Raw genomic sequence first — 72,089 nt, forward strand, 5'->3', positions numbered from 1 at the left:
CTAGCCTGTGCTTTGTTACTTTTACTTGAGTAAAGAAGCTAAATCGGTACTTCAACTTTTATCTGAGCGTTGTTTAACACAAGTATCTGTGCTTCAACTTGAGTACAGGAAGTGAGTACTTCGGCCATCTCCGATGGCACCAAATAATAATAAGTACCGTAGTTGTGGTGGAAATGAAAAATGACTGAGGAAATGTGACTGTAGGGAACTCTGACAGGGATAAAGAAGCACTTGCTTTTCATACTTGCGGTGTTTGCTGCCTTGACACACGTATGTAATTTGTGACACCAAATGGAGATATATATATATATATATATCTAGATATCTATCTATCTATCTGGAGATCTATCTATATAGATATATAGATAGATATATAACATCCCTGCATGGGAAATCCCACTTGACCTACATATATGCATGTCGCCAAAGGGGAATGACCCAAAATGTATTTGCCAGCTGTTAACTTAACATTCATTCCAACACAATTTGATTGAAAGCTTTTTTATCTATTTTTTTTCCACTACAAAAAAAATATCTGGAATAATTATTTTTTTTTTCTTTAAATATTATCATTAGCTATTTTGTAATCACAACTCAGTAGAACAGGCGACGGGCCGGGCCGAATTGTTACAGTTGTCGATATTTCTCGATGCGTTTACCCGTTCCGTAAATTCGATACCGGTTCTTTGATATTACTTTTTTCAAAAGCAATTTCAATAAAATGAAATCCATTTTAAGGTCTAAGGCCTATATAAAAGAGACTTCAGATACAGTATTAGGGGACCACTAAGGTCTATATAAAGAGACTTCAGATACAGTATTAGGGGACCACTAAGGTCTATATAAAAGAGACTTCAGATACAGTATTAGGGGACCACTAAGGTCTATATAAAGAGACTTCAGATACAGTATTAGGGGACCACTAAGGTCTATATCAAAAGAGGGACTTCAAGAGTCAGTAAGTATTAGGGGACCACTAAGGTCTATATAAAACAGCCTTCAGGACACTAAGGTCTAATAAAAGCATCCAGAGTAGGGACCATGTCATAAAACACCTTCCTAAGTTAATAAAATCCAGAGTTAGACATGTAGGAATTTTCGAAATTAAAGAAGTAGGCAGAAACTGCAAGGAAAAATCTAAATGGGGTACCCAGCCCTAGCAGTCACTTTTATAGACAATCCCTGTATGACAGAGAGGTGAGGGCCGGTCCGTCCAGTCTTTAATTCTCTCTGCACATTAACATGCATGCCAGGTTAATCAGCACTGAAGTCCCACTTTTAGTTTTAATTTAGACATGTCACCATCTTCCTTATTTCTGCCAAGTAGAATTGTAAATTAAAAGCCAGACTATAATTGACCTGCTGTGATAATGAGAATCCCAGGCCAGGTAACAGATCACCGAGATAGAGATTTCCTTTTATTTTTATCTGCTAAGCCACACAAAGAAGGTGGGCATGAATTGATGGATATTCCATTTTATCTTAATTTCCTCAGTTGCTGTGTATGTAAAACACATACTGATGATTGCATGACGGGAATGCATGATACACCAGTTCGTTAGAGATGAGTGTTAAGAATAATCTTGAATTTATTGTCAATATTTTGATGCAACGTTGATGGGTATTTTCAGTCCAGATTGTAAAAGGGTCGTTCTCCTGTAAGGCTTTAAAGTTACAGCAATTATGTCACGACTAGTCTCGCACAGCCAGACCCTCCTCCACAGCGTTGTGGAGGAGGGTCTGGCTAGTCCGCACAGCATTCCAGGACGGGAGAAATGTGCTCTGGTTTATTGACATTTCTTTAAACCAATCAAAATCGTCTTGGGTGGCGCTAACACCAGATGGAGCCTGAACGGGACAGCTGGACGTGAAGCATCATTAATGGCGTATTTTGGTTTTTTCTAACATGTATTTGGGTCACAAGAGGGTCTGATGGTTTGTCAGTACTCCTATTCTCTTACATTCAGGTGTTTTCTGAACAGTCAGCATCATTTGAGATATTAAGGTTCAAATTTTCAGCCACTTGCTGCCGCTCCTTGTGGATGAAAAACAACTTCGGCACAGCGAGACAATCCATCACCGTAAACACGAAGCCGCCATTGATCCTAGTTTCCGTTTCATTGACATTACTGTACACTGTGGTGAGTTGAGTGTTTCCATATGAGAGCTGCAATACTTATGTTACACTCCCGCTTCCAGTCAATCACATGAGAGCACATGGGAGGACCGCACCAACACACCCATTGCCTTTCAAACCTTTCCCATCCAGGTCTTCTTATTTCAGGCATGTCTGCAAGCTGTAGTCATTTCAAGTTGCGTTTGACACTAGAAAGTTTGTATTTTAAAAACACTGACAAAAAAAGAGCAAAAAAGGTCATTATAAAAATGTGTATTATTATATGCAACATAAATTCCATGGGCTAAAAAACAAAAAGACTATACCTTCAGTGACAACGGTTAAAGTGAGCCTAGCACCACAATCACAAGTGAAAACAGGTGAACGGATACAAAACATCTTCCTGCGCGCCAACATCTAGGCACCTTTCATTAAAATAACAGCCCTACTACCCCTACTTCCCTTTTGATCATTCCTTCAGTCATAACATAATCCTAATCCAAAACCCCCTCTCTGGCGCCAGATCACCAGAGACCCGTTTCTCCATGGCTCTGGTCAACTTCCACTCTTGCTTTGAGAACTAGAACGTTTCCTTATCCAACGTGTAAAAATTACAGTCATAGAAAAAGAAAAAGAAAAAAAAATTGAAAATAATAATTAACATTTGCCTCTTTAAGTTGGCATAACAGAAACATGCATACAAATAAAACTGATAAATATGAAATCATATTCAAGCTATGACACACGCCTCAAGGCATTGGTGAGTTTTGCACATGTACCTCCTTAACACCAATATATATATATATATATATATATATATATATATAGTGTACATACACACATACATGCTGTATATATACACACATATATATATGAACATATAAACAGTAAATATATAATATTACAGTAGCATTAAAAGAGCTGCCTTCTAATCATATATGAAGTAGACTGGAAAATATGTGACATTTGTTTTCCATTTCTGATGAGGGATTGTATGGTTTTGTGAGGTATGAACTTCATCGCTGTATATTAAAAAAATAAACTTGGCTTAGAGCTCGGACTTGTCCCTTGAAATCCACTGACATTTTTCGCTTTAATGTCAAGATAAATGACACAAACTGCTGAGAACATTTTCAGTTTTTTGTTTTGTTTTTTAACATTCCTTAAAAAAAAAAAAAAAAAAAAATATGCCACTCAAAATATAATTTCATCATTTTTCAACACCTGTTGTGTCTGCGTTGGACGGCAGTTGTCCCAGCCCTCACACAAATGACAATTCCCTACTGTAGTACAGTAGACGCGACGTGTTTTACACCTCGATGTCCTGCTAAACCACCAACAAGTATTGAAACGTAATGAAATGCTTTTGTCGGCAGCAGACCTTTGTAAGAGTGCGTGGTCTGTGTTATAAGTCCCTCCCCCCACCCCCCCGATGGACCATCACTGGACCTTAATATGGAAAAGAAAACGTGTAAACGGGGAGAGCCTAATTATTCTTTTGATCCTCTTTGAATTGAGCCGTGAATTACACTGAAGATGTTTCTCAGTTTGAAAGATCATTTTCCAAGTGAAGACAGCGTCAGTTTGTCGTAAAACAGGGGAAGTTTACGACGGTGAAAATACATAATTGGGAAGATTACAGACGTCTCGCTGAAGCTACTGTGTCTGTCTTGTACAGGGATGTAACGTTACTCACACGAGAAACAGATTTCACTCGTTCTTTCGCTTCCTAGGTGATAAAAAAAGATTGAAAGTCGAGTGTAGTACACGAAGCGGTTTCACACAAAACCGAGTTGTACTACAACACATGCAAAGTTATTTTTTAAATTAAAGAACGCCATAAGTGTAATCCATGGCTCTATCCAAATGGGATCAAAACATAAGTAGTCCCTCCATTCACGACCATACCAGGTTTTTTCTGAATTAATGTCCCATGGTGGTCCATCGGACTGGGAGGAACTATGCCTCTATAGAAAAAGGAGGAAGGAGGGAAGGAGGGAGGGGGGAGGGCCGGTCTCACTCTGCTGTCTGGAGGCCTGGCTGTGCTTCTGCCTGCTGCTGCTCCTTGTTGAGGATGATGCTGATGATGTCCCCCTCATGCTCCTTCATGTGCTCCATCAGCCGCTCTTTACTGGTGGACTCAAAGCCACAGATACAGCAACAGAACAACAGCACGCAGTATTCCATCCCAGGGCCCGGGACGGGGGCCTGGCCCGAGACGGGGGCCTGGCCGCTGCGTGGCTGGCTCTGGGACTGAGGCTGGAGCCGCGCAGGGTCCTTCCCCTGCGGGCTTGCCGATTCCCAAGGCCACTGTGAAGGGTCTGTGGTGGGTGTGTGTAGTCCTGCTGAGCTGTCCATAGCCAGGCCGGCTACCGCTGCTGCTGTCGTCGTCGTCATTGCCGTGGGTGCTGGCAGCGGATCCACTGGGCCCTTTGCTTTGTCCTTTGAGGGCTGGGCCGCCACAGGGGGGCGCTCCGCCACCGACTCCAGCACCGCCGACAACTTCTGAGGAGCTCTGAGGGGAATAAAGGATGGAATCGGCAACAAGAAACAGAGGGAGAAAGATGAAACGATTGAGTTGAAAATCTCACTCTAAGGGCATGGCGGGCCCATTAAGGAACATTCTACAGCTAATTTTTTTTATTACATGTAATGCAGTCATGTACATATATGTTGCATGTACTGTATGTATAATGTTACTTGCTGCCCACAGTCTATTATCCCACTGATGCAGTGTGCATTTGTAAGACAGCTGGCAGGTATTGGTAACTGGAGCACAGTGAGGAATGAACATGTTAATAATTACAACCTTTGTAATTAGCTGAATGGGATATTTTCTTCAGAAACCCACAGACTGGAGTACCATAGCTAGCTTTATAATTGTATCAAATTAGCTTAAAAAGGCAGCTGGCACTTATTGGTAATTGGTAGGGATTTCAAATTACAGTGAGGGAAAAAGTATTTGATCCCCTGCTGATTTTGTAGATTTGCCCACTGACAAAAAAATGATCAGTCTATAATTTTAATGGTAGATTTATTTGAACAGTGAGAGACAGAAAATCAACAAGAAAATCCAGAAAAATGCATGTCAAAAATGTTATAAATTGATTTGCCTTTTAATGAGGGAAATATGTATTTGACCCCTCTGCAAAACATGACTTAGTACTTGGTGGCAAGACCCTTGTTGGCAATCCCAGAGGTCAGACGTTTCTTGAAATTTCCACCAGGTTTGACACATCTCAGGAGGGATTTTGTCCCTCCCTGCTTTGCAGATCTTCTCCAAGTCATTGAGGTTCTGAGGCTGACGTTTGGCAACTGGAACCTTCAGCTCCCTCCACAGATTTTCTATGGGATTAAGGTCTGGAGACTGGCTTGGTCACTCCAGGACCTTAATGTGCTTCTTCTTGAGCCACTCCTTTGTGTTTTGGGTCAGTGGTATGATAGAGGAGGTTCTCATCCAAGATTTGACAGGACATGGCCCCGTCCATTGTTTCTTTGATGCGGTGAAGTTGTCCTGTCCCCTTAGCAACGCCCCCCCCCCCCCAAGCATAATGTTTCCACCACCATGGTTGATGGTGGGGATGGTGTTCTTGGAGTCATAGGCATTCCTCCTCCTCCTCCTCCTCCTCCCAACACGGTGAGTTGAGTTGATGCCAAAGAGCTCCATTTTGGTCTCATCTGACCACAACATGTTCACCCAGTTATCCTCTGAATCATTCAGATGTTCATTGGCAAACTTCAGATGGGCATGTACAGTTAGTGTGCTTTCCTGAGCAGGGGGACCTTGGGGGCGTCCTTCACGGCGTAGTGTGTTTCCAATTGTTCTCTTGAGGACTATGGGCCCAGCTGCCTTGAGATCATTGACCAGATCCTCCCGTGTAGTTCTGGGCTGATTCCTCACTGTTCTCATGATCAACTCCACGAGGTGAGATCTTGCGTGGAGCCCCAGGCCGAGGGAGATTGACAATTCTTTTTGGGTTTCCTCCGTTCAACTGTGTCACCTTCTCACCAAGCTGCTTGGCAATGGTCTTGTGGCCCATTCCTGACTTGTGTGGGTCTTCAATCTTGTCCCTGACATCCTTGGAGAGCTCTTTGGTCTTGGCCATGGTGGAGAGTTTGGAATGGTGATATGATTGCTTCTGTGGACAGATGTCTTTAATACAGGGAACAAGCTGAGACTAGGAGCACTCCCTTTAAGAGTGTGCTCCTTCTGATCAAGAGGGAGTCAAATACATATTTCCCTCATTAAAATGCAAATCCATTTATAACATTTTTGGCATGCGTTTTTCTGGATTTTCTTGTTGTTATTCTGGCTCTCACTGTTCAAACAACCATTACCATTAAAATGATAGACTGATCATTTTCTTTGTCAGTGGGCAGACGTACAAAATCAGCAGGGGATCAAATACTTTTTTGTGACAACAGCAGGCCGCTGCAAAGGTCAATTACAACCAAACAGTTTAGCGTGTCATTTGTCCCTTCTGTTATTAGACTTTTTAATGAAAGACACAAGACAAGATAATGAATTGGATTGTCCACTCTCGCAACACTGTGTTTTTCTTTTATCTGTTTTTAATTAATTTGGAACATTGCCTCATGCTTATGTGTTTTCCAGCCTGCTAGATTTACTGACTGACTGAAGTGTAAGAGGGGGAAGGCTGTGAGTTGTGTTCATTCAATTCAATTCAACTTTATTGTCATTGCACTGTCACAAGTACAAGCAACGAAATGTGATCCACATCTATCCAGAATTGCTATACAGGGTATAAATATTGTATATAATTTTATGTATAAGCAAATGTAATAGTAAGGAACTTTAAAATGTTGTGTAAAAATATATAAATATAAATATGGGAGCTCTATGACAGATTTATACAGATTATACAGAGTATAAAGTATATGTATAAGCAAAAAAGTAAATAATTGTAAGGGACTATAAAATGTAGTGTATAAATATAACTATGGGAGGTCTATGCACGGATTATACAGAATATACAGGAGAGTTAGTAAACATACCCAACTATGTATTCCGAAATTGGTGTGTGTGTAGGAGGGGGGGGGGGGGGGACCTACCTATATGCCTGTGTTTCTTAAAGGTCCAATATGTAATATATTTACTGTAATAAATTCAAAATGACCCCAATTCATCGTCCAATATTGAGGAAACATGCCACATTGAAATACAGTATTTTCTCTTTTTGAAATTTCCGTTCCGTGACATGACTTCTGTTTGTGTTTCGGCCCGTGTGTTGCAATCCCGGAAGTGGAACGTCCTGGACGTAGACTAGAGGGTTAAACTTTACTTAAAAAGGTATCTAGATAAAAGAGACAAACATTACAAACAAGCCATAAACGCTTATGACATAACACTTCTTTTAGTAAGCGTCATTGGATTTTGTCATGACAAGTGATGGTTTGGGTTCATGTGTCATGACAATGTCATGTCTCGCTTATGTAGATACCGTCAAGAAAAGTGTTACCGACAATGCGTGAACAAAATGTGAAGAAAAATCTTTGAAAATCTTTTGAAATCTGTGGTGGACTAGATCAGTTGACAGACTTTCTGTTGCAGTTTGTGTGGGGTCATGTTGCATAATAACACGAAACTGGAAAGAAACTCAAAGTACAGACAGCACTTTGTGCGAGACGGTGTGTTTACCGGCTGCTCTGGGAGATGGCCTCATTAATGGCTTTATTAACTTGCTCGTAGTTGTAGTTCTGGTCTCCGGCGTGCTTCCACATGTGGGATTTGAGTGACGGGGGATGACTGCACACATAGCCACACAGAGAGCACCTGAAAGAGAGAGAGAGAGGGGGAGGGGTAAAAATAAAGGGGACAAATAAGAGAAGATGAGCAACCGAGGGAGAGCGGATCATGTCGAAGTTGATTTAATATGCGTACTGACTTTCGACTAATCCTTCTCTCTACTTTCTATCAAGAGGAATCATCCCGACTCAAGGCTCCACGGGGGATACGGAGCTTGAGAGACGGAGACAAAGAGTGGGGCGAGGAAATGGGATTTACAGTACACTCGCAAAGTAATTTCACAAAATGAAAGGAATTATGGATTGTGTCTTTATGAACTATTCAAAGGCTTGAAGTTGCCATTTAGGATAAAGAAGATTCTGTGGGAGAAGATTCATCATAAAACAACCCCTGTTATAAAAAAATACAGTCATCCACCAGCCGGTGGTGAAAATATTGCGCTAGGCCAGTATGTGACGCTGCTACAATGCTTCGCAAATGTACAGTTAAAGGTCCCATGACATTTTTTTAATTTGTTCTTTCTTGCTAAAACTGGTGCTGGAATTTTCAATTTCCTTGCGGGAGTCATCCCAAAAGGATAAATAAAGAGAAGTCTAAGTCTAAGTCTAAGTCTATGGTGCTCTTTGGATGTTTTTATATAGACCTTAGTGGCCCCCTAATACTGTGTCTGAAGTCTCTTTTATATAGACCTTACTGGCCCCCTAATACTGTATCTGAAATCTCTTTTATATAGACCTTAGTGGTCCCCTAATACTGTATCTGAAGTCTCTTTTATATAGACCTTAGTGGACCCCTAATACTGTCTCTGAAGTCTCTTTTATATAGACCTTAGTGGTCCCCTAATACTGTATCTGAAGTCTCTTTTATATAGACCTTAGTGGTACCCTAATACTGTCTCTGAAGTCTCTTTATATAGACCTTAGTGGTCCCCTAATACTGTATCTGAAATCTCTTTTATTTAGACCTTAGTGGTCCTCTAATACTGTATCTGAAATCTCTTTTATATAGACCTTAGTGGTCCCCTAATACTGTATCTGAAGTCTCTTTTATATAGACCTTAGTGGTCCCTAATACTGTATCTGAAATCTCTTTTATATAGACCTTAGTGGTCCCTAATACTGTATCTGAAGTCTCTTTTATATAGACCTTAGTGGTCCCCTAATACTGTATCTGAAGTCTCTTTTATATAGACCTTAGTGGTACCCTAATACTGTCTCTGAAGTCTCTTTTATATAGACCTTAGTGGTCCCCTAATACTGTATCTGAAATCTCTTTTATATAGACCTTAGTGGTCCCCTAATACTGTATCTGAAATCTCTTTTATATAGACCTTAGTGGTCCCCTAATACTGTATCTGAAGTCTCTTTTATATAGACCTTAGTGGTACCCTAATACTGTATCTGAAGTCTCTTTTATATAGACCTTAGTGGTCCCCTAATACTGTATCTGAAATCTCTTTTATATAGACCTTAGTGGTCCCTAATACTGTATCTGAAATCTCTTTTATATAGACCTTAGTGGTCCCTAATACTGTATCTGAAGTCTCTTTTATATAGACCTTAGTGGTCCCTTACTACTGTATCTGAAGTCTATTTCTTCAAAATTCAGCCTTGGTGCAGAATTACAGCCACTAGAGCCAATGAGCTTTCCTTAGTATGTGCCATTCCTGAGTCTGTAGCTATGGTGCCTCCCCACCATAGGCATAGGCAGACCATAGGCAGGTGGGCGGGAACTCATCTTAATTAACTCATATTAAACCTCATAAAGTGAAATTGTCATACCTTTGGACCTTTAAAGTGCCCATTTTATTTAAAGAAAACACTTTTCCTGGGATTTGGGGTGTTATTTTTGTGTCTCCAGTGCTTCCACACGCATACAAACTTGAAAAAAGACATCCATGCTGTTCTGCGTGAGATCCGGTTTCTGAATGTCCGCTGCCTTCAGTCTCCGGGTGAGCTGTTCAGAATCTACAACGGCTTTCTACGTCACTAGCCGAGACGAGGTAGCTAACCGTAGCATGCAAGCTTTTGTCAATGGTAAAACACTGCTCCAACAGCCACTAGTTGACCATAATCTCCAAAAGAACTACTTCCTGTCCCTGTTGTGCAGGTATTCCACAAGTGGCCCTGGTCTAGAAGAAGTCTCCCAGCTGATCCTGCCTTGGACTGATCAAAGCTGGAGAAAGACTTATCTAGCTGATGACTTACCGAGCTACTGAGCATGTGCAGCTCCCAACAAAGATAGCGAGACATCTCACTTCTATCCTATGTAGCCAAAACAAGTGCGATGTCTCACTCTGGAGATAAAACAGAGACCTAAACACACAGGGTGAAAACAGGATCGGCAGCAATGTGCAGTACAACAAAAATATGTAAAAAAAAATTAATAAAAAAAATAAAAAAGAAACCATGTAAATCTATTTTGGTACAACCTCAAAATACAATAATTATGAACCTGCAAATGAGCATAATAGGAGCACTTTAAGGTTCCAAAAACACTACAGATGTCTGCAAGCTATTTGAGCGATAACTACCAAAAACCGCCCAAACTCAGTTAGAGCACGCAGGTCCCTCATATCCCGTCATCACACATTTGTTAGGCACCCCAACTTTTAACCCAAGTTTGCTTTTTTTTCAGATTCTTTCATCGTTTTGGACCCAATTTCTCTAAGTTAGGATTTGCTGCTAAGTGCTATTTAGAGCTGCAAAGATGAATTGATTAGTTGTCAACTATTAAATCAATCGGCAACTATTCTGATAAATCGATTAAATCGGTTTGACTCATTTTTTATGATTAAAAAAAAAAAAAAATCTCAGATTCCAGCTTCCTAGATGTGAATAGTTTCTTCTCTCCTCTGTGACAGTAAACGTAACATCTTAGTTCTGGACAAAAAGAGACATTTTAGGATGTCACCTTGGGCTCTGGAAAAACCCTGATCAACGATGTTCATCACTTTCTGACATTTTATAACCCAAAAAACAATTGATAACTCAAGAAAAATAAACACATTTATCGGCAATAAAATGAATCGTCAGTTGCAGCTCTGAATAAATTGAGTGCCCCTAACAGAAAAAGACCACCATTGTCTGTTACAGCCAGGAAGGTACTGACGACGGTAAAATAAAGAACATTCAGCGAAGTGGAAATCAGCAATCTGTGCCTCGCTCAGGGTTAGGTATGCTTAACATTTGAAGAGGAAGGAGTATTCACTCCCATTGACTTTCTCCACCCAGCGACCACTAAGCTTGCAATCAGACGCCCATTTCTCAACTTCCCAGGCTGTTGGCACCATGTGAGCCCCACAGAGACTCTGACAACCCCAGCTTCTTTTGGTCAGGTTACAGCGCTTCCCTCTCACCTCGGAAGGCCAGTAGTTCCTGTCCGCGGTTGGATTTGTGTTTGAGGTTTTGTCAGAGGCTGGGCGTCGCCAGAGATTGCCGATTCAATGTGGATTTGGGATATTTCAGTTGCAAAAGCACTTTCGCTTGGGTATGAAGGAGATTCTACAACTACAAGGTTCCCTCTGACCTGCTGTCTCATCAAAAAGTATCAATGTTTACCAATGGGAACGAGGGTGGCAGAAGCTCAGTCCATAGGGAGTTGGGGGGGGAGGAGGGGGGGGAACTGGAGGGTCACTGGTTCAAGTCCCCGTACGGCCAAAGTACAGAGTGTGGATTGGCAGCTGTATAGATGCCATTTCACCTCCGGGTGCTCTTACCCCCCCCCCCCCCCCCCCCCCATATCTCTCTATTTTTGCATGAATAGGTCCTGAGCATGTGTGTGTATTTCAGGTCTGTGTGTAGTGATAACGAACACAAAACAGAGTGTAAATTGTAATTTCCACACTGTGGATCAATAAACAGTGTAAATTATTATTATTAAGAACTGAGAGACATTAATGTCCTTTTTAATTTCACTTTTTATTGACTCTACACTCTGTGAGTATTGAGTGACCTTCCATTCAGATATCTGGAGGTGACAGATGTATCCGTTTTAAAATTGCCACGCAATCCCCCCCCCCTGCCAAATTGTAGCCTAACTTTGGTGCCACATTTAACCCCCTTCCTGACAAGCCAGCATGACATTGGTACCGATGGATTCTTCAGGTCTTCTAGTTTCATATCATACAGACATTGGATACGACTGGAGTTTATGAATGGACACTGGATAATTCCTGATGGAAATCGGTTTAAAATCGGTTTGTTTTGGAAATCCCAGCCCTGCGTCTCACCTGTACTGCTCCAGTAGCTGCACGGCCTGGTGCTCCTGAGGGTGCCTCCTCATGTGGCTCTTTAAACTGTTCATGTTGGTGGTGGCGAAATCACAGCTACAGCACCTGGCAGAGGGGAGGAAGGAGAGATGAGAAGGTGGAGATAGAGTCAGGAATACCGCGGCCCTTTGAGCTCATCGATTCGCTCCTTTACACGTTTAGCCTGAAGGGATCTGCAGCAAAATCTGAATTATTTGTATGCATGCTGTGAACATCTTCCCCTGAATGTTTTGGTTCATGTTACATATTCCTGCATCTATCATAACGGTTACTACATCCGTTCTGTAATAGGTAGGGTTGGGCCATAGACATAAAAACAATTATACCAACTTTAATTGTTTTTATATATTTTTTAGGTTTTATGTTAGGCACAGTTTTATTTGAACAATTCTGATTCTAATTCCAATCCTTGTTTTCGATTCTGTGTCATTATGATTCACGATTCCGATCCTTTGAGGGGTGGAGTTGAAACGGGCCACATGCTCGTTTCACAGAGGAAGTTTTCTTTTGATTTAATTGTGGTTTACACTTTTACCAAGTAATTTCAACATTTGGAATAGTTGACGATTCTGCTTAGAAACAGCAATTAGACGCCACCTGACCTTTTTCAGAGCAGAAAGAAATCCTGTGGTGTGTGTGTGTGTGTGTGTGTGTGTGTGTGTGTGTGTGTGTGTGGTGTGTGTGTGTGTGTGTGTGTGTATTTTCCTATGTGCATCTGACCTTAAGAGCACAGGTGACAGCACACTGTTAAGAAAGCTACCAAAACCACGTGTAGGTGTTCACACATCACGGCAGCTTTGTGTTAATATAAAGGCTGAGTGCTAATGCAGAGTGGGAGTGGGTAAGGGAGAAGTAGTGAGGGAGAACGTTGGACGGTGCCTCCACCCTGAGCTCACTGTGCTGGTCGGAGCATTACCAGGCCTGTGCTGCCATCTACTGGTCCTTTCTAAAGATGCCACGTACAGGGGAACCAGATCATTACAGTAGGAGGCGAGGCTCAGTGACTGGAAACTATTTGGTGAGGAAGTGAAATTAGAAATGCAATATTCACTGACCATGAACACACACACACCAACACACACAACTCATCTTGCTTTATTACGGCTGACTTCCTTCTCTTCTCATTCAATCTCGCTTTTCTTTAGCCTTGCACACACGTGTACTCAAAGTTCATATGTCTTGCCGAACCCTTGCCAAAATCCTGACACACACACACACACACCACACACACACACACACACACACACACACACACACACACCACACACACACACCACACACACACACACACACACACACACACACACACACACACACACACACACACACACACACACACACACACACACACACACACACACACACACACACACACACACACACACACACACACACACACACACACACACACACAGAAATTGTTCTCTTCGCTAAAAGCTAGTGCCAATATTTTTGCCACACATTTGTGCTTAACTTATTTTTCAATATTTGCCATGTTTTATTTTTTCCTTCTGCCAACGTTTTTGTTATTTTATTAGTAGTGGAACCAACGACACGGAAAATAACTGGTGCTGTTGATTCTCAGTTATGTAGCCATATTGTTGTTGTTTAATTGATAAAGCTGCAAATTTGTTTTTTTCCTACATTATTGGAGGTAAAAGCCTCCAACAACATGTTGCTATGGTGTATTAATGCACAAAGAAACAGCGTTATGCGTTGGTATAAACTGGCATTGCTAACACTTGCTAACCTGGCTAGAGATAATGAAAATGATGAACACCAGTACACATTCTGTGGTGTGATGTCATTCCCGGCTCTGGCTACCGAGCTGCGAGGTCAGTGGACCGGACTAGCACTAGTGTTGACTGAAGGTGGTCGGTGTTGACAGTGCAGCACTATTACAGGTATCGCATGTTGAGGGCTCCTCCCAGTCTGTCATATGGTTTATGGCTCTGAGATTCCTCTGAACCTTTACACTGGGTGTAATGTTTGTGTGTTGTCTTAGCAACCTACGACACAAGGGCTTGTCGCTTTCACAAAATCATTGATGATTTAATACATATCTAGATGAAATGCTCGTAGCGTTCTGGCGTCTGGACTTACTCTAGACCAGGGGTCTTCAACGTTTTCCAGGCCAAGGACCCCCAAACTGATGGCGAGATGGAGCGGGGACCCCCTAATTATATATATTGTATAAAATTGTGTTATATCAAACTGGTCCTATAGTGCCATGTGTGCATTGATGACTGAGAGACATCTTCTGCCTCCATTTATCTGTTTACTACAGTGTGTTGAATTCATGTTAATGTGGATTTAAAGACATTTCAATTAGTGGAAAAAATTGCGGGGGGGAATATAAAAAAAAGTCTAATCAACCAAAACTTTCGCGACCCCCATGCAGTACCTCCGCGGACCCCCTAGGGGTCGCGGACCCCCTGTTGAAGACCCCTGCTCTAGACAAATCATGGATATCACCGGCCACTTTCACATGTTTTAGGAACATTAAATGCTTTTGCTCATAAATTCACCAAAGTTCATGATTCCAACACAAAGAAAGCGGAAGGCAACAGAGTCGAATGAAGTGGAACGTCATGGATCTAGACTACTCTGAATTGTAGACCGATAAAGGATTTTTAAGGCCGATACCGATACGAATATTTAGTTATTTAAAAATCCAATATGCCAATATATGGGCAGATGTATATATTTTTTTTAATCCAGAAACAAGTACCAAAACATAAACAGTTTTCCCTAACATTAGTTATTTGTAGTTATTTATGAGTTCTCACTATAACAATATGATAATAATTTGTTTTACTGTCACAACAGAACAGACGAACATCAAACTATATTACAGTTCTGATAAATAAAATGTATAAAATTACAAACTTAAGATATGAAACTTAAAGTCCTTTGAACAAAAACAAATTAACAAAAAAATAATCAGTGTTGCCAACCGGGCCGTTGTAGGGCGTCCTCTGGTGGACAGACTACGCAACGCCAGCACTAATAACATGGTTGACAGTTTTTGTAAATATAAATTTATCAGAATCATTTATTTGTTATTATAAATGATTTTGATGAATGAATATTTAAAAAAAGAAGAATAATCGGTCGAGCTCTACTGAATTGGTCTTCTGACTGCATGCATGTATGTGATAGTGGTGCATTTCAAGCTTTTCTTTAACAACTCACCGATAAGGCTTGTCAGAGTTATGAATCCGACGGTGGTTCCTCACGCCGACATACGTAGAGCTGATGTAGTCGCACACATCACACTTATACATCTTCTGCATACCACATTCTGGAATAGAGGACACATGACATATTCTTTTTATGTCATTCTTTTTGTTTCTTCTTGTTTTTCTAAACTAAATGCTACTATCCTATATATGTCTTTTTTACTTTAACTCCAACCTGCCTATTGGACTGCAGATGGAAATTAGCCCTCGGGCTACAATCTGGCACATTTACGTGTACTGTTGTGCATGTTCATCAACGTGCACTGTCCTGAATTAATAAAATAAATAAATGAACGACTTTCTGCAAACCCCAAAATCATGTGGCAATATGAGGGAACAGAGGACCAGTGGCATGGAAGAAAGTATGATGAGTGTTTGGTAGAGGTTTTGGTAAACATCTTGTACCAATCTATCTCCATATCATAACAAATAATAGTGGCCGTCATAACGCGTCTTACCTTCGTCGGTTACCCGCTCAGCTTCTTCCACTATGGCCACTGTTTCAGTGACGGGTGCGAGGGCGGTCACGTCAGCGCTGAAGCTGCGGTGCTCCCGCTCGTGATTTCTTAACTGACTCTAAGCAAAGAAGCACACTGGAATGACTGAACATGCACTTTACATTCAAAACAGCTTTCCATAAATACTTTCATTGTGAAAAAAAAAAAACAAGATTACTCATCTTTTATTTACATTTGAACAAAAAGTGGCATGTCTAAAATTATTTATACCCTTTGCAAACTGTCAGTCTACGGGAAAATCCAAAGATCTATGCCATTCCAAATAGTCCAAGCTGTTCTAAAGCATCCGAATTACCCTGATTCATTGGGAACAGCTGTTTAATCAACTCAACAGGTGAAAAAACAGAAGCTCTCTGCTGTTGGTTGCATAATTTGCCAAGGGTCTGAATAATTTCATCCCTGACTCTGTGTGTGTGTGTGTGTGTGTGTGTGTGTGTGTGTGTGTGTGTGTGTGTGTGTGTGTGTGTGTGTGTGTGGTGTGTGTGTGTGTGGTGTGTGTGTGTGTGTGTGTGTATATAAAACTGGGCAAAATATCGATATTATATCAATATCGTGATATGAGACTAGATATCACCTTAGATTTGGGATATTGTAATGTGGCATAAGTGTTTTCCTGGTTATGAAGGCTGCATTACAATATTGTGATGTCATCTTCTGAACTTACCAGACTGTTGTAACTGCTCTATTTTTTGCCATTACCCACTTAGTCATTATATCCACATTTCTGATGATTAGTTATCAAAAATCTCATTGTGTCAATATTTTGTGAAAGCACCAATAGTCAACACTACAATATCGATAGAGGTTTTTTGTCCAAAATATTGTGATATATTTTCTCCATATCGCCGAGCCCTAATGTCACTTTTTAGTGGTGCTTTTTATATTAATTTTCAATGTTCAATATGTTCAATAAAAGAATTTTGGAAATGATTTCCTTTCTTTTGTTTTAAAATCAAACAATTTGTTGTATTTGTAACATTATCGCATATTTTGCTCCAGTTCAGACTACAGCAACCTCAATGGATTCCAAAACTCTTTACATTATAATATACAATTTAAGTAATCTGATGAATGGATTACATATAAAATAAGAGGATTAAAAGCAGCATGTGAGTGTTGAGTCTCCTCACCTTGTAGTGAAAGGCATCTGGGCACTGTTTGCACTGGTACATCCTGGTCTTACAGTGGTGGATCATGTGGCTCTCCAGGTCCTTGCTGTCCGAGGCGATGTGCTCACAGATGGGACACTGGTACGGCTGCCTCTGCCTGTGCACCCGCAGGTGCTGCTTGATGTAGCCCTTGTTGCCACTGCTGTAGCGACACAGGCGGCACCGGTATGGCCTGTCGCTGCCGGGGATGTAGTCCACCAGACTGCCGTCGGGAGAGGCGGCCAACGCGTCCATTCTGGGGATGCTACACATGTAGCTCCCTGCCCCGGTTCCCGTGACCACGCCGGCCACGGCTCCGTTCTGGAACTGCGCGTTGTCCTGGAGCTCTTTTAAGATGTCCTCGTCCGAGGCGTTCTGGTCTGAGCGCTCTCGGAGCCTTTCGATGACGGTGAGCAGTGACAGGCTGATGCCGGCTTTGGCGGCGGGGCCCTCCTCGTCTCCCTCCCCCAGGCACAGGGAACCCAAACCTTCCTCTCTGCCCTCGCTTTGCAGCTCCAAGTCCAGTAGAGTTGCTGTAGTCTCGGGGTCAGAGGCCGTGGTCACCTCTATCAGTTTCTGGCCTGTGTTGGGGCTCTGCGCTTGGGGTGAGACGGTCTTCAGACTTACCTTGGAGCTGGAGGCGGGGAGCTCCGGGGTCCTCATCGGCATTGCTACCAGGGCCTCGGCCGCCAGAGAGTGCAGGCGGAGAGACTCCGAATGTGTCCTCTTGCGAGCGGTTGGGGGAATGTTTTCATCCCGTGGAGAGTCGCTAACCATAGCGGACGCGGAGGACTTAATATCAGCTCCTGGGGGCTGGCTGTCAGTGGTGCTAGCTGCGCTGCAGCCAGGAACACCCTGATCATCAGCTCCCGCATGGTACCGCTCTACCCCCTCTGCGTCCAGTAAGCTCTTGCCACTGTCCATGTCTGGGCTGAGAAGAAGCGGGTTGGTCGCCATGACCGCGTCCTCCGCTGAAGGAAGGCGCTCTACAATCACGTTGATGTGGCCGGCACTGTTGGGACTGCTGTTGATAATCTTCTGAGCGGATGACAGTAAGCTGTCAGCGACGGAGGCGCCATCGGGGCGACTACCCATCTCCACCTCGGACGTCACCTGCACCTCCACCATGGGCTCCTCGGAGGTCAGGTCTTTTACAGGGTACACGCTTTCCTCCTCTTCTTCTTCTTTCAGGCTTTTGCTGAGATCAGAGGCCGGATGATTTGACACGTCCCGTTTGCTCTCGACTGCCATCGGTACGCAGAGCTGGAGCTTGAAGGCAGAGGGCTGTTTTTGCAGGCTTTTATCTTGAAGCACCGGGGAAAGAACAACTATTTCCTCCCGGGTCGCAGCGGTGTTAGCCACAGCCTGGGCCTCTCTCCTCGTGGTAGCCCCGTCTTCGTCCTCAAAGATGGGGTACGAGCAGTCGACCAGGCCGGCGTGCTTCCACGCGTGGGTCTTAAGCATCCGTTGCTGGCTGCAGACGTAGCTGCAGATCAGGCAGCGGTACAGTCCGTACTCCTCGTAGCTATACCACTTCTTCTTCCGCGGCAGCTCCTCGGAAGCGTCCGGGGAGTTCACCTCGGCTCCTATGCTGCCCCCGCCCAGGGTCCAGTCCCGATCCGGCTTCCTGAAAAAGTCCTCCTTGCTCTCACTGTAGGGGTCCGACGGCGTGGAGTCCCTCCCCGGGGGGCCGCCGTTGTCGTAGTGAAGCCTGACGTGGGTCTCCAGCTCCGCCTGGTCTCTGGAGGTGAAGCGACACTCGGAGCACATGAGGATGAGGTCACTGTGCTGTTCGTTGTGTTGCTTCAGGTGCTCTTTGAGCAGCGGCAGCGTTTGGGAGAGGTAGGGGCACATACTGCACTGATAGCACGTCACCGTCCGTTTGTGGTCGCCCGCTACCTCCGTTACCGTGGAGGCAGTGTTGTTGTTGTTACTGTCGCCCAACACAGGTGAAAAAAGATCACTGCCGTCTAATCGCGCCTCCTCTGCGCTCTCCTGGCCCTTACAGTTCCTCTTCATTTTCTTACAGGGAGAGGCTCCTCTGCTCCCCCTCGCCCCCTCGTCGGCTGCTCCACGCCCTACCGCGGAGGCTCTTTTCTGCCCCCCCAAGGTGCAGCGGCGCTGGGGCCGCTTCTCCACGATTTTGCTGAGCTTCTCGATGACATGGATGAGAGAATCCGCAGCTTGTTTCTGCTGAAAACTCGGAGAGGGGTGCCCCTCTGCCTCTTGCTGGCCTCGGGTTGCAGAGAGGGGTCCCAGTCCTGACGGAGCGGAGGGGGACGAGGGGGCGGCGGCGGCGGCGGCAGCAGCAGCGGAGGAGGAGTGTGTGAAGAGTACAGCTACATTTCTGATCTCCTCCATGACCTGGCAGACAGCAGGGAAGAAAGAAATGACTAAGCAAACTGGTTGGTGCTATATCATGGTAGATTTAAACAGATGTAGCCTTATCCCTTACTATACACATATTTTAAATACAATATACATATGTTCATCCAGAATTGGGTCAGGGGTACACACTAACACAATTTTTTTTAAATGAAGGATAGCATGCTCTTATATAAAACAGTGATCTCTCTACAGCTGCCTTATATTTCTCCCCCCCCTTATTCATTCCGTCTTTGTAATACTATAAAACAGTGGACATTGAGGCCACAGTGAAATGGGAATCAGCAGTGGTCAAAACTTTGCAATTTATGCATAGCTCAGTATTTTAAATGACTTTTGAAAAGTGATTATGTTCTTCTTTCTGTATTATTGCCTGACCTAAACTGTAGTAGATCCTGCATTCATACAAGCCAAAATAAAGACTCTCTGTACGAGTTTTGGATCTGTATTTTACCACATAATTGTTTTTGTATTTAATTTAATGAAAAGTAAAAGGAATGCGTCTTTTTATGCATTTAAAATATATTCTTCTTTTTTCTCTCAAGGAAACCACTTACATGTGTTCAAAAAAACACACCTTTAAAAAAATAAAAACCGTAGTCAGTGGGTAGAGCAGGCACACATATACTTTGAGGCTTATGCCTTGATGCAAAGGTCAAGGGTTTGAATCCGACCTGTGAAAATTTCCTGCAAGTCTTCCCCCTTTCTCACCTAGCTCTCCTAGAAAAGTCCAAAAATAATCTTAAAAAATAAATAAATAAAATAAAACTATACTGACACTTTGTACCACAGTATTTACCAAAGGTCTAGTGAGGGGATTGACTCTTTGGAAGAAAAGTTAAGTAGCTAGAACTGGGAAATATATTGATATTATATCGACATCGCGATATGAGACTAGATGTCGTCTTAGATTTAGGATATTATAATTTGACATAAGTGTTGTCTTTTACAGTAAAGTGATATAATTTTCTGAACTTACCAGACTGTTCCAGCTGTTCTCTTTATTTACCTTTACCCACTAACTCATTAAATCATTTCTGGTGATTATTTATCAAAAATCTCTATGTGTAAATAACATTTTGTTAAAGCACCGATAGTCAACCATACAATATCGACACTGAGGTATTTGGTCAAGAATATAGTGATATTTGATTTTCTCTATATTGCCCTAAGCCTTATAGCTCAACCCACTGTGTTAAGCCCTGTTACTGCTGCTCCACAGACATGTGCATCTATTTACAAACTCAATTGAGGGAAATGGTCATTACTCATGGTTGAATTCCTTTTATCTCGGCGAATCCAAAACTTTCCTCCTTTTCACTTTCTGACCACAGACAACCTTCCTCTTTCCCCTACTTCTGCTTTTCTGTGACTATTCCAAAAGAGCAGGATACACATTTAGAGAAGGGGTTATTACACAGCAATATTGTGAATGATGTGGAGTGTATACAGAAACTGGCCTAGTGTTATTAACACTGGATCCAAGAATAATTCAGTCATTCAATCGACAATAATTCTTCAATTTATAAGCTATCTATAAGCAATGGAAAGCTGCCAAATAAACAACATATGGTCCAACTAACTTTAGTCTGTCACTATTTAATAATAATAATAATAATAATAATAATAATAATAATAATAATGTATACTTTATTAATCATGCTAGGGGAAATTACAATGTTTCAGTAAAACAGTCTCTGCTGTTATTACACACAGGCCTGGATTACACACGCATGCTCAGTACCTATACATGCACTGAATGGAGAGATAGCAAAGTGGGGGGGCTGCCCATGGAAAGGCGCCCCGAGCAGTTGGGGGTTCAGTGCCTTGCTCAAGACACCCTGGCAGGACACAGGACGTGAAGTGGCACCTCTCCAGCAACCAGTCCACCACCATACTTTGGCCCGTGTGGGGACTTGAACCCGCGACCATCTGGTTCCCAACCCAACGCCCAACTCCCTACTCCTACTGACAGAGCTACTGGCGCCTTTTATAGATAAAAGTGAAGTCCCTCTGTAGACTATCATGTGCTTTACCCAGTCTCAGATGAGCACCTGTTATGTCAGGCTCTAAAAATATTTCAGCCACTTCTCAGTCCCACAGCCTCCCAACTCCCACTGAAACACCGACCAGCCACTTCGAAACTAACTGGCTAATGTTAGCTGCCACGCTGGAGGCGCTAAGACACCTAAGAGCCGTCCACGTGAAGAACAAAACACTGAGCGTAAGACAACAGGGCACCCACTCTTAGCTTCACAGTTAGCCACACAGTTAGCCACACAGCTAGCTACACAGCTAGCCACACAGCCTGCTATTTACACACACGTGCGCGCACACACACGCGCGCATAGGCAGACAGACAGACGAATCTCACACAGTGCTGGCAGCCACACACACACACACACACATGGATGTACAAGGGCAATGTAATGCTCTTTTTGGTTAATGTGTGACGGAGAAGCTCGTGGCTGTGTTTTATTAAAGATATACTCACTGACACGGAACGGCTCGACGCTCTTTGTCCTCAACACATAAAACTGCTTTGTTTTATTCGTTGGCCATAAAAAAAGTGGCCTCCCTCTCTCCCACATTGCAAAATGGCGAGTATGGAATATCAGTCACGTGACTTGGAGTGTGGGTCAGGTGATCAACGCGGAGCCGGTGATTGACAGGATGCCTGATGCTGCCTTCAAGTGCTGCTCGTAAAACATCGTATTAGGATTTCGAACGAATTGTCGGTGCTTTCAAGGGTTCGAGTACATTTTTTTGTGCAACATCACCGCAAAGACAAAAAAGGAGAAACATTGAACTAGGCTTATATGCTCTAAATTACACGATAACACAATTTTAAATAAATATGATGTTTAGCTTTGTATGGCACTTTCAATGGGGTTCGGTAAAAATGTCTCAAATGAGGTAATTCTATAGTTTTATTCTAGTTTTAAGTTCATTTTAATATTTGATCTAAGGGTCACAACCCTAAAAAGCCTTTTTTGCTAAAGTATAAACTTTAGCATGCAACAACAACTACATTTTTTCATTAAAGAAAGACATTAATCAGAATCAGAATCAGAATCAGAATCAGAATCATCTTTATTTGCCAGGTACGAGGACACATACGAGGAATTTTTCTTTGGAGCATCGTTGCTCACAATGTGCTTACATATACAAAACAACCATACAATATATACACATTAATATATTCACACTAATATATACATACTCTAAACAATATAGAGGCATGAGTGCAATGAAGAGTTCAATAAAAACATATTTAAATGTGGAGCATAGTGCAAAAGGTACTGGTATAAATAGTATTATGTTATTATATTACAACATGAACAGTATGAACATTATGAACAGTTCTGGAGTAGGGAATGAGAATGATGATTAAATGACAAGTAGCTAATAAGTGAGATATGAGAATGGGAATGATGAGTAAATAGTAAATAATAAATAACAAGTGAGATATGAGAATGAGAATGATGAATGGATACTAAATAAGTGGGATAATAAGTGGAACCAGTAAACAGGTGCTGTAGAGACAGTGTTACTGGGTCATTGACCAGAATTGAAGCTGACACCGTGGGTCAGAAGTCAGCTGTTCATCAGAGAGATGGCTTGTGGGTAGAAACTGTTCCTGGGTCTGTTGGTTTTGGCGTCCAGTGCTCTGTAGCGCCCACCACACGGGAGAGGAGATAATAAGATGTGTTAGAAATGTAGACAATTGTGTTGAAAAGAACATAATAACAACAACAACAATTATAAAAGTAATAGTACTAATGATAATTATAATAATAATAATAATAATAATAATACCTGAGATTAACTGTTCACATCTCCTGCAAAACTCATTCACAACAACACAACTCTACACACACGTCTCAAAACAGGCTCAGTGCAGACACACACTATCTAGAAAACACGCACTGAACACACTGAGAGTAAAAACACTAGCATCACACACCAATACAGAAAATGCTAACTTTATCATCTTTACAGTTTGAATAATCATCACGTTTCTGTCGCACATGCTCAGTAACTAGGTTAGCCCTGCTAGCCAGTCAGTTGCAGAGCATGAGGCCATGCCACGCAGCTATAGGCGAGCATTATACTGTAACGTGTGTTACGCATGTTTGTTACGGTTGGTAAAGGCTGGACTACAATAGAGCTTGAATATAATTTAGTTTTGCCGGTAGTAGTTTATGTAATGACTGAGAAAACAAAAGGTACGTAATAACCAAGAACATAGGATGTCCTGGCTTGCCAAGCACCTGCATCATGTGTAAATACAAATGAATTTAGAGTTTCCGTTGCTTTCTGAACAGTAAGTCCACACTGTTAGTACAGGAAGTGTTTTTCTCCCATTTACAGTAACGTCAGACATCTAACCTGGACATATCGGTATCTTTGCTCTTTTACCTGTTCACTGTTTCTTGGTACAACATGTAACTATTTCATTCTCACTCTGTGTTTCTTTATCTCCAAAAAAAGGCTTTATGAGCTTTCCCTATGTACAGTATGTGTTCACTCACAAGTCTAAAACAAGAAACCATCAGCAGTGTTTGGAAACGCACCAGATTGACATCCGTAGTGTCCTGAGTGGGTGGTTAACAGTTTTGACAGCAGTGTGTTAGCATTTGAACAATGTGCTGTAAATCCACAGAGTTGAACAGGTTGTGGTGAAAGCCATGGGCTAATTGTGTAGAGTTTTGAAAAGCAATGAAAAACAAACTAGGTCCGCATGAACTGCTGCTTTGCAGACTGCAGGTAGAGTAATGCACATGTTACTCCAGTTGTGCTCACTGTTGTATAGCAATCGAGAAAGAGAGATATGATTAAAATATGCACATGCAAGGCAACAAAAATGAGAAAATACAAAGCTAATGCTGAATGAAATGTCAAGGAAGCACATGAGGGACTTCTTATGAAGATTTTCTACAACCTTAATTCAATGTAAAATGGCAAAAATGGAAAATACCATTTCAATGACCTTTGAGGTGAATGACCTTTACACACACAAAGGGAAATCAACCAAGTCCATCTTATTTTATACCACAAAGTATACCGGTAAGCAATGTTTGGATGGAAAACAATGTCTCAAAATGACAATAACATTATTTGTGGCTTATGTAATTACACATTTCCCAGTGTGGACTACTGTCACATGTGAAGCCAGCACAAGAAGCCAAAAGGAAGCGGAGACGTGTTCATATTTCAACAACTCTCTCATTTCACTGATCATTCACCACGCTCCTGTACACATTAACCACAACATGACCACAGCTTGAGTAAGTCCACATATTTCCATATCCAGAATAAAATGCTGTAGCAGGAAGGAATCAACATGTTGGGACTGAAAGAAAGCGGGGTGGGGTCTTTTAAGAAATATGTCATATGATGAGACTTTTACACATAGATATTGGTTAAGGTTGGCACTAATATGCCCAAGTATGGGGAAAAGATACATCTTGAATATAAAATAATGAAAATATATGACAGCAACTAACCACAACCCTTGGCCACAGTGCTGAACAACAACTGTTTTCCTTGAGGTTTTATGAATTATGAAAAGAGAGGAAAAGAAATAGAAACATGAGCTGTTTGGGTTGAGAGAAATATCATGAAAAGCACCAGGATTCAGTGTGTGTGCACGTGTCTGTGTGTCTGTGTGTGTGTAGTTTTGTATGGTTGCTAATCAAAGGTATATTTTAACTTTTAACCCTCAGAGTGACAGTACACCAACCCACTCGAGTAATATCAGTAATATCTAATATAGGGTTTTAAAATTAAAGGCTTTCAAAATGACCAATTAAAGCTGAAGCTGCATGTTCCTGCATGTGCATATTCTAGAAATCCAAAATTGAAAGAAATCTTCTTCTCATAAAAAATAAGCGCATACGTGTTTCATCCCAGTCAGTGTGTGAATTCGCTAAGAAAATATTTTTGCAATTTTTTTCTTTTTTTTATTGTCATGCCAATGATGATGTTCCAGTTGCTACTGTTAGCGTTGCTTTATAGCTGACAGGTAACCAACATGTCAAAACTTTACAGAAGCCAGATAGAGCCGTATAATACAAAAGTACTTATTTGTCGTGACACACACACACACACACACACACACACACACACACACACACACACACTTTTTTATATTCAGGGCCAGTTGGTGGTAAAACAAGCCTGTGCTGAAAATGACATATTTCATATTTCATTGACTATGTATCCATTCAAATGTTCTTTGTATGAACTGTAATCCCTTCCACCTTCTATTACCGCTGCTGCCTTTCCATCAAAGGCACACTGAGACTGTTCTCTAATCTGAAGTGACAGCCCATACACTTCCACTCACACATTACAGTTTAGCCTCGGGCAACTGAGCCTGCTCCTTTCAAAACGTTGGAACCAGGTTATTTCTATTGAAATATTAAAGTAATACTTCAGTTTGGGCTATTATTTCAGGGTTTATTATTTCTTTTCTCCAACTGCGGGCCTGAGTAGAGAGTGATTGAATGTGAATGAGGGAAAGAAAGACACACTGTAGGGCTTGAAATCAGGGAAATGTAAAGAAGGAAAAGCAAACATGGAGAATTTAGTTCACCCGGATTTACTGGGTTTGCACTGGAAGAAGATGGGTGGCAGTGGCCCATGGGTTCCAGGGAAAAATAGAGTGATAGAATACACACAAATAACAAAAATGAAAGTAAGTCTAGCATTTTAACTGCACCTCACAGTCTTCAGCTGATTGAGTTTGCTTAGGTGTATGAACACAACACATTGTTACAGTAAGTTCCTTAGTTAGGTAATAACTAGTTTCGCATTGACAGACCATCCTCCACAGCGCGGTGAGGGAGGGTCTGGCTAGTCCACACAGCATTGTGGGATGGGAAAACTGCAAAAAATGTGTTCTGGTTTGTTGGCATTTCTGTAAGTCCTCTGAAACAGAGGACGGGGACGGACAACTTATCTAACGTGAATAAAACGTCAAGGACATAGACTAGTCAAAATCCAGTCAAAATTTCAAATGAAAAACCTTTTGGTTGTCTTTTTTGACACCTTTGTGTCCTTACCCCAATGTTTTTGTCATTTTTTGAACGATTGTCGACTTTTTCTGAGCCTTTGGACATTTTTGTGGGTTCCCCCCTCCCAAATTTTAAAGCTTTTTTTAAATATTTGTCACTTTTTCCCCCCGTTTTTGTCACTTTTTTCACCTTTCTTCACATTTTAGATTAGATTAGATTAGATTAGATTCAACTTTATTGTCGTTACACAGGTACAGCTACAAGGCAACGAGATGCAGTTTGGGTCTAACCAGAAGTGCAATAGCAGTAAGTGCAGGATATACAATGGTTCCATAAGTGCAGGACATGGATATGTACTGAATAAAAATAGAAATGAATACTGTTATAAACAGAATTTTACAGATAGATACAGTCCTATGAATATAATACATAGATAACAAATATTGTGAGCAAGATTTACAGCTGGATATACAGGTGGATATTACTATAGGTAGAAATTTTACAGATATGTACAATGAACATAATATACTAATGGTTTACAGGTGAATATGTACTATGAATACATATACAGACGGCCATTATTATGGACATGATTTTTACAGATGGATATATATAATAAGTTAGGCTAAAATGAGCAGTATAACAATGATTTTAGTCACTGTTGTTGACATTTGTCTTACTTAGGTCACCCAATGACTAGCCTCGCATTGACAGACCATCCTCCACAACGCGGTGGAGGAGGGTCTGGCTAGTCCACACAGCATTCTGGGATGGGAGAACTGTAAGAAATGTGCTCTGGTATGTTGGCATTTCTGTAAACCAATCACAATTGTTGTGGGCGGTGCTAAGCGCCGGACGGAATAACGGTCCCTCACCGAGACAGAGGACGGGGACGGACAACTTATCTAACGTGAATAAAATGCCAGTGACATAGACGAGTCAAACTCCAGTCAAAATTTGAAATGAAAAACTTTTTGTCAACCTTTTTTGACACTTTTGTGTCTTTGCCCCAATGTTTTTGTCATTTTTTCAACATTTTTCGACTTGTTCTGAGCCTTTTGAAATTTTTGTGTTTTTTTTCCCCCCAAAATTTTAAAGCTTTTTTTTTTTTTTTACATTTGTTACTTCCCCACTTTTGTCAATTTTTTTTTTTTTTTTTTTTTTTACATTTGTCCACATTTTAGTCACTTTTATTGACTTTGTCATTTTTCTGACATGTTTTGTTTTTGTTTTGACATTTGTCACACGTCTTTTGTCCTTTTTTTTCTCTCTCTAAATGCTATAAAATAGACCCAAATTCAATGAAAGTAAACTGATTATTTATTTAACTTGTGAGGAATGTTGTAGGGAACTGTCTGGATTTACCCTGCAGAGACCTGAGGACCAGGTAACCATAGTCCTCAGATTGGACAGATAGTCTAGCTAGCTGTCTGGATTTACCCTGCAGAGACCTGAGGACCAGGTAACCATAGTCCTCAGATTGGACAGATAGTCTAGCTAGCTGTCTGGATTTACCCTGTAGAGATCTGAGGACCAGGTAACCATAGTCCTCAGATTGGACAGATAGTCTAGCTAGCTGTCTGGATTTACCCTGCAGAGATCTGAGGACCAGGTAACCAAAGTCCTCAGATTGGACAGATAGTCTAGCTAGCTGTCTGGATTTACCCTGCAGAGATCTGAGGACCAGGTAACCATAGTCCTCAGATTGGATAGTCTAGCTAGCTGTCTGGATTTACCCTGCAGAGATCTGAGGACCAGGTAACCATAGTCCTCAGATTGGACAGATAGTCTAGCTAGCTGTCTGGATTTACCCTGCAGAGATCTGAGGACCAGGTAACCATAGTCCTCAGAAATCCACCGGAGGTTAGAATTCCAACACAAAGACAGAGGACGGGGACGGACAACTTATCTAACATGAATAAAAAGTCAGGGACATAGACCTCTTAACCCTTGTGTTGTCCTCGGGTCAAATTTGACTTGTTTTCAAAGCGTTTCTATCAGATGGGTTTGCTTGAACCAAAATACCCAAAAATAACTTGGATGCATGGATGTATGTTTTACGGAACCCATATAATGATCTTTACACGCATCATTTTTAATGATTACTTTTATTTAATTTTGGGTGTTTTATTCAATTTTACAAATGGTTTTAAAACAGTATTTGACACAAACCGTTCACTCAACATCCTTCCATCTCAACTATTAGTCAAAATAATTCATAACGTCTGCTTTTTTAACTCAAAAATGACGTATAATGTCATGTAAATGAGGTGTGTAGACCCTGAATTAAACAACAAAAAACGTCGAAAGAAGTGAAAAGCGTTTCAAGAAGTGTCAAAAACATAGATAAAAAATAAAATAAAAAATACACGCTGGAAAAAGCACCAATTACATAATTCAGGGAATCAAAATTGTACTCCAGAGATTTGCGCATTTCTATAAAGTTAGAGATATCTTTACAGTTGTGAAAATCCCTTGTATGGATAAAGCAGTGGAAACGTGGCCTAGGTTCCTACACTTCCCATAATGCAACTCAATAACATTTTCGTTGGAGCCTCCTTGCCCCGTGCCGCCCTGCCACGTCTTTCAAGCTCCACACCTCCATGTTTGTAAGAAGACACTCTGTTATTTATCTGCAGAGACCAAGTCCATGCTGAGCTCGTCCTAACCCTCGTGTTGTCCTCGGGTCAAATTGACCCGTTGTCCTGTATCAGTGTTCTTTTCAATTCCCCAAAATAACATGATTGGTTTTACACAACACTCTTTTGGCAAGTAAAAATCTCTACTTTCCCCCCATTTTAGTCACTTTTTTTTTCTTTTTTTTTACACGTTTGTTCACATTTTAGTCACTTTTATTGACATTTGTCTTTTTTTACTTTTTTTTCTTCTTCACATTTTACAAACACGAGTTATTTATCAATTTTTTTATCGATTTTTTTTTTCTTCATTATTTTTCTCTCTCTCCAAATGTTATAAAATTGCCCAAAAAAACCCGAATTGAATGAAAGTAATAGGATTATTGATTGAACTACCATGTCGTACTGTCCTATTCCTATTTGGTCACTCACCACAAAGGAAATCACTGAACCAATAGCAGCTTTTTTAACACTTCCACTTCCACGCATTAATTAATTTGTACAGATATTGTCCAAGCCTTGTTTGCACTGTCCGTATCTGTCTAGCCCAGCTGATGTCTTGTATAAATGTCTTTGTCCTTATGTTACTGTAATGTTGTTTTAGTTGTCTACATTTTTTCTTTCCATATTTACGTCTTGTAATAATGTCTGTCCTGACGTGCTGTAACCATCTTCAATGTTTTATGTTTCTGCAGAACAGGAACCCGCTGAAAACCAGTTTTTAAACTCAGTCAGGCCCGTTTTTACATTCAATTCAATTTCATTTCAATTCAATTTTATTCATAGTATCAATTCATAACAAGAGTTATCTCAAGACACTTTACAGATAGAGTAGGTCTAGACCACACTCCAGAATTTACAAGGACCCAACAGTTCTAGTAGTTTCCTCCAGAGCAAGCAACAGGGCGACAGTGGCGAGGAAAAACTTCCTTTTAGGCAGAAACCTGGGACAGACCCAGGCCCAGACCCAGGCTCTTGGTAGGCGGTGTCTGACGGGCCGGTTGGGGTTGGTGGAAATAACAAAAATAGAAAAAATAGTAGTTTGTAGCAGTTCTTTGTAGTAGTTCAGGGCATAGCAGGCCACTGTGCGGCATTACAAGGCCCAGCAGGACGTAGCTGGGCACCGCTGAGTGTAGCAGATGAACATGGCACCGCAGAACGTGTAGCGGGACCATGGCGACAGCTGCTACCCTGATTTTGGAGCATCCCGGATCCGAGGGAACATGCTGGGGAAAAAAGAACATAAGGACTCCGGGGAATGACATTGTAATGTAATGTTACTTTTTCTAACTTTCCTGTATAATTAATACGAATGAATGAATGAACTTGGGAGGAAAGTAGTAGGGAACCATCCACGTTCCTTTTTTTGGACACTTTATTTGAGAGAAACCCAAATTTCTGATGTAGAAACTTTTTGAAAAAAGGTCAAATTTGACCCAAAGACAACAGGGGGAGGTTAATGATACCACGTTTGACACCCCCGCCTTATGCTGTCCCAAAGATAACCACAGGGTGGCAGTAGTGACCTTCTGCTCAGTGGGAGATGTAGACACACACACACACACACACACACACACACACACACACACACACACACACACACACACACACACACACACACATCATAACACACACACAGACACACACCACACACACACACCACACAACCACACACACACACACAGAATTTCAATTGAACCAAATTGTAATGGAGTGTTTTGATATCACTGCTGATAAAACTATATTACAGTTTTTTTTCCTGTAATTAATACCAATCATGTGTTAAACAAATCTATATTAACCTTGAGTGATGTCCTTTGGTAACATACCAGTGACACACATTTGGAATGGAGTAGAGTAAATGGAGGAAAAGAGAAGAGAAGACGTGACATGGAGAAACAGAACAATTATAACAAAAAAAAAGGAGATAAGTGACTGGGGGAGGGAGTTAATATTACTTTAAATTGAAATGTTTTGGTGCAGAGAAAAAGGGCGAATGAGGGAGGGAATAAAAAAGTGAGAAGATTTACAAAGAAAGGGTGAGAGAGGCGTAAGGAAAATTTGCAGAGGCGATGAAGAGAGTTTATAGAGGGAGAACAAGTGAGAAAGGGGGGAATGGAGAGAGAGGTCAGACTGGGGATTTTATTCTTCTCGTATATTAAGTGATGATGAACTGAGGGCTTGGGGAGGGTGAAAAGGGAGAAGAAGGAAGATATACAAAGGAGGGAAGGAGAAAGAAAGAGAAGGGTTGGAGGGCGGGGGGGGGGGGGGGTATTGTTTTTGTGGCAATTTATGCAATCCATCTGAGCCATATGACTCCTGCAGCACACTCCCTGAGTGACCAGTGCCATGCCACAACCCAAGGGCAACTGGAATTGCATTGTGGGGCCCCCCCCTTTTTTCCCGCTCATTTCCTTTTTTTTTTTTTTTTTTAGGCAATAAGAGACGATGTATGTGCTCTATTTTGCTGCGGGAGTGAGCCGACAAAACGACTGCCTGTAGTTAAATGTACCACAGTCTCTTTCCCTAAAATATAAAAGTCAAAACACACACACACACACACACACACACACACACACACACGAACCCCTTCCCGGGTCATTTTATGTGGAGTTGCTGCTTTATTGTGCTCGCTGATCCGATTTCCCTTCCTCTCTGGTGGGATTTCTCTTTCTGTTGCAGCCACGGTTCACCTGGAAAAGAAAAACAGAGTGACCTCTACACCAAAACTCCAGCCCGGCATTATAAGACTTCTATTTGAGGCGTGGTGAATAACGCGTCTTCATAATCTATCTGGGCCATATTAGATATATGATTCATTTCATTATGGAGAGATTGGGTGGGAGCAGGCTCTGCGGGGCTGCAGGGGGGTGAAGGTGCGAGACGCGCCACCGCATTCGCCATAAATGGTGTCACTGTCTTAACTCATATAATTACGTTATAGTGCTCTGTTCAGTTCATTTTAAGTGTAATTACACTTAGATTGCTAATCGCACGCAGCCATCACCTAAATGAACAGGATTCTGTTTTTTCTCCATGTCAACAAAAACCAAACAAAAGCAGCAATAAACTTTTTGTGTGTATCCCAAGTTGGATATGTCATAATCCATTGGACCATGGGGCTCCAGTGGCGTCCAAAACACTGTTAAAAGCACAGTAATCTGCAGCAGGAAACACTCATTCAAGCACCAAATATGTGTATTAATCCACAAATGAAAATAGTCCCCAACACATGCATTATGTACTCATGTTTGAGCGACGTTGGCCTAAAACTAGAGTGACCAGCTGTTTAACCCCTGTATTGTCTTCACTTACGGGACCCTCTCGTGTCCCTCGGGTCAAATTGACCCGTGACCTATTTGGTATTTTTTGAAAAAACAATGCTGAATTAAAATTTTACTTCGTAATTCATTTCCAAATATTGTCTTTATCTCAATTTCAAACAGTTGAGATAACATCTGTTTAGGGAATGAAATCAGTCTCTAGAACACAATTAAAAATGGAAGTGGGGTTAGTTTTTTGTCACAAGGTTATAATTCATGTTAAAAATCCACTATGGAAAAAACAAGTGTCATAGTGTCATATCCAGAATGATGTTCTGAATTGAGTCAGGAATACATGTTTATCACAGAAACCAAGGTAAGGATGTTGATTTTCAGGTAGAAAAAATGCAACTTGGACCATTTTTCTTCTTGTAAAAATTTGAAATGGGTCAATTTGACCCGAATACCATACAAGGGTTAAGGAAAGTACTGAGGCTTTAAGAAAAATTAAAACATACATTCACATACAATTTGAAAGATTGACGTCTTGAGTGGGATTCAATGGGAATGGGGCGCAGACTATGAGAAAGTGTTAGTGTTTACTGACACTTGGTTTTGGTCTCTTTTTTCACAATAAAAAGATTAAATAGTGAAATCCTTCTCATTCTTTGACCCTCATGTTGTCCTTGGGTCAAATTGACCCGTTTTCCTATATCAATGTTCTTTTTAATTCCCCAAAATAACATGATTGATTCCACACAACGCTCTTTGGCAAGGACAAGTCTCTACTTTCATTAATTTTAGGGCGTCTTATTCAATTTTATAGCATTTGAAAAACCCCAAATTGAAGTGGTTTTGAAATAGTATTGAGTAAAGGTTGACATATTCCAGTCTATGATTTTCCATCAACATCCATTCCTTTAATTTCAGTCTAAAGAATTCCTAATTTCTGCTTTTCTAACTCAAACATCAGGTATAATTTCCTATAAATGAGGTTCATTGACCATAAATTCCAAAAATAACTGTAAAACTAAAGTTAATAAGTTAGTGTTAAGTGGTGTTAAACGTAAAAAAAAGTGACAACCGTTGTTGAAGTGTTGAAAAAAGATACAAAAATGTAAGAAAAAGTCAAAAACGTTGATAAAAAGCGTCAAAAGTGTTGATTTTTCATTTTTTGTTGTTGAAAATGTGTTTGATTTTCAAGAAAAAGAATAAGGAAAGAGGGAAAAAAAAACACCTAACAAAGAACTCTAACCATACTGAAGGTATAGAACACAACACGTCTTGGATTACAACAATATTCCATGGTCGTAGTTATGGATGGATACTAAAAACAAAAACATCTTAAGGTAAGAAAGTTAAATGAATTTGACATATACAAATCACATGCTAATTTGCACAGTGAGGTTTTATGAAATAGCCAACGTCTATGGCCGTCTACCTGTTTTTAACTTTTTCTTAAGTTTTTGTCTCTTTTTTCAACACTTTTGATGCTTTTTTTCAACGTTTTATCACTTTTGACATTTAACACCACCTAACACTAACTTCCCCATTCCACGTTACTCTCCCGCTCCCCCCCCCTTGGCTCCCCCCCAACAAAACAAATGCAATATTACCATGATGTTGTCCAATTAGTGAGGAAGAACAGAGCCAAAGGAACACTCCTTCCCTTCGCAGAGAAATGAAGGCGAGAGGCATCTCTTCATCGCCTTTCATTTGAAGTTTTCAACCCCCCCCCCCCCCAAAAAAAAATAAAAATAAATATAAAAGTCAGAGGCTGGAGCGACATCAGCGACATTATAGGGTCTGTTTCCCCTCAGCCAGTGAAATTAATTACTTATTGATCAAGAGAGCGGGTGAATAAAATGAAGTGAATTAATAAATAAGTGAATAGATAGCGGAGAGCGGGCCATGTGTGGGCTTACTGGTTCACATTTGCAAACATCATGCTTGGCAGATTCCATTTGTTTTCCATTTCATTACTACCAAAACAGAGCCCTATGCGCACAGTGGAACTTAAGAGTTCATTTGTTAAAATATAGGACTTTTAAAAGGAAATTGGCGGACAGCTGCTACGTGGAAACCCTCCATGCTAAATACTCTGAGAGGCTCTAATATCTTTTTAGATATGTGAAAAACCTTGCATTACTAGAATTAAAACCCATGCTCAAAGGAGCAATTAAAAAAATAAATTCCCTCCTTTTAATGATTAGTTGTTTTGAATTATACGAATAGTTAAACGGCAATAATTTCATCTTTCCTTTTCATAAAACCGTCCTGCTGCTGTAAAGTTGTGCGCTGATTGGAAGCTCCCTAAAAAACTTTGCATCATTAGGCCTTGGTCCAGGATGGTCCAACTAATAAACAGTTATTTATGTCAAATTATTGCCTAATGTATTAAATTAACAACATGCAGCATGTGAGATTTATATGCCACGGTCGCCACATTTATTACATTTACTTGAGGTATTCACCGACACACATTTGGTGTAAAACACATCTTTTATTTTATAGATGCTGTTTTATGGTGGTATATGTGAGATTAACAGTGTGAAGTGTGTTTTTGTTTGCTTGATTTATGGACCTCATAAAGTCATGTTTATTGGGTTGGCGCAAATAATGAAATGGTGGAGTTTTAAGAGCAATATTCACCTAATGCAAAAAAAGAACGGGTGGAAATATTACCTCGTAAAGTCGGAGTTATCTCCAAAGTCAAGGAGTCAAAATATTTACATCGATAAATCTGTCCTTAACACCTCGCAGCTAACAGGGGTGGACGGCCCGACCGGGCCGCTTTTGTGGCTGCAGGACTGAGATGGATGTAGGCGGGAGACGCTGGCGTTGTTTTTCACTGCTTTTAATTACCTTTTTACCCTCCAGCATGGAGACTTCAGGACAAAGAGGAGGAAAAGTTAGCAAAACTACAGAAACACATAAAACACACGCACATACAGAGAGTCACATGTACATGCAGAGATATGCAGAGATGCTCAGAAATCCCCCGATTCCATTTGTTTCACTCAGCAAGTCCACAAACCTGGCATGAAATATGCACATGCACCATTTCACGTACAAATATGTGTACACACACACACATACTGTACGTGTGTGCAGTACTGAAGCAGTAGCACACACTCCAACAAACATTCGCCCAACTAGGTCAAAAGCAGCAAAGACGGAGCAGAGTCGGATTGATTCCTTAAGATATTCATAGTAATCTTAAAATTCCTGCTTGTTGGGTAATAAGACACTTTATCATCACATGCAGTGACAAGGTACATTAGTCCTGACCTGCCACAGGGATGGAAAAAGAAAAAACGGATGCAGTTTGATCACCATAACAACCCGCTTATTGATTATAACAATGTGTGGCTGGGTGATGTATCCGGCACTGATGCCGCTCCTGGAAAGAGAGAGAAGGTGAAGTGAAGAGGAGGAAGGGCAGATGAGCCCCCCAAAAAGAAGAGTGTGTGTGTGTTTGTCCATCTCTCTCTCCAGTCCGGGCAGGGATTCACAGAGGAAGACAAATGTCTGCTTTCCAGAACTTCAATAGACAAATGTGATGTATTTAGCAGCCAAGCCAGACCAACTTTTTTTTTATTGTCTCTTTAGAAGTTAAATGAATTCAGAGAAAGTGTTTGAGGCCCCCTTGGTGAACATATTCTGCCTTCCATGCTCTACCTGTAAAGGACTTTGAGTCAACCGTTGTTTATTTAGTAGTAGTAGTACATGTAAAACATAGCGTGTGTTTGCCAGAAGACAATTTTAGTTTCCAAAGAACCTGGAGGCAGCAAAAAAAACACCGCTGGATGAACTACCTGAAAATGGCGGGTTTGTCCAGGGCCCCCCCCCCCCTCCTGCCGTCTGTCGCTAGCGGTGATGACGCAGTGATTGGTGACCATTCTCTCCGACCAATCAGCAGTCTGCACGCTTTCACGTCCCCTTTTGGCATCGCCTCAGCTTGCTGGGAGCCTCAACTGAGGTACTACTACAAAAAGTATCTGTTATCAGGTACCAGGGACTTTTTTTCATAATGAAAAACCACAAAAGGCGAGTAGAATCGAGTCGAGGAGTTACCATGTAGTGGAAAAACGCCATTTGTGATTGACCGATTGATCACCAGGCACATTTCCCGGTATCTTGCTGTGTTCCTAACTGACAGACATGAAAACAAATCAGAGATATAGCGGATTGACAGTAATGTGGAATCAATAGAAGAACTACACATGAGTCATATTATTTATAGCATGTACTGCATTAAAGCTTACCGACCCAACAATAGCGGGCAACTGGCAATGTAAGAATTTCTGTGTGTGTGTGTGTGTGTGTGTGTGTATTTGTACGCCCAGGCTCACACACAGACATTCTCATGTATGTGCATCTGTTTACACACACACACACCAGCCACAGTGCCTGAGCTATGGCCTAATAGGATAATGAATTCAGTGTGTAAAGGCAGTGTGGCGTGTGTTTGTGTGTGTGAGTGTGCAGGGCAGCAGTGGGGGTTAATACAACATGATAAATATTTGATTTCTGCTGGGGCCAGTCCCCACCTACAGAATGGGAAATGGCTGTAATGCGATTCAGAACAGATTGTCCTCTGGGAGGGCCTTTGTGTGTTTTGCTTGCTTGTGTGTACGTGTGAGTGTGTGTGTTCGGGAGCATAAAGGCCCTGTGACTGCATGTGTATGGCCAGGGGAAATAAAGGAACAAATCGGCTTACAAATCACCACGGCACCAAGGCACCACAGCGAGCAATGGCCCCTGTCTGACTATCACCACCAGCAATGACCCCGAACACAGCGATCAAGTTGATATGAGGTCTGACGTGACATTATGAACGGGTTCAGGGGGACGGGGCTCCGCGCTGCCGGCTGGGACGCACTTGTTGCACCAAAATTTACGATGATGATGATGTGTTGATTTGAAGAAAAAAGAACATCATGAGCATGGCAAGGCCAACACTATAGAGTAGTTTCAATCATGAAACTCATCTTTGAACATATCACATGTGATCTAAATCTGTACGACCTAATCTAACATCGTTTTGAAATCCAATACATGATTTAGCACTCCAAAGAATTACCATATCAACAACATATTTGATTAAGAAATTCCTTTATTAGAGACATGAGAACAAGCCTTGAAATCTAGACCCTGGCAGCAGCTATGGTGCGTCTAGATTTCGAGGCTAGTTCTCATGTGTGAGGACTTCATTTAATATCACACACTGTGGGTTATTGTTCATTTTTGTCACTTTTTATCCTTAATATATGTGAAACGCATTTTCCACATTGGGCTTTGCCATCTTGCCTCCAAACATCAACACTAACTTCACCCTTGTGTTGTCTTCCCATCAAAATTGAAAATCAACACTTTTGTTGATGCTTTTTTATCAATTTTCTCACTGTTTTTGTCCCTTTTTTCAACACTTTTGACACTTTTTTTCAATGTTTGTCACTTTTTTTTTGTTTTCAGCACAACGTGACACTAACTTATTAACTTATTAGTTTAACAGTTATTTTTGGAATTTATGGTCAATAAACCTCATTTATAGGAAATTGTACTTAATGTTTGAGTTAGAAAAGCAGAAATTAGGAATTATTTAGACTAAATATAAGGGGATGGATAAACACAGACTGGAATATGTCAACTTTTACTCAATACTATTTCAAAACCACTTCAATTTATTTTTTCAATGCTATAAAATTGAATAAACGCCCAAAATTAATGAAAGTAGAGATTGACATGCCAAAGACGTTGGGAATCAATCATTCAATTTAAATAATTGGGTGATACAATTGGTATTAAAAGAACGTTGATACAGGAAAACGTCAATTGACCCTAGACAACATGAGGTATGTGATGTTTAATTAATAATGGTTACTATGGTACGGCGCTAACTGCTGCACTGCTCTGACGCATGTCCATCAAAACCAAATAATTTCAAAGTAAAAGACCAAAAGACGCGCATTTCATAAAGATATGACTTATTTAATGACTAGCTGTCTGCGACCCACCCACCCACAACAACATACAGTAGATTGGTTGGTGTTTTGTTAGGGATGGTTGGTAAATGGTGGACCCAAAATGCAGTGGCGGAACTGAGGATAGCCACCATGATTTCATAAAAAAAACTCAAAGATGCACAGAAACCAAAGGAAACAAACTGGCAAAAATGGGTAATGCAAAAATAAGGAACATTAGCACAAACCAGGACAACTAACAAACAGCAATACTCACTGGAGACACCACATGCACTGTAATACTACAACGATCTGACAATGGACAAGGGGACACCGAGACTAAATCCAGAGGGTAACGAGGTAACAAGAGGCGGGTGACACCAGGGCTGGGACACAGGTGAAAGACATCAGACAATCACAAGGGAGGGAAAACCACAAGTGGAAAACAAGACTATCACAATAAAACAGGAAACAGAACATGTACAAGACAAGACCTAAAATAAGATAATCACAAGACAAGACAGAAAACCAGGCTAAGAAATTGAGACAGGAAAACAGACAATAAGACAAAACACCCAAACCATAACACCTTTTTACCAATTAAAAGGTTATTCTGTGGAGGTTTTACATCTCTAAATTGAGGAGACTTGTGCTAAATGACTGAATCGCAATGTTCTGTAGTGCATTTAATATTTTGCAGGTATTGCTCATCCTTGCTTTTCTTTTGTAGAGATTATCTTTTTGGGCTTTTCTGCCTTTATTTGATAGGACAGCAAGGTAAGAAAGGGGAAAGACATGCAGGAAATCATCACAGGTCAGATTCCAACCCTGGACCTCTGCGTTGAGGCATTATCTCGGAGTACATGTGCGCCTGCTCGGCCCGCTGAACCAACCCGGTCACATGCTCATCCTTGCTTATTATTAACAGTTAATGTGCTGAATGGTTTCTAAATGTTCTGCTGGCCAGGCAAGGCCTCGGTGCGTTCAGGTCACTGGTCTGTCTATAGAAAACAACCCTGGACACACACACACACACACACACACACACACACACACACACACACACCACACACACACACACACACACACCACACAGACACAGGGAGGGGGGGAGCCCTCAAACTCAATACTGCGGGGAGAGACTGGTCCGTTGATATATTTATAGACAATTGTGCCTCACAATCAAGAAACATTTTGTCCTCAAGTGGGGGAAATATGGTTTTGGTGATATTGGGTGGCACTGGAGAGGGGGTAATGATTGATTGTAGCCAGACACAACTCTTGTTGCTAATTTAATCATCGCTGAGAAATGACAAGAGCAGTTCTGCAACACACACACACACACACGCACACACACACACTCCAACCCAGCCAAACTCCCACTCCCTTGTCTTTTCTTTCCTGTTGTGCAATTGTCAGAGCAAATTAATGCAATTAACGTGGCCTTGGGCGGAAAGCGAGGGGTTTTGAGTTTGTCACGCTGCAATTCTGTTATCCAGAGATGAAAAAAGGAAAGAAAAAACACACACACAATCTTGTTTCTTCAGCCCCCCCCCCCCCCCGTCTTTCAAAGGAGCGATCCCTTTCTCGTGTGTGTGCACGCTGTCATCGCGTCCCTTCTCATCGGGAATGAGACGGAGACGTTGGCGTCAGCCCCAATGAAATCACTGTTAATGTGTCCTAATGAGTCAAGCACACTGACGCACATGCTGGCCACTTGGATTCATGTCTAGACACACGACACGGACTGAAGGAAAACGCACGCGCACACCACGCATGGCAAACGTACACATGCACCCACACAGTTGTAATTGCAACAAGCTCGACGACAGGTGTGAGAACTCATTAAACTTTAATTTCTCCAAATGAAATGTGAATAGTCCCTACACAATTTGGATAACTATTTCCACCTTGCAAAGTGAACATTGAATGCATTGCTTTTTTTCTCTCCTTTTTTAACGGCCTACAGTCTGCCCAGCTCCGTATCCAATGGCAACCTGAACCTTGACCTTGAATGTTATTGCAGTGCGACACTTGTAAGAAATATCCGGTCCTCTGTTCTCATAATTGTCCTTGTAAATGTCAATAGATGACATTTACCGGGTGACATGCAGTCAATATTTTACACGTCACAGTTTATATGACACGTGATATACAACATGTGCATGACTTAAACCGAGGACGCTAAGTGCATAAGCTCTGAGGTGGTGAAGATTTTTATCACACCAAGCTGTGATTCTCCTCCTCGCTCACTCTCTCGCTCGCTCGCTCGCTCTCACTGATGTCGGCACTGACCTCAGACATGCAGAACTGACCCTATTAGCGTTGTTTATGACATGTTTAAGACTAGTAAACATGGTAGCAAACACTCCATTAGGCTTCAGAAAAAAAAAGCTCATCACCTCTGCAGCCACAGCGTACTGGCTTTTTAACCAGAGTTGTGTGTATCTGTGTGTGTGTGTGTGTGTGTGTGTGTGTGGCTATATATTCCCGCATTTGTCGAGCATTGAAAGACTATTTCTTCCACCCAGTTCGACCAATCCTGGTCAGAGCCATTTGTCTGTCCAGCCATTTGTGATTTAGTATAAGCAATAACAGCTTCACATGAAGTGTGTTGCTGTTGTTTTAACTGGTCATTTGTGCAGAAATGTGAAATATACATTTGATATTTCAAGATGCTTTGAAAGCCTGGGATGAAGACATAGGTGGGCAGGTCAGGGGCCCGGGCTTTTATGTCGCAGGCCAGATGACAATTTTTGAATGAATGATCCAATAAGACTGTGTGATTATGTGTCGCAAGTTAAAATGCTGAGGAAATATGGGGCCCATATTCAGACCAGGTTAGGACTGTTAATCAGACCTCACTGACCATTTCCCAACTGCTGTTTTTTTAAGGATAGAAATGTCCACGGTTTCCCACTGGACTTCGGATGAGCTTGTCTTTCTGTCGCACCGCTTCTTTGCTCGGCCAAGGCGACATGGACAGGTTCACCACGGCCAGATTTCACAGGAAGAAACAAGATCAAGCTCTGTTACAGAGTCGAGAATCAGCTTTTTGGAGAACGAACCCTGTAAATATGTAGAGGCAGTAGAGCTGAATGTCATCCAGGTAATAATACAGACACATTGGTTTGAGCCAAATCCGTCTGGAGACTCAGCCCTGCTGCTAATTAGAGCCTAGGTTATTACTGAGAGAGAGAGAGAGGTTGCTTTAATTCAATCTTTAGTTTTAATTGTAATGTTTAATTTGTCAGGAGGAAGGTGATGTTTTCTAACGGGCAGCCGGAGCTGATGTTTGAGTTGGGAATAAATGAGAGGAGCAGCAATTGTGTGGCAATATTTGATTTTTATTTACCATGAATAGGAAGGGTGAAAAATGTATTTGAATTCTGAAAGTCAGAGTTCTGACTTTAATGTCAGAATTCTGACTTTGAAGTCAGAAGTCAAATAAAGCTTTCACCAGTGGCCCTAATCCTCTTCTGTAGAAGGGTTAGCGTGTTGATTTCCACAGGTACTGGACGTGGCCATGGAGCATTGAGCACGTGTCTAACATCATCATTCTGTGCTACCCACATTTTGTTTTTAGGCTTTTAGGAAAGTTCCCTATGTAACACGTTGAGCACCGAGACAATCTGTGTGAAAATTGAGTAAAATGCTCACCAAAAACTCTTTTCACACGTCTTTGAAGTGGATAAAAGTTAGCCGGATGAGTTATAGTAGCGAATAAAAACCCAATCATCATCACATCATCATCAATCATTGAAACACAACGTAGCATACATTTGATGCAATGGCTCAGTAAGTTTGAATGCTGCTCTGGATGTTCTAAAATCAAAAACTGTCTTTTTATATATTGTTTATCTCTTCTGATTTTTGACTCCAGAAAGGAAGAAAAGAAAGACAAAAATAATCTTACTAACCAAGCCAAAAACCATATAACTTTGTTCAAGAAGCCTGAATCCTTCTGGTGGACACACATTTAAATAGCATTTTACCTTTTGCAACATACTAATAATAAAACGTGTTTTTAATCAGCTTTTTACCCGGATTGAAATAGTGACATGATGGTAATGGACAGAAAGATTTCTAAGTTTAAGGTGCTAGTGAGCTGATGGCTTGATAAGGACCCCTTGGTGACACACTTTTGACAGCATGGCCACTCTTTTGGAGTTATTTTTAAAGCGCCCATACTATGCTCATTTTCAGGTTCATAATTGTATTTTGAGGTTGTACCAGAATAGTTTTCATTGGTTCCATGGTTTCATTTTTTTTTTAAACAACATATTTTTGTTGTACTGCACATGACTGCAGATCCTGTTTTTTGACCCGTGTGTTTGGTTTTAGCTCCAGAGTAAGACATCTCACTTGTTTTAGCTGCAGAGTGAGACATTGCACTTGTTTTAGCTACAGAGTGAGACATTGCACTAGTTTTAGCTCCAGAGTAAGACATCTCACTTGTTTTAGCTACAGAGTGAGACATCGCACTAGTTTTAGCTCCAGAGTGAGACATCTCACTTCTATACTATCTTTGTTGGGAGCTGCACATGCTCAGTAGCTAGGTAAGATCCCATTAGCTAGATAACTGTGGAGTACCTGCACAACAGGGACAGGAAGTAGTTCTTTTGGAGATTATGGTCAACTAGTGTGTGTTGCAGCAGTGTTTTGCCATTGAGAACGTGCTAGCATGCTACTGTTAGCCACCTCGTCTCTAGTGACGTAGAAAGCCGTGCAGATGTTGAACAGCTCCCCCGGAGACTGAAGACAGAGGACATTCAGAAACCGTATCTCACTCAGAACAGCATGGATAGTTTTTTCCAAGTATGTATGCGTGTGCAAGCACCAGAGACACAAAATAACACCCCAAAATGTTATCATAATATGGGCACTTTAACTTTTTTTATTTAGCATAGGGTTTGGTTTAGGCAACAAAACTACTTGGTTAGGTTTAGGAAAAGATTGTGATTTGGGTTAAAATAAGTACGTTTGTTATGTAACTTACGTATGTGACATAATTTAAGCATGCTACATAACTTCAACATTACATATGTTCATACCTTTAGATCATATGTGTAACATGAGATAAGCAAAGTTGACTTTTGGGACACGAACAGCGGCTTTGCGTTAAAGTCCTGTGTTTGTTTGACCAATCTGTCCACCCCAACCTCATCACTACGCAGATTTTAAATTTCTTTTTTTTTATCCTCCCTTTCCCATATTGAAAATATTTGAATCTACAAAAGGGGGGCCATGCAAGAAAGCGTTTGGGAACCATTGCCTTATACTTTAATGTTAGGCACGAGGTAGTATAAGGTGACTGAAGTGTATAAATTATACTTTAGTCACCTAAAGTATAACTTTACGCAGCTTTATGTGACAAACTATTTCTGTAAATAAGACTATTTTCCAAAATGTTGAACTTTTTCTCTAACCTCCAACTGCTCAATAAGATAATCTGTGTGGTTAATGGTAGGGCATAGCTGAAAAAAATGACTACCCAATAGCAATGAAAAAAAAAAGCAAGTGTAGTTTTTCATTCGTATATGATGAACCGTAGCTACATATATTTTCACACTGCTGCTACAATTTCTCAATTAAATCATCACATTTCCCCATTTTTAACTAACACTTCAAAATGCAACTACGGTGAGTCAGATGTGTTTCACCGCTCATCTAACAACCATGTGGTTCAGATGGTAAACAACCAACACGCTCGTCCATATTATGTGTCCAGTCAATCCATACTGATGGAATCACAACTCATTTGTGTGATTCAGAGAAAATACGTAGGCCTATGTTTCCAACAAACACACAAACATGTCCATACACATCCGTGTGCAGCTCATTAAAGTGAGTATGTTAAGGGGATGTGTGTGTGTGTGTGTTCTGAAGCAGGGGGTTGGCTTGATGGCTGCCCGAGGCTACAGCTCTAAAGTGTGTGAAATGACGGAGTAGCCGACAGTAGGCCCTTGGCTATCGTAGCAGCATTGAAGAGGGGGGGGGGGGGTGTTTATGGATGTGTGTGTTTGTGTGTGTGTCACATACATATCAGACATATGTCACATTCACTGACACATCTGCTGATGTGAGTGACACTGAGCCTGCAGGCCCTCTCCATCCATCCCCCCCCCCCATTTGGGCTACAGGGTAATGAGGCAAACCAATGAGACAGTCAGAGGGAGGTAAGGTTCAGTCAGGTGTCAAAACATAGTACAGTACATGAGGTGATAATACAACAAAAACAGGACATTGTGTATATTTTTTAAACAAATATGTGTCTTCTATGAAATAGAAAGCAATTGTCTGTTTTTATTCTCTTCTTTTTTTCCTATATCACTCATTTCTTTCATGGTTTGTAATTATGTAACACCATTTTTTGACCTCTCTATCTTATTCCGCACTTTCATCCTTTCTTCCATCCTCATCGTCTCTTTTTTCCTTCTTTCCTTTCCAGTTTTACGGTACACTTTCCTTCTTTCTCCTCTTACCTCTCCCCTGCAAGCGTCCTTCGTCTCTCCTTTCGTTCTTTTTCTACATTTTATTTTCTTTCTTTCATTTCCCGTCCCTCTCTTCTCTCTTCTCTCTTTTCTGCTTTCGTAACCATTGATATTTTCCTTCTTTCTCCCATTATGCCACTCTGCCCCTCTTCCTTGCTGCCTCTGCTACACAATAAGATCTTTTTTAAAGATCAGTGAAGGAGTTATTTGGATTTATTTGTTCTTTTACCTTCCTATAGATGGTGCTGTTGCCCATGAGAGAAAGTCCTCCGTAATATTTCCAGCCCCTCTCTCTTTTTTGTCTAAGGGAAAACCTCTCTTTCATTCTCTTCTTTCACTGTACCTTTGACTGCTGGATGTGCCTCGAACAAGGATTTAACTAATGATCCTATACTGATGGCGCGTCCTTCTCTCACCCACACCAACTTTAACTTTGATTGCCACTCTTTTTGTATGAAAGGGTTTTTTCTTAATATGATCTGTATCTGCTGTTTATGACCCTGTGGACTAAAGATCCAACTACACAGGTACACTCTATCCTCTTTGTGAAATCGACTGATGCAAGTTTTCTTATACAGAAGCACAGATTTTAAAACAGTTATTGCCAATTTTGTAACTGCAGTCGTAACTCAAAGCTTTGTAAACGAAGAGGACCTTTTATTTTATTTCAATTTTTACTTTTCCTGTATTCTTTCTGCATTTATGTCAGTGAAAAAAAATACAGCTCATATTTTTTGACCTTTTCTCAGGGTGTGCAGGTACATTATACCGTGTTGTGGTACTGTACAACAAGCGCTTCCATCACATCGGCCCACTCACAATCTTTCTACAGAACCAGCGGAGAATCTGTCCACAACGCATCTGATAAGTGTAATGACGGATATGTAATATGGAACAGATGGTAAATCCTCAAAAAAAGTTCCCTGAATCACCATCTGTCATCCATCGTCATTTGGATGTACTTTAGTCTCAAAGGATGGTCCTTCTCTTTCAAGTTTGCCTTATTGTTGTTGCAAAACAAAGTGTATTCTCATTTTGTTGAAGTTTAGTTATTATGAACCACCATGAGGGTGAGTTGCCATCTCCAAATTTTGTGATTTTGATAATTTCTGATTGACTGAATCATAAAGTGTTCCTTAGTGGGTTGAGGAAATCCTCAAAATACTTCAACTAAATACAGTATTTAAAATCCCTTTGGTTTATCTGAAGAAATGCATTGTCACAAAGCTGAAACATGACTGTTTTAATTAGTACATGAAAAGTTAAAGACATGATTTTCATATGACAGCGATGTACTTTTAGTCTTAAAAGTGACAAGTGGTGTAGCTCCTGAAGTGATGGTGTCATAAAATACACTAAAAAAATCATAACACATTTTGCAAAATAATCCCTTTATAATCGCTGAGGTACATGCGCACCCCAGAATATTAGAGACCCAGAAAAATATGGAAACCCCAGAAACAGGTGCAGAGCAATAATTATAATAATCTATCACTATATGAAGTATCACTGCCTGACACAGATGGAGGCATCAAATGAAGGAGGGCACGTTCTGTCTAAACCCCGTCACCATCCAAACCCCAAACACAGAGTCATTTCTATGCAGGGCGTGTAGCCGCGGTAACCATTTTACCTGGCGCTTAGCGAACGGAGAAGAGGCGCTTGCATATTCATAAGAGCAGATAAGAGCTACCCATGCAGCTCCCTTTAATTGATGGAGAGGGATGGAGGGACGTCGGAGTGCGGGAGAGGAAGGTGGAGGATGGGGAACGATAACCCGGCGCTTGCCTTGATGCATTAATTGAGGGTATTAGAGGGAGGGATGGATGGACCGCAAGGAGGTGGCGGTGGGCGGGTGGTGGCGGCATACTACGAAAATGCCAGCCGTGCCAATAAATCACTCCCCGCTGGTGATTGACTCTGCAAATGTAGTCTGGAAAAGGCCGGGGGAAGTTGGAAGGAATCAATCAAAGGTACTCCCAAAACTTTTCAAGCCCTCTCAGTTCTGAAGCAGACCAGCGGATGAAAAGGTTATCATCATAACTGAGCGGGACGGGCTACGACCTGGAGACACTTGGACTTAATATAGCTTGGGGGGGGGGGGGGGGGTCCGTTGTGCCCATGATCAGATGTGTGAGGAAATAGGTTTCAAGATGTCAAATGCTATTGGTCACTTTGGATCTACGATACGATCATAAGATGTAAATAATAAAGAGAGTTAAGGTGTTAACGTGTGACACAATCATCTCAAAACTTATTGGAACATTTTATTTTAACCTGGGTCTCATTTTTGATAGTTTTGGCCATCCTTCCTATGGGTCAGGCTACAACTTTACCCAAATTTGAGCGAGATAAAAAAAACAATGCGATATCTTAAAGAGGCACTCCAGTAATATAACATGTTTTCATTCATTAATATTATAAAAAAGCAGCAGAGGTTGAGATATCCTAACTTTAAGTCTCAGTTGTAGGTCAAGCCCACAAAACATTGGAACCTGCTGTTCCCATAATGCAACTCAACTCTTTTATGACATAATACTACTACTGAGACAAAGACACCCTATGTATGATATATATATACAGTGTATGAGTACATTTTGCATAACATAGCTTTTTTATTTTTGATAGGACAGATGAAGACATGAAGGGAGAGACAGAATGACATGTAGCATGGGCGGCGGGTCGGATTTAAACCCCGACCCGGGTTGAGGACTAAACCTCTATGCATGGGCACCCCCTCTACCAACTAACAATTATGTCCCTTTGCAGAATTCAACAGAACAAAATTATTTCACCACATTTCAACAAGCCACAACCGAAGAATGGGTTCAGGTTGCAGAGTTGATCCCGTTTCTGTCTCTCTGGCCGTTGGTCAGAGGGCCGCTGCCACGATGCTATTATGGGATGCTGGGTTGCTAAGACAACTCTGTCTCTTTGACCCGCTTTACCAGAGGTGGCCTCAGTGTGTCTGTCTGTGTCTCCACCACCAGCTCTACTGCTCTACCCTGTTTCAACCAGAGAGGCTGTGTGTGTGTGTGTGTGTGTGTGTTTGTGTGTGTCTGTGTCTGTGTCTGTCTAATACTGTTTGTCTATTTATTGATTGCATATAACTTTGTCTGTGCATGTTTGAGTAAGCAAGTAAGCTGTGTGTGTGTGTGTGTGTGTGTGTGTGGTGTGTGTGTGTGTGTGTATTGGGTGTTTTTTGTATAAATCCTACAGGGGTTTGTATTGCCTGTGTTTGTGTCCATCTCTAGTACTGTTTGTATGCTAGTGTGCTTCTGAGCATACCTACATATAGTAGTGTCTGCTTTTGTGACTGTGCATGAGTGCGTGTGTGTGTGTGTGTGTGTGCGTGTGTGTGTGTGTGTGTGTGTGTGCATGTGTGTGTTTGTGTGTGTGTCAGAGATGCCATTGTTTGGCCTCTGGAGGTTTCATTAAGGCCCAGTGTCCAGAGGTAAAAAGTCATTCATCTCCCCTGTTGTGAAGAGGCAGCTCTGGGCTCCGTCCCCCACTCCTCCCCCCCCCCCCCCCATCCACCTCTCCCTTTCTCTAGCCTCCCATCTCTTTTTCCACTCCTTTCATTTTTCTTACATCTTTCGCCACTCTTTCTCGGTCTTTCTCTTTTTCACATCCTCCTTTTCCATTCTCTTCCATCACTTTCTTGCGAAAGAAATCAAGCCTTTTGAATTTAGAGAAAAGACTGAAAATTAAAAAAAAAGAAAAAAAACAAGAATGGAGGAGGGAGTATGGAGGAGGGAGCGCGACGAGTGTTTGATGTCTTTTCAGACGGACTGCGGCCTGTCTCATGTATCCTTCACCAGTCTGCTGTGAGATCAGCTCGTCTTCTCCTTTTCCTTTTTTTTCCTATTTTTTTGCCACTATGCACATTAATTAGAGCTGTCAGAACTTAAGTCTCTCCCTCTTTCTCTCTCCTTCCCCCCTTTTTATTTTGTTCCTTCAAGTGGCTGAATGGGATACCGTTAATTAAAAAGATATCAGATCACAGAGGCCCCCTGAGCACTGGAACCGTCTGGACCCCCGCTTCCCGACAAGTCGAGACATCATGTTTTTTTATGTCCGCACACACACAAGATATTCTGGTCCCTTTTGTCCGCAAGTTAGAGCGACGGATTGAAGTTCATAGGGTGGGAGACTGGAGGGTGTGTGAGTGTGTGTGTGTGTGTGTTGAAGTCCTTTGTTAATAAAAGCATCTTTTTTTGTGTTTAATTGTGTCTCCGCTTCATGAAAGTGTGGACTTCTCTTCTGATGAGGACTTCAGAAGGTTCACGGTTTTAAGAGGACTATCTTTACTGACAGAAGACAAGTGCAGAGGACAACCAAAGACATTGAGAGCACTACCTTCTCCTTTTTGTGTGTGCGTATGTATATCCTTTTATCAAAAAATAGAAAAGTAAATTTAGGTCACTGACTTCACATGTATACAGTAATAGTGTGTCTCAATTCGGATACTTCCGGTAGTACACTTACATGTAGTGCACTGTGTCCACTATGTACTCACTTGTGTAGTGCGTACATTTCGACAGGGTGGTGTTGTTTCAAATCGCGCTGGGCGGTTGTGCACTGGCCAGAAATCCTCTTCTTCTTCTTGGTAAATTACAGCCGGGCGCAGCATTACCACCACCTAATGTCGTCTGCCTGGCTCGTTTTCCCACTAACTTAACCCTTGTGTTGTCTTCCCGTCAAAATTGAAAACCAACACTTTTGTTGACGCTCTTTATCAATATTTAATAATAATAATAATAATATATTTTACTTATAACGCACTTTCATTCCAAGGAATCTCAAGTGACACTAGCAATAATAACAATAAAAAATCACACAAATGCCTTTTCGAATAAACAAAAGTTCAGTTCAGCTTTGAAAAGTGTCCAGGCTCTGTACTGCTCTCAGGTCACTCGGAGCTGGTTCCAGAGCCGTGGTGCAGCTGAACAAAAAGCTCGGTCACCCATAGTACAAAGCCTTGTGGTGGGGACCTGAAGGAGCAATTGTCCTGTTGATCTGAGGGTGCGGGGGGAGGGTTTCAAGGTGATGAGTTCTTGTAGATATGATGGTGCATGTCCAGTGATACATTTTTGTGTGAGCATGAGGATTTTGTAGTCGATCCGGAATGAAACAGGGAGCCAGTGCAATGAGTATAGAATGGGAGTTATGTGATCATATTTTTAACTTTTTCTTACGTTTTTGTCCCTTTTTTCAACAGTTCTGACGCTGTTTTGAATGTTTGTCACTTTTTTCCTATTTTTATATAAGACATTCCTATTTCAAAAGGCCTTTTAACAGTCATAGTTTTAATTTTAGTCTTAAAGTTTAAACTTTTAAACTTTAGTTTTCAACTCCTTGCTACTGTAGCAATTTAAGATTTTATTTGAAATGTAAAGGGCATCATAAATAAAATGTATCATTATTATTATTATTGTTTTGTTGTTTTCAACACGACGTAACACTAACTTATTAACTTTTATTTTTTAGGATTTTATGGCCAATAAACCTCATTTATAGGAAATTATACCTAATGTTTGAGTTAGAAACAGAAATTAGGAATTTAGAGGAATGGATGTTGATGGATAATCACAGACTGGAATATGTCAACTTTTACTCAATACTATTTCAAAACCACTTCAATTTGTTTTTTTCAAATGCTATAAAATTGAATAAGACACCCCAAAATTAATGAAAGTAGAGATTTGTACTTGCCAAAGAGCGTTGTGTGGAATCAATCATGTTATTATGGGTAATTAAAAAGAACATTGATATAGTAAAACGGGTCAAGTTGACCCAAGGACAACATGAGGGTTAAGGCAGTGGCGTGGTACTTATTGAAAAAAAAAACACCAGTATCAATAACATTTGTATAGTCCAAGTTTTGGCATTTCAGATGACCTTTGCATCTTCTTTGTGCGGCATATCTAAAAGTTTAAAAAATACGTGGATTTCCAGTGGCTTTTGATTGCGAGTGCTGAGGCCGAGATGTCTCCATCGCTGGCTACACTTTGTCAGTGTGAACGCACTATGTACTAGAAATAGCAAGTGCAAGTAGCCTACAGAAGTACTACAGAAGTCCAGGGTACAAGCGGCAAAAAGGGGTTTCCTCGGGGGGGGGGGGCTGGGTCTCCCTTAGAGATAGGGTGAGAAGCTCAGTCATCCGAGGGGAGCTCGGAGTAGAGCCGCTGCTCCTTCGCGTTGAAAGGAGCCAGTTGAGGTGGTTCCGGTATCTAGTAAGGAGGCCACCTGGGCGTCTCCCTAGGGAGGTGTTCCAGGCACGTCCAGCTGGGAGGAGGCCTCGGAGAAGACCCAGGACTAGGTGGAGGGATTATATCTCCAACCTGGCCTGGGAACGCCTCGGGAACCCCCCAGTCGGAGCTGGTTGATGTGGCTCAGGAAAGGGGAGGTTGGGGTCCCGTGCTGGAGCTGCTGCCCCCGCGACCCGATACCGGATAAGCGGAGGAAGACGAATGGATGGATGGATGAATGGAAGTAGTCTACAGAATTACATGATTTGAGCATATGTGTGTTACTTTCGGCAAAACCAGGAAGTGGCCCAGTGAAATTCATTTAGGTAATTTGGTCACATAACCAAATATGGCGATCGTAGCTTTACTCGCAGGGCTAGTGGAGAGCTCCTGTGGCTGGCAATTGTGTAGCTAGCTAACTGGTAACACACTAGATATAGCAGCCTCAAGGTCCTCCACGGTGCGTGATCCACTGCCGTTTTTAACCTTTCCCCTAATCGTTCGCTGTCAATGCCTTTCCATGACCATATACGCACATGCAAAGAACAAATTAGGTTTCAGTACGGATCAGGCAGCCATAGACAGTGAAAACAAAACAAAAGTCATTAAAAGGTACCTTGAGTTTTCTAACACAGTGTGTTTCACACCAAACTTGAGGTCTTGAGGCCTAACAAACATTGGGTGCATTTCCTTTCACGATGTTTTGGACCTACCTTTTCCCCCTCTGCCTTTACTAACACGTTTGTGTGTTTCTTGGCATGTTTATACCAAAAACCATCGATCGGAGGAATATTGGACTGTCAGCAGGAGTGTCACTTGCATGTTCTGGTTTGGCTGCAAAACTCGCAAAACCCAAACTTACCAGCTAATAAAAAAATGTCTATGCACTCCAGACACAAAACCATGACTCTTTTGTGGAGTGGATTGAATTCGCTGATATGTTCCACTTCTTTTGACTCTCTGATCTTTGTTCTCTCATGAGGTCAGCACTGCAATTTCAATTTCAGTGTGGTTTGTTGACAAAATTCACAAATTCATGTAACTGAATTTCCTGCTAAGGCTACGTTTTCACGTGTACTTACTGTATCTCTGCACTGAAACCCAATTATCGGGCCCATTCCATAGAAATGAACTGATTTCTGTCAGAAACTTGGAGTTGCAAAATGATGGTGCGCCTAGCCTACATGTACATGTACAGTATGTGTGTTTGTAGCTGTCAGCATCTGTGCATATGACTAATATAAGCGAGTAACTTGTCATTGGTTGCCACTGTTATTGATATTGATATATGGTTATCATACATTCACTCACTCGCGCACATGCTGTTGTGTTGTGAGAGCAGTAATTTGTAGTTAATCATTTGGGCTGAAGTGGGATGAGGCTGCCCCCCCCCATGCGTTCTCAACTGCATAGATGCAGTGGGGAAGCAGAGAGACAAATGACGCACACTTATATGTACACACTCGCACAGACACACAACCACCATGCAGAAACCTAATTAATTTTGTGCAGTGTTTCAGAATTGATTGTGGTCATTCCTGGTTGTAATTTTTCATCTGATTTTCAAGGGCTTCCTTCTTTCTGTCATTCTCTCTCGTCTGTATTCATCTTGTGTGTGTGTGTGTGTGTGTGTGTGTGTGTGTGTGTTACCGTGTATCAAAATGTTCTTGCATTCATTACAGAATGCTCAATTTGATTGATGTTCTTTCTGTTTTTTTTTCATATTTCCATGCTTTGCCAACATCGGATTCTATGCAGTCGTGCCAATGAAAGCAGTTAAATTGTTTCAGTTCACGTGAAAGTGTAATTTTCAATAAATGTTTGCATGCATGTCAGACTGAAAATATGTCTTTCATCGCACGTGAAATGTCTCTGTTAGTGGAAACCGCAAGGCTGAAAAGGAGTCTTTTATCACATGGATTTGCACATATCTGCTGAAAACCATGGATACATCCTTTTATTGTTCTTTATTTGACATTCACATGATAAATATTTCAGTGCACCTGAACTGATCTTGTTTACATGTTAAAGATTACACATGCTTTTTTTCACAAGGGCGGGATGAAAGCAATGCAGCAATGCAATGGAATCTAATTTTCACTGGGACTGTCTCAAAATGTAAACCATCAAAAACACATGGAAAGCTGCCATAATCATGTAAGAAATATATATGGGCGCCCATATCTAGAGGTTTGCTCCTCAACGCAGCGGGCCCGGGGTTCAACTCCAACCTGCGGCCCTTTGCTGCATGTCATTTCCCCTCTCTCTCCCCTTTCATGTCTTCAGCTTTCCTGTATAAATAAAGGCCTAAAATGCCCAATAAAGTAATTTAAAAAAAAAAGAAATGTACATAGGGCAGCTTTAAATTCTAAAATTGAACACAATTGAAGACTAAATAACCAGTAGTGTAGTCTACACCATCTGTAATGCTACACTTGATGGTTACAGATAGATCAATGATACTATTTTGTTGCATAATCAGTATTCACAGTATTCAGATGTGATAACCAAAGCATACCTGTCTGCACAGGCTTGTTGTTGTTGGTGCACATTTCCAAATGTATCTCTATTTTTAAAGGCGGTGTCACTTTAAGAAAACCCGTTGGCCCTTAGAAATGAAGGAAATTAATGAATCTGATTACGGCTTTGTCTAATAGTTTATGCATCACAATTTCCTGTTTTTAATCACTACAGTAGGACTGTGTAGCCCAAGGGCACTGTTTTAATTCTTTTATGTTACCAGAAAAGCAGCAGAATTTTTTTTAATAAGATTAATAATTGTTTTGCCAGGATCTAATAACAAGCAATAAAAACCAGCCAACCAGAATGCTGCCACCATACCCAATCTGGGCTCTATTATTAGAAACCCGCTTTTCATGTGTGATTTCTTTTCTTCTGCTTTTTTAATGATTTCGGTCCATTTTACATTGCGACTCATAACGTTGGTTGTTTTTTCAATTCGGATAAATATTTGAGTTTCCCCTGGAAACGGCTGATGTCGTCACATGCATAGAGAATGATGTTCAGGCTTTATTACGACTTTCTCTGGCCAATGGCTGATAGAATATTTATAGCCTCTTAAGAAGACATTTAGCAGGAACATGTCATTGCTGATGTGCACCTGCTATTTAAGACCTTATGTATAAGTGAGTCTGTGTGTGTGTGTGTCTGTGTGTGTGTGTGTGTGTGTGTGTGTGTGTGTGTGTGTGTGGTTTGGGGCCTGCCTGTGCCTGAGTGTGATCTGTCTACGTGAAACATAAAGACAGAGAGTGACAAGAGGGCCTCGCTCACATGCCACTATATTGGAGCTGACATTACAGTAGCAGTCATAAATGCTCTCTCTCTCTCTCTCTCCCTCTTACTTACTCTTGCTCTCCCTCTATCCACTACATTATCATCATCATCTCCCTACCTCCGCCTTTATCCTTTCCTTTGGCTAAGTCTTTCATTTCAGTCTTTCATTCTAAGTCTTCATTTTTTTTCGCCTTTATTTTTCCAGGTAAGTCATTAAAGGTCCCATGGCATGACAATTTCACTTTATGAGTTTTTTAAAAAAACATTAATAGGAGTTCCCCCAGCCTGCCTATGGTCCCCCAGTGGCTAGAAATGGTGATAGGTGTAAACTGAGCTCTGGGTACCCTGCTCTGCCTTTGACAAAATGAAAGCTCAGATGGGCCGTTCTGGCATCTTGCTCCTTATGAGGTCATAAGGGGCAAGATTACCTCACATTTTTTTGGAGAATTTGGCCCACCCATGAGAGAGAGACATCATGGCTTTAATATACACAATGTCATTGCAATCCATCTCATAGTGGTTGAGTTATCCAAGTCTGGACCAAAGTGATGGACCGGCCAAAAGATATTGCCATTCATAGAGCCATGATGCTAGAAAAAATAAACGTGATTCGTATATGCATTTTTATAAATCTGCAATCTCTGTGGTTAGGGTCAAGGCACTATGACACCTGTAGTGTGGAACATTGGGTCAGGACCAAAGAAAATCAATGATGTATTTCTTGTTTCTACAAAGAATATGCTTCAAATCCATTTCTACTGTTCTATCGTTTGGGCACAAAATGTTGCAGTGGCAATGGTACTCAACTGGCAAGATAAGATCTCCCAACAACATGCCTTCAAGAGTGAGTGAATATCTCCTGTTCTCTGGTTTTTCGAAGTGTGGTGGGTGTTCCAGCCCGGTGGTGCTGGGGTCCATCTGGAAAAGCTCAGAGCGTCCCGTCTCATAGCTGCTGCCATCACCTCTCACAGTATTTCACTGTTTTATGGACAGGGACAGCTCTGGAGCTCTCTGTCTTCCTTTGGAGCTTCTTTGGAAACATCAGCCAGCATTTTATTTACAACCACAGAGACAGGCCAGTTCCCTTCTGTGGGAGGCGTGTGCATCGTGCATATTCTGTGATTCTGGCATAATGTGTCAGCTTTCAGATTTCAAGAGCAGTAGGAATGCATGGTCTATGTAGTTGTGTGTCCATGGATCTGTGTGCACAGAGGCTCGTCTGGTCTGTGGCCACTGTGTACATCTACCAAAGTTTTACATTCATGTTAGAGCTTTTTCATGAGCCAAACATTACCATGTGATAGGTGGAATATTTAAGCATGTAGGTTTTCAACTGTATTTCATCCATTCAAGGATCTTCCACAGAAGGCTTAGTTTGAGGGAACCCCTATCCCGCAGTTTAGAATAGAATGTGTCAATCTATTAGAAGTGTCTTACAGTATAAGGAGTGGTTTGAAGGTAACACTGCATCACAGAAATAGATAAGCTGATATGTGTGAGGACAAGAAGAAACGTATAAAAGAGGAGTTATTCTGATGTTCAGAGAGACACTTTGGGTACACACTTGTGTTTATTCTAAATAAATATAAATAAATAAAGTGAAACTGACTTTATTCTCGGAATTCTGAGAATAAAGTGAGAATTATGACTTTATTCTCAGAATTCTGAGATTAAAGTGAGAATTTTGACTTTAATGTCAGAAGTAAAAAAAGTCAGAATACTGAGATTCTGAGAATTCTGAGAATAAAGTCAGAATTCTGACATTAATCTCAGAATTCTGAGAATGAAGTCAGAACTCACATACATTTTCCCCCAGTGGCCCTAATCCTCTTTCGTACATTACCTACTATGAATGGCTAATCTTAATTCAAATTGTGGTAAATGTACTTGACTTGTCCTAAACATTCCCATAACAGTTCCAAAGTCACTCCACTATGATGCACATTTTTATATTTATTAAATACATTTGATTGAATAACCAAAAGATCATATCTAACTCTAAAAGCATGGGACTACCTGGGTACCAAACAAACTACAACTGACCTAAAGACCCTTAACCCACTAGTACACAATACATTAAGTTGCCCTGTGTATTACTTGGAACCACGTCTCCCCAATTTCTGCTAAAATATGAGTAAAGAAACAAATAGAAAGAACTTGAGAACATTAGAACTTGTTTTCCGAGGCAAAATTTTGTTAGCCTGATGCAACATTTACTTTGGAAATGCATGTCCAATTTTCTTCATGTTTTCCTCATTGTGATGAACATCTCCTCTCATGACAATCACTTTTAAAATTTTGATTCGTTTTTTACTACTTTTTTGTGAATTTTTAATTATAAGGTGAGATAATAGTACAACACCTAAACTTAGTGCTATCTCTACCCACTGTTTTTTTATTTAATTATTACATTTGTAATATGATTGTATTGTTCTTCATCTCTTCTGTAAACCGTAGTGTGTTGTAGTGTTTTCAGTGTCTAATTGTCTCACATGTCCCTGTAATTTGATTTGGTTAATGCAGCCTGTAGCCATTCTATAAAGACGCTGCTTATTGTATTTTTTCTTTATATTGTTGACAGGTCTACGCCCACAATATAGATTCTTCAAGACATTTTGTGCTGCTGACAGTGTGCAGGAGTTCACTTTTTTTGCTTTTTAAATTAGATTTCTCAATCATAGCAGTCTTACAGTCATTTGATCATCCACTCATGTGCACCTAGATGGAAGTACAATTCTTGGGTGAAAAAATTAAAATTTCAACAAGAGGCCTGAGAGAAGGCCACATATAAGAATCAGAATCAATCACACAAAGAATCTGCCTTGGTGATTGGTGCATAAATAAACATAAATTGAACTTGAATTTGTCAATAAATACAGAAACAGATTCATACATAATATCTTTAATAAAAGAAATCTTTACTGTAAAATCATATAATATTCCCTGACTAGACTAAGAAATGTAAAAAACTGTTGGGTCCTTGATAGTAATAGTTTTGTTTGTGTGTGCTTGTGTGTGTGTGCTTGTTTGTGTGTGTGTGTTAATACAGTATTTATATAAAAAATTGGCCTGTGTGCATACATTCATGTGGTACATTGTGTAGAATATATGGTATAAAAGTACATTGTGTGTGTGTTTTTGTTAGCATGTAATACAGTATGTGTGGTTATATGTGTGTGTCTCTCAGTCAGCGACACTTCATTGTGTGTGTGTGTGTGTGTGTGTGGTGTGTGTGTGTGTGTGACATGCTAGCAGCCTCACTTGGCCAGCTGACAGGCCACTGTCTGATTTTAAAGGCACTTTACTTGCATTAATATTAATGCCACTCCTTTTTATTCAGGATGTCTGCCTGCCACTCCGATGAGACTGCACTTTGCCGCTTTAAATGGTGTGTGTGTTTGACAGGTGTGTGTTTGAGTGTGTACATGCATACTGATTCATGTGTGTTTGCCTTTGTCTATCTGGCATAAATGCAGTTGTCAGAGAGAAAGAATCCTTCTTGTCCATTAGCACCAGGGCAGTTTGAAACTTAAAAATGATCTATATCTCTCCCCTGCATGAAAACAGATCTAAAATATACATTTTTGTGATGATGGGTTTTGTCCCCATGCAAAGCCATGCAAAGTACGTGGAGAGTTGTTTTGTTCAGATTGGAAGAAAGGAGTTTTATAAACAGCCATTTAGGGTTACACTAGTCTGGCATTGCCAGACCTATCTCCACAGCCCTGTGGAGTAAGGTCTACACCACATGCATTCTGGGATAGGAGAAACAAACGCTCTGGGATGTCTTTAAACCAATCACAATCCTCTTGGGTGACGTCAAAGCCAAGATACAGCAACTGGGGCTCTGCAAAATAGTTTTTTTGTTTTGGTAGAAGATTTGCACCTGTAAAAGAAAACGCCAGATACAAAATTAAATGTTCACTGTTCACATAATACAGTAACGTGAGCTATTTAAATTAGCTGGATACATGGTTGAACATAGTTTGCTTTTATCAGTGTATAGCTGTTTGTACTTAGTCCACAGGAATCCCACCAATCTGCAACCCACGGAGAGTGGAAAGCGCCAGACGTCAAGCACTTCCGTTGATCCAGACTAGGGTTCAGCTGGAGGGGCGCTTGGGTAGACTTAGTGTGGATGGAGGACCAACACAGAGAGGAAAAGACATGTTTTTAAAGTTAACTTGGACATTACTGTGTACATGGTATACATTTAGGCTTAGGATATTTTAATGTGGAAATTCTTCCATTGTAATCTGTCGTGTTTTTTTAAGGACAGACAAAGAATGCAACAAAAAGCTAACGGTGGCTTATTAAACTGAACCCCCCCCCCACACACACACACACACAAACCAATGTGTATTTATCTTGTTTTTCTCTTGTTGTCGGTGGTGGTGTAGGTTGTCCCCTCCTCTGTCTACCATCTGGGAAGTCTCTCTCTCTCCATCTATTATGGCCGTCCTGGGACAGAAACCCTTCAACACCAGCTTGCAACCCCCCCCCACACACACAAATACACACCAGTAAACACACACACACACACACACACAAACACACATACACTTAAATCCTGGCAAACAGACTAGTGGTAGCATGCTGAAGATCACAGATCAGCAAGTCATTCTCACTCACACAAAGAAAGATTCAGCCAGGCACACAGTTAAACACAGCAACAAAGACAAACACACGTGTACACAACTTTTTACTGTGCATCCCTTTCATTAAGGTAACAGTAAAGCCATTTTTACTTATATACTCTACAGGTCCAGACACAGTTTCCCTTTCACACATGTAGCATACACAAGGAGATTGTGCGTGTCTGATGTGCGTTGACTTACTGGAAATACCCTGCTTGGTTTAGCTGGAGCTAGTTCCTTCCTGAGGCTAATATGCAGAGGCACTGTTGCTCTAGCGCCCACCCAAAACGATTGTGATTGGTTTAAAGAAATGTCAATGAACCAGAGCACTTTTTTCTCCCAACCTGGAATGCTGTGTGGCCTAGCCAGACCTTCCTCCGCAACACCGTGGAGGAAGGTTCCTATTACTTGCAAGGCGCTCAATTCATTTCTGGGCATGGCAGGCTATTACCAGTTTCTGCCAAAATTCCTCGACCTTCATGCAACCCTTAACCCAACTGCTTAGTCCTAAAGTGGACTTCATATGGACCCCGGAGTGTCAAGCTGCGTTTGATAATGCCAAAGCTTTTCTTCTTCTCAAGTTAGAGGTTGATGCCAGTGCTGTTGGCGCTGGCGCCGACCTTCTTCAGGAGGATGCTGAGGGGGTGGACCATCCGGTGTGCTACTTTTCGATTTTCTATTTTTATTACTATACTTTATAAATCCCACAAGGGGAAACTACACTTTTCACACAAGCCTGAATTACACACACACGCTCAAGACCTACACATGCACTAATGGAGAGATGTCAGAGTGGGGGGGCTGCCCATGGAAAGGCGCCCCGAGCGGTTGGGGGTTCGGTGCCTTGCTCAAGAGCACCTTGGCAGTGCCCAGGAGGTGAACTGGCACCTCTCCTGCTACCAGTCCACCACCATACTTTGGTCCGTACGGGGACTTGAACCAGTAACCCTCAGGATTCCCAACCCAACTCCCTATGGACTGAGCCACTACCACCCCTAGAAAGTTTAACAAGCACAGCTCAATTACTCCACTATAGAGAAAGAAACCCTTGCTTTGCTGTTGGCCTTACGACACTTTGAGGTATATGTTGGCTCTTGCTCTCTGCCAGTAGCGACCTACACCGACCATAATCCCCTTGTGTTTTTCTCAATCATATCAGCGTCTTATGCGTTGGGCACTTATAGTACAAGACTACAACCTAGAGATCCGCCACAAGAAGGGTTCTGAAAATGTGTTGGCGGATGCCCTATCTAGGCTGTAGTATGAAAAATGTCATATGTTGTTGATCTGTCATCGACACACTTTTGAATTTTAAAGGGGGGGAACCAGTCTGAATTTCTGTTTTGAGGCCTGCCGAGTGTCCTCTCTTTTGGAAATCAAAATATGGTCCCCCTAGTTTAGAGTAATACTGACTCCATTTACATTGGCCAGGAATTCCCCTTTGTTTAGTACAGTAGGTTCATGGGTGCTGTGCTCCATGGGTTTGTTTTAACTCATCCTAGATTGTGAAGTTTTTTGGTTTTCAGTTTGTTTTCCAAGTAGTTTAGTAATCCCTGTTGGGAGGGATTTCTTTTTGTTATTTTGTGGTTATATTTTTGCTGCACCCATGCCCAGCTTTTGTTTAAATGTTGAATGACTCATGTAAATAAATAACTTTTCCACCACACCAAGATCATCTGGTTTATGCTGTGTCCCTTACCCCTAAACATCGGGGACATAACAGTGATCAGTGGTCAGTACTTATACACATCTGCAACTGAAAATGTCCTTGGAATAGAATACTGTACTAACTGAGAAAATAAAGTTTTTTTTCTCCAAATTAAAGATGAATACTTCAGGCCCCCAGTGGTAGGAGGTTGCACCAGCTCTCTCACTACCATTTGTTGTTTCTAGACTTCTAGACTTCATTTATTCTTATGAATGACAAGTACTTTATTTAAGTCTGTTGAAACCCTAACCCTAAGGGATCCTGTGTAACTGGTGGAGTACAAGTGACCCGGAGACTACAAGCACTAACCTACATTCACGTGATACCGGCGTGGTGGTGGAGTTCCTTCAGCACACATCCCAGAGGAGATGTGGAGATACTGTCCCCGCGGCAGGAGAGTTGGTCAGAGAAAACATCGAGAGGACAGGAAATGTAACCGCTCTCCTCCATCAATTATCATGGGGGACGTGAGGTCACTCTGCAAAAAGGTGGATGGACTAACCCCCTTGGTGACCAGAGAGTGCAGTTTGCTCTGCATCACAGAGACATGGCTGAATGGAAACATACCAGGCAGTGTGGGCAGACATGGGAACACAGAGCGGTTAGAATAGAGGAGAGTCTGTTGTTGTCTTTGTTAACTCTAAGTGCTGTAACCCCGGAAATAGTCTCGCATTGTCAGCTATGGAGTAAGGTATGTCCACTTTTTTAACATTAATATGAGTGGATAGAAATGGCCATAGGTGTAAACTGAGCTTTGGGTATCCTACTCTGTCTTTAAGAAAATGAAAGCTCAGGTGGGACGATCTTGAATATTGCCCCTTATGAGGTCATAAGGGGCAATGTTACCTCCCCTTTCTCTGCTTTGCCCGCCCATAGAGACATCATGGCTTTCAAACGAGCAAAGTTGGTCAAGGTCACAGTCCCAGCCTCCAGATACAGTATTAGGGGACCACTAAGGTCTGTATAAAAGAGACTTTAGATACTGTAATAGGGGACCACTAAGGTCTATATAAAAGAGACTTCAGATACAGCATTAGGTGACCACTAAGGTCTATATAAAAGAGACTTCAGATACAGTATTAGGGGACCACTAAGGTCTATTTAAAAGAGACTTCAGATACAGTATTAGGGGACCACTAATGTCTATATGAAACAGCCTTCATACAGTATTACGGGACCACTAAGGTCTATATAAAAGCATCGAAAGAGCACCATGTCAATGTTTTTTTTTGGTTTAACAGTTTCCCCCCGCAAAAGGTAATGCCACATGAAATATTAAATGAAGTTAACTGTGCTGTAAAAATAACTTTTGTTAAGCACAGATCAAGAACAGGATACAGAACACGTTATACATGTCAATATAATGATAACTGAAGTGTTAACCCCTTACAAACCTGTTGCATGTCCTGGCTTTGAAGGACTTCTCCCCTCATCTCTCTGTCCTTTTGAAAACACCCACCTACTAATGACCATCTCTCCATTCTGTTCCTTTCCTATCAGAAGCTAGAGACAGAGAGAAAGAGAAAGCGAGGCGAGGAAGACGGCGACGGCAGGCTGCAGCTCAGTGCAAAGCTCCGGGTTATCAAACTCATTAATCTACATGCCATAGTCCCCGGATGAATAATTGTGCGTTGAATTTATCTGCCAGTGTGATAGCTACAGCTCAGCTCTGGGTGCACCACAACCGACACCGCATTGTGTCTTGGTCTTGTAATTATTACACGCTTTGTCTTTGCTTGGGGTGGAGGCGGGTGGAAGGTGGGTGGTTGGGGCAGAAAACAGAAACACATCCCCACCTCTTCTTTTGCAGCGTTTCATGAGGAATGATCTCAACACCTCTTTGTGTGATGCTTAATTTATCCCCCTCCTTTTATGCCATCAACCACATTGTCGCACATAAGAAACATGACCGGGGCCCATTGACACATGTTATTTTACATTTCTTTTTGTGCATGTGTAAAGATATTTAATGGGCTGAGTATGGCTTTACACTCTACATTGACACAAAAAAATAATAGGACTGTCAAAGTAAATGTGGTATTAGAACATAGTGCATCTCCGGCATGATCTACAAGGAGACCCGTGGTGTGCCTTAGGTTTTCCTGGAGAACGTGATCCGTGACGCCGTCCCCTAACACCAAACATGCCAAGTGGAAGACGATGACCGCAATGACTGCTGTGATGTGTGCTCTGAAGAGGCAGGGCCGCACAATGTACGGCTAACCCTAACCTGCGGCCTCATTTATTAACCGTGATAGAAAATGTATGCGGGACCTGTCTTGAATGAGGACCAGGAATGTGCAGGATGGGCGGGTAAATGGGGGCAGGGTTGGGAGACGTGGGCGGATGCTAGGGTGGGTTGGGAGAAGGGAGGTGGGTTGGTATAATCAATAAGTATAGAGGGAAGCATAGTGTATAAAAATAGAAATGACGTTCTGATGAAACCATGATTTGATGAAATTCCGAATTGTTTTTGCAAAATAGCAGTGTATTTTTATGAGGTGTTGGTGGAGACTAAAAACAGAGCTACAAGTAGAGTGAAACAGACTTAGACTAGGATAAAACTTGTCAGGTGGCCACTAACATGAACGAATACTGTTGTTGCTGTACTGTGTGTAATTGATGTGTTTATTGGCAACTATTTATCATATCAACTTAACACGTGTTCATATGTTCAGGGCTTGTTTCCGCTGCATTGCCTCATACAAACACACAGTTTGTCTGCATCATGCGCATAAAGCATTATTCACATGGGATTTGTGTTATGGGGACCTTGTGTGATTTAGAAATCCCCCCCCCCCTTCCCCCATATCTGAGCTGAGTTTTGTGTTGCACATTCACACAGGATAAGCAAAGCCTGCTGTACCCCGAGAGTTGGGTACCTGGAGGAGCGTGGAGGAAAGGCGGGGCTAGGCCGCTGCACCGCACTCTGGTCATGGTCAGACAACCTCCATAATTATTACATATGATTAGAGGTCACCAGGTAATACTAATCCCGGGCAAACAAAGCATAGGGGATGTATGCACACACGCTTTCTAAATAACAGTGTGCAGATATAGCTTCACAGTATCACCACAGATACACACACACACCCACAAACAGCAACACGTGCTAATATCTCAAAGCTACATGTTGGTTCTTTTGTCTTTTGATCTGGGGTGTAGTTTTCTGGATGAAATAAGAGCAGAGAACACAAAATAACAACTAACAGGCTGGTTGGCGGTTGAACACAGCAAACAGCTAAACAGGTATTTTCAGCTTTATCAGCTTATTATCTTCAAACAAATCGGTTATGTGTATGTTGTGTTGGTGTGTGTGTGTGTGTGTGTGTGTGTGTGTGTGTGTGTGTACAAACTGAATTCCACTGGCTGTCACACACAAGGTTTCGTAATGAAGGGGTTTAACCCAAAGCACTGCTTTGTAGTTTTGGGGGAAACAAAAAGAAAACAAAAACCTAAAAACCCTTATTTCATAATTTTTGGTGCCAAAATGAGGGCCCAAATTTTGTAAAATGCTTTGGCATTTCCCTTTGTGATGTAACAACGTGTCTCTGGGGTTTCACCAACCAAGGCAACCACTGCAAGGAAATTTTAAGCTTGTTTAAATAGTCGGGGTATGGATATTTTTTACATGACAAAAAAAAAAAAAGTTTTAACCCCTTGCAAGCAACAAATGTCCCAGTATTGTAAAAATTTATTTTTTGTGAAATTTTAAAATAACCCCCAATGATGCATGGGGGAGACTTCTCGGGTTTTGCGAAAAAGTAGGTTACCAAGAAACGAGTAATGTAATGTTTTTTAAAGGGTGACCTGGCCCGTAAAAAGACTGTTCCCCTCAGGGAAAAAGGGGAAAAAATGAAGTTCCGGCAAAACCTTTATGTTTCCCTTCAAAATTTTGGGCCCGGTAGTCACCTTCCCCTATTTAGCTAGATTGAGTCGTTCCCTTGTGATTGGCCCCCGCAGTTCTCTTTTTGACTTGTTTTTTTACCGGTTACCCGCGTGGGTTAGCCCCGCCCTTCTTGTACTCGGGCATATTTTTAAGTATACTGCCAGGCTCCCGGGGGATTTTTTGGGCAGTTTTGATTCAATTTTCCTCTGGGCAGACAAAAAAAAGAGGATCATACAGAACTTTGAAGATACAAACCTTTTTGCTGGGGAGCAATTGAAAAAAAAAAACTAATAATAAGTGGGGAACACTATTGTCAACACCTGCTTTTTTGCGTTCGAAAGATGAAAAACCCTTTTTTAGCGGTGATTTTATTAAAAGCAATGGGCCCCTGCCATTTGCATGGCTATATTCCCAAAAACCAAAGTCTAAAAAAGCCCATTGGAGAAAGGTATTGCGACTCCTCAAAAAGTTCTCTGAAAAAAAAGCACATATAAATATTTTGGCCTACCCTAAATGTACCCCAACCTTAAAAACCTAATAAGCCCAACCAAAAGAAGGCAATGGGTTTAAATTCACCAAGGAAGAGAGAGCCCGGGTGCGCCTTGCCAGAGGAAGGGGCTGCCCCCCTTTGTGTTTTTTTTGGGCCTTTTTAAACAAAAAATTTTTTTATTTACTGATTCCGGCCTATTTTTCTACTTTATCTTTTGGGAAACCCAAGAACAGGAATTTGCATTAAAATTACTAATTTTGCAAAAGGAAAATGAAGGGAAAAAACCGTTTTTAAGTTTAAAAAAAGAAGGGGGTTTTAAGGGGTTATTTTTTGATAAAGGGTTGGGTTTTAGAGGGGTTTTTTCTTTTTCGGGTTGTGTGTGGTGTGTGTGTGTGTGGTGTGTGGTGTGTGTGTGTGTGTGTTTTGGTGTGTGTCCCGAAAGCCTAACCCCGCTTCCTTGGGGAAAAACCCGGGGATGAAAGTTTTCCCCCAAAAAGACAGCATTGTGTGTTTAATTTATTTTTACCTGGGGAAGGGTATCAAACTGGAAAAAGTTTAGGGGAGATTTGGGGTGTGGGGGGGTCGGGGTGACCACTTCCCTGTGATTAAAAAAGCCTAAACAGATTTTTTCCCAAGCATCCTTTATCATTTAAAAAAGGGGTAATATCGGATAAAACCCAAAAAAAGGATGGTGACCCGACCCTGGCTGTTCCGCGGGGAGGAGGAGGGGGGCGAGGGAAGACAGGGGTAACCCTTCAGGCCCCCGACTTTTCCCCAGAGGGGAGGGGGGAGAGAATTGAAAAGGGAGAGGAGAAAAAACCGAGAGAAAAGGGTTTGGTGTTTTTTAAAAACTCTCCTCCCTGTGGGCCCCCTTTCAAGCCCCTTCCCCAAAAGGACAAGCCATTTTTTAAAGAAGGGTTTGTTTTGTTTAGAAATTTTTCAAATGAACTTTTACTTTTTCAAAGGACCACTTTGGCTCACCCACTCATTTTTTGCCATCACAACACACACACATGCATGGGTCCACACAAACACACTCTTATTGAAGCTGCATAGGGCATCTGTGTCAGCCTGAAGGTTTCTGGCAAGGTCCTCTGGGTAATTCCCATTCACCTTGTCCAGGGTCTGTATGAACAGAGAAGTGTGTTTGTGTGTGTGTGTATTGTGTGTGTTTGTGTGTGTGTGTGTGTGGTGTGTGTGTGTGTGTGTTGGACACTTCTTTTGCGGTATCTGTATGTGATCTGACTCATTTTTATGAGACAGAAATACGGAAAACAAAAGAAGTTTTGGAGGTCACAAACAAATCCCTATCTATTCCTTGTACTGTGTGTGTGTTTGTGTGTGTGTGACTGCATTTGTGTGTGTGTGTGCACTCCAATATAGAAGCAAATTGAGGAGGGTTTGTTGTTGTGACCACAGGTATTTGTGGAGACTGTCTATATGCAAATGATAAAAGGATGTGAACATAATGACCCAGCATTGAGAAAGACCAAGGCTGTTTGAATGATGTACACTCTAAGAAATAATCCGTAAATAACAGAAAAAAAGTCCTGGCAGCTCATTAACGTAATTAAAACAAAAACTGAAGTAAAAACTCAGAATTTATTATTTCAAATGTTATTTCACATTCTCTAGATAAGTCATTTTGACGCTGGTTTTAACGCTTCTTATTTATTTGTAGGGCACTTTTTGTACACCCAGTGTTGGACCAGCACCCTGAGCTAGGGGGCTACGGTGCCTTGCTCAAGAGCACCTGACAGTGCCTAGGAGGTGAAGTGGCATCTCTCCAGGTACCCATCCACACGCCGCACTTTAGGTCCGTATGGGGACTTGAAACAGAGACCCTCTGGTCACCAACCCAACTCCCTACAAACAAGCAATGAGGCAGACTTGTGCTTATTTGTGTGAGGACACATGTTAGGGCGAGACAATGAGAAACCCACAATAACTATTAAACTGATTTAAACTCTTGAGGCCGCTATTAGTTGCAGCTCATTTTACTGAGGCCCATAAAATTACAAAGCAATGTTGGAAACCTGCCAGAGGTGAAGTTGTCTTGGTGCCTTCAATGACGCTCCAAGATCCACTTAGTGAAAAGCATGCACAGTGCTGGAAAATCAAACCCGGAAGACAAACAATACGCTGACATGGGTTCAGGACAACTCATGTGATGAACATTTTTAGATTTAGATAAAAAAAATAAATGATTTTTTTTTTTACTATTTTGTAGGGCTTTTATTGGCTTTATCATAGAGCAGCTGGAACGTGTGTGGGGGGAGAGAGAGAGAATGGATGAAATACAGCAACGGGCCATGGGTCAGATTCAGAGTTTTTCAGTCACCGTGCAGGGAGGTTGGTCGGGGGGGGGTGGTGGATGGGTCAAACAACACAGGACTCTCCCCCCAGAGACCGGGGATAGCGTCTTGCGTGTTGCAGGTCCTTTCCGCCTTAACCACAACTGTCCTGTTGTTGTGTGGTGTTTGATTTCCCCCGTTGTTGCGTCCTAAAGAGACAGCCTTGTGTCATGGCAGTTCGTGAATCGTGACATGTACACAAAATAATACATCAAAATTACGTGACCTTTTCATGAACTGGCGTGAGACCGGGTTGGCTCAACTGATTTCTGTAAATGGCCTTTTATGATTGCAATTGGGCTTCTGTCTGCATGTTTTTGAGTCCACATCACTATAACTTCTTACTCATTTCTACTGTGTTGTGTATGCCAGATTTCCACAATGTGCCTGTATGTCTGTGTGCCTCCTTGCATCAGCGTGGACCACTGGAAACAGGCTCATCATTGCTAGGTAAGAGGACACGGTAGTGGTGGGAGCAGACAGAAGGTGGGGCAACGACTCGGGGTACAGGGAATGTGGATCCGATCCTAAGTGTTAGTGATGGACTAGACAATGGAAGGTGATGTAGGATTTAAATCAAGTCTTTTTTTCCATTGGAGCACTGGAGGCTGATGGGAGAGGAAATGGCTCTGTGATGCTATCCGCTGCAATCCTAAAGCTCTGTCTGTGTCTTCTTGTCTCCTTCAGGTTTTTCTTTCCTGTCTAACTCTGTACTGTGGTGGAAGACTACAGACCAGGAACTTTTTAACCAGAAGGGTTGACTGTTGGATCCTCTCACAAAGAATCAATGAGCCTTAACAACTACTTAAGGCTCTTTTTAAGCAAGTGAACTGCTCACTTCCTAGTAAGTAAGTAAGTAAGTAAGTAAGTAAGTAAACTTTATTTATATAGCACTTTTCACAGACAAGAAGGGTCACAAAGTGCTTTGCAGTAAAAACAAATAAAACAGCAGCATACAAAATACTAAGCCATGTTGCTAGTTACAAGCTTGTCTAAAAAGATGTGTCTTGAGGTGTTTTTTAAAAGTTTCCACAGAATCCAAAGCTCTCAAAGCTAAAGGGAGAGAGTTCCAGAGCCTTGGAGCCACCACAGAAAAAGCTTGATCGCCTCTGGTTTTTAAAACGTGTTCTGGGGACTGTTAAAAGGTCCTGGCCTGAAGACCTCAGAGAACGACCACGAGTGTGGGCCATGCAAGGCTCTATAAGTAGTGATTCAAATTTTAAAATTAACTCTAAAAACCTATGGGTAGCCAATGAAGAGCCTTAAGCACCGGAGTACTGTGTGAGCTCCTGCTGGTCTCAGACAAAAGTCTTGCTGCTGCATTCTGTACAACCTGCAGTTTGTCAATGGATGATTTGCTTAAACAAGTGGACAGTGCATTGCAATAATCCTAGTAACAGTAGAAGACTTCTATTTCTCAGTGGAAACATGTGAAAGAGGAACGTGATGTCAAGGACCAACCCCCCCCCTCCCCCAAGTTTTTCTGGCTAAACAGTACAGTATGTCTGCACGTAAACCTGTGTCTGTCTTTAAACTGGGCTCACAAGGAATCTGATCTCAGTACAATTCTCCCCGTCATCTGCACCCCACTGCTCGCTCTCTCTCTCTTTCCCGTCTCTCTCCCTCTCTTCATCACTCCCTTACCTCGCAGACGCTTACATTGTGAACAAGAAGCCATCTTCAAATTTCTGCAGTATTCACCATGCTGCTGTACACTGCAGTTTTAAGTCAGTTGTGAATGCTTGCCAGTAGAGTGGAGGAGGTACTGTACTGTATAGTTCCACACAAGAGGATGTCTTCATAGTACTCATTTCTAAACAAGAAAGTATAGTTCCTCCACATTGTGAACTGATTGTTTGGAACTTATTTGCCTTTTTATGGAATAATGCCAAATGTGGGTTGCATAAATCAGCACTAGATAAATTAAATGCATGCATGTTGCATGGAAGCACTGTGTACTGTGTTTGTGTGTCTTTGACGCCATTTACAACTGGCATTAATATGCAATTTGTATCTAACCACAGTATATAGATAACACATTCTTATCATAGGCCTTAAGTGTTGTTGTTGTTTCAATAATGCAAGCCAAGCATGGTGACCGGACCTTGATGTGCAAATTCTGGTTATCATAGCTATTGATTATTTTGGAAGTGGCTGTAACTATACTCAAAAATATTTGGAAGATCTTGCTATGACGAGCAGGCAGAGCGTATGAAAGATGATTCCATGATATGGTTATAATTAAACAACATGCTGCAGCAGCTGACCAGTAGGATCGGTGTGTGCGTGTGCGTGTGGGGGGGGGGCACGGGGGGAACAGAGAGAGAGGATGATAGATGACTTAGCCACTTGCAATATCTCCATACCAGAGGGAGCTATGTAACATTAAATATGGTCAGATATGATTATTAATGTTGGACATGTTAATAACCAGGATCATGCAAGCAATACAGATGAAGCTGCAGTCAAATATCCCGTCTTCCTCAAACACACACACACACACACACACACACACACAACACACGAAACACATACGTTGTGCGCTGGCAGGTAAAAATACTAGTCCACATTACGTTCAACAATGTGTACAATACAATAACTCAGTTTTGTTCAGATTATTTTTCCTACAATATCTAAATAGCCATTTGTGCAATAACATTGTCATTCAAAATAACATGGGTTTGAAGAAATTCCAAGGGACTGTGCCAGACTTTCTACATACTGTCAGTGGGGAGTGAGGCTGATGCTAATGTTGAGTCACGGTGGATACCCACCACTTTTTTTGAAATCCTCGAGGTCAATTTAGTTATAAAAAATAAAGTTCATAACGCATATAATTCTTTAGCGACAGAGGCCAAAAAATCCAAAAAAAAGTCTCTCCCCACCGGGCGGGCCCAGACACAACCGCCCTCTGTTCACACTGCCTGTCGGGACGTTCTACGCTTAACGTAAAAAAGCTAAATGTGCTTCAATGTACCTTAACATTCATTCCTTCATATTTATTATACAGGAAAAATTTAAAAGTAACGTTACAATGTTTAAACGGGCCTGACTCAGTTGAAAACTGGTTTGCAGCAGGTTCCTGTTCAGCAGAAAAATAAAACATGGTTACAGCATGTCGGGACAGACATTTGTACAGGACATCGATATGGAAAGACAAATTAAGACAATTAAAACAACAATACAGTTACATAAGGACAAAGACATTCATACAAGACATCAGCTGGGCTAGACAAATATGGACTGTGCAAACAAGGCTTGGACAATACATGAGCAAATTAATTAACAACAATTAATTATCAGCATATTTCTCATGGCCATATGTTGTTATGTATAATCCAACTTTTATAGAAGTTATCTCACATTTTCTTCACTATTGGTGCCTATGGATGAGGAAAAGGCTTAACGTTGTTTAATGTACCTAAACGACGATCAGTGGATACCAAATTTCCCTCTCATATTGCGCCTCATGAACACTGGAAACTGAACCAAAAATTTGGTGAGGATTGATTGTTATTTAGGTAGATTAAACCAGGTTTTAAAGCTTTTTCAGGTCAGGACTCATAAATACCATGAGAACCGTGGGGAGTCAACCCAAAGCTGCTCCCCTGGCCTGCTGAAAATGTGAGGCAGAAACACTTAATGTCAGAAAAACGTCCATATTAATTGGACTTTGGGTTAGATTTTTTGACAGTTTTCAGTGGATATGAGGAGCACTATGAGAGGGACATTTGGTAATCATTGATCATTGTTAAGGTACATTAAACTGTGTTTTTAATCATTTACATTAGTAAGCTACAGGATAGCGTCTTTTAAAACATGACCTGCGCGAAAGAGAAAAAAAAAAAAAATCAATGTGTCTCTGTCCCCAGCACATTTCAAACCAAAGTGACGCCCACGCTCTTGAGCAAGGTACTCTAGCATCCGTGGTTTAAAAATGTGTGGAGAAAGAAGTCAGGTAAATATAAGTTGTTGGGATGAAGTCTTTATTTGCAGTAGACAGAGACAGCGTGTCTTCTGGTCTATGTAGGAGAATACACGCACACCACACACACACACAACACACACACACACACACACACACACACACACACACACAGTCAGACGGAGACAGCGTTGACACACTGCTGTATACACTGTAAGCACACAGATCTGAGTAACCCTTGCTGTGCCTTGATCCTCTCTCTCTCCAGGAACTTGTCTGGCTTTAGCCTCAGCCTGCCTGAGCTTCCCATGGAGAATCACACACATGAGTCTGAGCTTGCTCTCGTTCTTTGACACGCACACACTCAATGCAAACGCTTAAGCACCTTTTTGTGTGTGTGTGTGTGTGTGTGGGGCTGCTCAGAGCCGTGAAGAGTTGGGTTGTGACAGCTGAGTCTCAGGAGAGGTTGTGCAGATCAGGGCTGAGCTGAGAACCAGGGCCTGGCTGTATTAGAGGGGGAATTACACGACAGCAGCCCCACGTGAGAGCCTTATCTCCTGGCTGCTGCCTCTCCCATAGCCCCTTCCCCCTGGAGGCCTCAGGGGAGGATACATATCTGTCTGACTTTCCCACTGACTCTATGTCTGCCTGACTTACTCACTTCCTCACTTATGCATTGCCTGACTGTACCACTCCGACTTAATGACTTAAGAG

General features: G+C 41.5%; 1 protein-coding gene across 1 annotated transcript; it reads right to left on the minus strand.

Annotated features, from left to right (window-relative positions):
• Window positions 1-2,245: 2,245 nt before the first annotated feature.
• znf507 (zinc finger protein 507) lies at window positions 2,246-22,064 on the minus strand. Its single transcript, XM_032517842.1, has 7 exons — window positions 21,941-22,064; window positions 17,044-19,425; window positions 15,854-15,971; window positions 15,349-15,457; window positions 12,115-12,219; window positions 7,776-7,910; window positions 2,246-4,631 (listed from the first exon to the last, which is right to left on the minus strand). Exons 2-7 carry the CDS (start codon window positions 19,420-19,422, stop codon window positions 4,133-4,135), a joined length of 3,345 nt encoding a protein of 1,114 aa, XP_032373733.1. The 5' UTR covers window positions 19,423-19,425; window positions 21,941-22,064; the 3' UTR covers window positions 2,246-4,132.
• Window positions 22,065-72,089: the final 50,025 nt, after the last annotated feature.

The sequence above is a fragment of the Etheostoma spectabile genome, chromosome 1 (genome assembly GCF_008692095.1).
Source record: "Etheostoma spectabile isolate EspeVRDwgs_2016 chromosome 1, UIUC_Espe_1.0, whole genome shotgun sequence".
In the NCBI taxonomy this organism is placed as follows: Eukaryota; Metazoa; Chordata; class Actinopteri; order Perciformes; family Percidae; genus Etheostoma; species Etheostoma spectabile.

Coding starts and splice junctions, on each gene's coding strand:
- znf507 (XM_032517842.1), bottom strand. CDS start 19,422: ATGGAGGAGATCAGAAATGTAGCTGTACTCTTCACACACTCCTCCTCC. Junction 15,972..17,043: donor CAGATGCCTTTCACTACAAG/GTGAGGAGACTC, acceptor TTCTTTGCTTAG/AGTCAGTTAAGAAATCACGA. Junction 12,220..15,348: donor AACTCTGACAAGCCTTATCG/GTGAGTTGTTAA, acceptor CCCCTCTGCCAG/GTGCTGTAGCTGTGATTTCG.